The sequence below is a fragment of the Lytechinus pictus genome, chromosome 2 (assembly GCF_037042905.1).
Source record: "Lytechinus pictus isolate F3 Inbred chromosome 2, Lp3.0, whole genome shotgun sequence".
NCBI classification, from domain to species: Eukaryota; Metazoa; Echinodermata; class Echinoidea; order Temnopleuroida; family Toxopneustidae; genus Lytechinus; species Lytechinus pictus.
In genome coordinates, this window is record NC_087246.1 from 17953444 (window position 1) to 18014391 (window position 60948).

The window sequence follows — 60948 nt, forward strand, 5'->3', positions numbered from 1 at the left end:
TTTGTCTTGATTGAGGCTATCAAGACTTCCTTACCAGAATTCATTACAAGCAAAGTTTCGTCGAAACATCAATGGTCAGTGGTCCAAACGGGTTGATGAGCCTCTATGGTTTCGTGAGTTCTTTTTTCTTTTTCGATTTGTCACTGTCGAACACAATAGACGTAATGGAGGCAGTTGGATGAGGTTCACGTTGAGAAATCGGTGAGTTTTTATTCATTTTTTATATCATATTTATTAATTTAAAGTCATATCTGTCAAAATAACAGTTTACATCAACGGATCAGTTCAAGTATGAACTGATTCGCGATGCTTTGGGCAACAGATGGGGGGAAAATGACCAATGTATATTTTAACAATAGAGAGGTATACAGCCGAGAACGAGGTTATATTATAACCTCGTTCGTAGGATGAGTGGTAGGTATGTGACAAAAAAAATGAAAATCATCAAATATGAATAAATTTGGTATCACTTGAAAGCTCTTAAAAAGACCTTTAAAATGATACCAAGAACTTTAGTTTTCATAAAGAAATTATAAAGTTATTCCAGTTTAAGTCGCACATATTCATCCAAATTTGTGGTCATTGTCTTAATGTAAAGTCAATGGAGTACAGAATCGATTTTTGTGACCATTTTGTCATTTTTGTGACCATTTTGAACCCAAGTCTTCAACAGGCTCTAACTTCTTTGTTTTTGAGCCCTATGAAGTAATTTAGGTATCAATGGAAAGGTGAGAGAATGCTTAATTGATGTGTATCAATTCATCTAGTAATTTTTCTTATTATGTGTAAAATAATTTCTTCTAATTAATTCTAATTAATTATGCAAATAACAGAAAATCACAATTACTTGCCTCTTTTTTTTGCCAAATGAAGGTGATTATGATAGATAATTCATATAATTTAGTTGGCATCAAAACAGCATCATGTAGATAATTTCCTAATGAATTTGTCTAAAGTATTGTTTTTGTAATTTCTAATGTATTTCTTTGTTTTCTGATTACAAGCTCTTTTTCAACTTAGTATTGTAATTTTGTATATGTGTTTGTACGGGGGTCCTTTTTTACATATGAAAAAAAATTATTTTGTACTTTGTATGACCAAATAAAAATATGTGTGCTTTTTTCTGATGTATTTTATTGTTTCACCAATTCCTTATGTATTCTATTGTTTCAACAATTTGTTATAATATGTAGCTTTTGATTTGAGAGACAATGGACATGTGATTACATTTTTAGAAGGAATGAGCAGCTGAGTGTAAAATATGTATGTAGAATTGTATGCAATTTATTTCAAGTATCAAGAAGGACGAAAATGAAGTTTTAATATATTGTATCAGTTGTCAATTTCTTAGATTTGTATACATACATTGTATTACAAAAGCCCTGTTTGAGCTCTCTTTTTAAAGAAAAATAAATTCAAATTATTAGTCGAATCCAAAAGAAAAGGAAAAGAGTGGTCTATTTCTTTCAAAACAAAGCAAAAAACAACCAGGAAAAATATATAACAAAGCTTTAAACAACAACAACAAAACAGACATCAAAGCTCCAAACAAGCACTAAAAACAAGAGAAACAAAAACTTGTACCAATCCCATCCCCATTTTCCAATTCAAAATACAACCCCCACCTGCACCCCTAAAAAAAGAAAAGTGAACAAAAAAATAAATAGTACAATTAATAATAAACATAAATACAGGACTCAGACCCATCTGGAAATGAAATATTCTTTCCTCTGAGTTTTCATGTATTTTCTTACAAGAGTGAAAAAAGTTACAACATAAAATAAACAACATCTAGTTCGTGCATTTTAATAAAAAAAATCAACATTTAAGATATTCTCCTTTCAAAAGCAAATCCAGTCTCCAAATAATGAAATATGAAAAAAAAATGAAAAAAATAAACAATACAATAATTTAAAAAAGAAACTTAAAAAAATATATTAAAAAAAAAAGAAACTAAAAAATAAACATAATTTTTGCATTTTAATTAAAAAGTCAACATTTATGATATTCTCCTTTCAAAAGCAAATCCAGTCTCAAAATAATGAAACATGATTGAAAAGTTTCAAAATATTTTTTTTCTACAAAAGAAAAAAAAGAAACACTATAGATTAACATAAATATTCCACTTCCAAAAGAATCCAGTTTCCAAATGATAAAATATGATTCTATAACCTTAGGAGGAAAGAATGTTTTTGTGACAAAATGTATATATTTAAATCAATATCAGAATAACAATCTACGGTATAATGACAGACATTTTCAGAAAAAGGCACAATATTATCAAGTGAACAATTTAGATCCAGTTCAATCCAGCATGAACGACTCACTATCGACCACTCCCGTCACCAAGCCCTCCGCATCGGGTACCGGTAGCTCGACTGCCGAAAGACCGTCGGGAGCCCACCGCATCGGGCAGCTCGACTGCCGAGAGACCGGCTGTGACAAGGGTAGCTCGCGCCGCTTATATCTGGACTGCTCCACGAAAGAATCTTTTGATTTAAGTTTTTTTATCAATTTGAATATATTATCAAACAGTGAGGATACATAATTGGATCGTAGTTCTACTTACAATAAAAAAATTTCGATCATTTGCGCATCCAAAAATTTGATGAACTTTCAAGCTCCGATATCCACACTTCACAGGCAAGTATCCACATTGAAACTTATATGTACAGAAAGAGCAAGTTTTCAACTGTCTGTATCAAGGCACGAGATTGCATCAACTATGTGCGCATGCGCATGAAACCCCATTTTCGATGAGCCGCCCAGACAGAGGCGATGCCATTTTCAGCAAAACCCGCGCGAAAACCGTGCAGCCAAAACCAGCGCTCGCGATGCGCCCGTATTCACACATACCTAGATCTAGGCTAGCTCTAGGCCTAGGCCCTAGGCCTAATTCTAAATAAATCATGTATGTAGTACTAGTAGGCCCTACATGGGATAAAACTTCATTTCCGACATTTCTACGCTCTCGTTATTTTTAAAACAAGAATTCATCAAAAAAATGAAAAAATATTGTGAAAAGACGGAAGAGACTTGCCCGATGTTTACGCCGCCATCTTGTTTCTTATTGTACTTCCTCAAAGTTACGCGACGCTCGCCAGGTTTACAGTCTTATAACAAAAATGATGAATTAATTAGAATACCATCACACCATAGCTCCATGATCACACAACATTCACACAGTGCTTTACAACAAATATTTCACTTCTGTTCATACATGCAATAATTACTGTGGAAAACAAAAACAAGGCGTAACCACATTCGAATACCGTTTAAAAGGACAGATATATAAAACATGGCGAGATCTTTGATTTGAATCATGTGTAGAATTTAAAGTGAACGTGAAATGAGATTTTGGCATTCTGTCACAACTGAAATGCACTTTCGCACCAGGCGATTTTCGCCAATTAATTTTGGCACAATATAATAATTTTATTCCCAAATGTCTAACTCTAATCAATCCATTACCTGAATTTCAGCCGATCTCGACGCCTTCGTTTGAATTCTCAGTTGGACTTCGACTTCGCCGTAGTTGCGATATGGACTAAAGTTAGCAATCATAATAATGTGAACCTGCCTCGCGAAGGATGGGGCAGTTTGCGCCGCGCCGCCTGTGTGTCCGCGCGGCAGGTTCACATCGAATCACAATATGTTACATTCATGGAAACTACCAATGTTAATGGAGGAATTAAAATCCCTCTCAAAATTTGTTGAAGAAAATGAGAAAATTAAAATAAAATATACATGTCATGTACATGTATCAAACAAACAAAATACACAAGAAATTAGAGTGTGTGTGTGACATAATCGGTTCTGTAATTTGCACATTGACCAAGATGAGCATATAATTGTTTTGTAAAATTAGGCAAATTTCTCATTGTCAAAATAGTAATTTTGAATCATAGTCTTTATGAAATTTTCTGCAATTCTTTATTTTTCCTTAAATTCAAATTAATTTTTTGGTAGGGTGGACTTCTCCTTTACTCTTAATCAAATGACGACTTCAAATAAAAACCTAACTTTCACATTCCTTCAAACCACAACCACAACCTTCTAAAATGTTCTCTTAAAAATTCAAATGTTTATTTCTTTCCCTATCTTGAATAAACCTGTCAATCTACAACAAATTCTATTTAACTTAATCACACCCCCAAAACCCGTGGAATTTCCATGGGCTCTGCTAGTTTACGTGATTTAGGGCTAGATCTTTTTTAGTTTTAGAGGGAAAGTAGAAATCTCAGGGCGAAAGTTTCAGGTATTTCGGCCGTATGTGTAGCCGTATGGGAAGCAATTCCAGGCTCCATGGGGAGTAAGCCTACGTATAGTAGACTGATTTTTACTCTCCAGGAGCCTCCAGACTACTCTCTACGGAGCCTGGCCCTGGGGCGGGATTGCATTGGCCCACACAAACCGAGTATTTTGGAGACAGCATTAGGGATGAATAACATTTTGTTTCACATGACAATTGATGAGGAAATTTGAATTTTCATAGATATAGATCTAACTTAACCATTAATGTTAGATCTAAGCAATAAAATTTAAAAAATAGACTAGTGTCTTAGTGAGCACTAGAGTAGAGGCGCACGGCCAATATGGGAGACAATCTCCCATATTGGAGACTTGCTTTGCAAATGAACAAAAGAAACAGCACAAACAAAAGCATATTTTTTTCCACCCAAAATTTTGTCTCACTGAGGTCAGAAGCCCATTTGTTTTGTGTGTCGATAATAATAAAAATCATCAACAAAACAAGTAGACGGTGAATTTTTAAATAGAAGGTGAAAAGGGGCAATTTTTCATGGGGAATCTGCTTAGTGCTTATCACATTTTTATTTGCAGCCAAGTTAATCCTTTTGCAGCAATTATAAACAAAGTAAATTGGTCTTCCATTCTGGAGACAGTCTCTGAATTTGGATACCCAAATTCTTTACAAAAGTCTCTGATATTGGAGATAATCTCTGCCCCGGTGAACAGTCTCCCATGTTGGCCGTGCACCTGTACTGGTGAGTGGGTGACATCATCAGTCTGCTCATTTGCATATATTGATAAAGACCAGCATGACCAGGATGTGCATAAACAGTTTTGTAAAATTAGCGAAATTTTAAAATGTCATAACTTTCTAATTTTACATCTGATTTTGATGAAATTTTCAGTGTTATGCTTGTTGGATTTTTCTCCTTTCAAGTTTCATTGAAATCAACTTTTCGTTTGGATGGACTTGTCATTTAAGTCCTACTCGGGCGATAAGCATCTAACAAGTTCACTCCTTTTCCATAGTTCTATCAGTCTCAACATCAGTGTTTTAAAACCATTACCTATTTTGTCACGTGTGTGCAAGAAAAACATGACCTTGCTAAATAAAATATTGAAATATTAGGCATGTGATTACGATTCCATCTCTTTTATAAATCCTTTTTACAGGGTTAGCCAAATTTCTTGAGTGAAGAGGTAGATCATTGAGGAATGGCTGTCAAACCAGTAGAGAATCTTAAGGGTTTCACATCCTCGAGGCCGCCTTTGGTTGTCTTCACAATTTGCATACTCCTCTTTGCCATTGTTCTCCTCTCGCTTGAATCTTACATCAAGAGGAATGATGTGCCTGATTATGACATTGACTATGTGAGTATATTTAGTCTATAAAGCATGCTTTGTCTATAACCACTTTGTCTTAAGTTACAGACACTGAGATGGACTAAATTCATCTTATCTAAATTCTTCAGGTGGTATTCTGATAGCCATGGTTTTGTCAAACCTGGGTTAACTATGGTTTTATGGAGTGCCAGTTGTCAACTCATTCACCAAATAAAAATAATTCTTATCCTGCTGCCAAAAAGTGTCAAAAATTAATTTGAATCCTGAAATGGGAAGAATAAGAAAATACTAAAACATATTTTGGTGAATTATTATATTTGCCATGGATATGGAAGAAATGTGAAGCCCAGCATTCCATAGAAGTGTGATTTGAAATTTTAGTTTAGACTAAGGTTAAGCCTAGGTTCAATTATCATTATACCTCCCTTCTAGTCCATGTTTATATTGTCTAACAGGCACCTGGGACCCGTAACACAAAGCTTAGCAATGATTGTAGAACATTTTTCTGTGATTGATTGCCTCTACATGTATCTTAAGATATTCATACATTTTGCTATCTGAAACACATTGAACTAAGATTACCAAAGGTAAACCAGGGCCCATTTCATAAAGATTTACAACTGTTGTAACTTTGCAATTATGGCACCCACCGTGGTAACCTTGATTTTGATTGGCTGCTGAGCCCCGTTGCCATAATGGCAAAGTTACAACATTTGTAACTCTTTATGAAATGGGCCTCAGAACTGCTATTGATTTTTTCCAGGTTTAAGTGATTTATCATAATCATCTCCTGCACATACATATATTTTGTAATGTTAATTTCTAATCACGAACTGCTTCTTTCAACCTGTCACTTAATCGACAGTGAATATGATAGGAACGTCAAAGCAGATATGAAGAAAGTGTTATCCAGAGGACAATGAGAGTCCCATAAGGTTTACGATTTTTGAGATGTCAACATAATGTTGAGATTATGAGCCATTATTACATGTATATTAAACTTGGATATAAAGTTTAATAAGTATCATAAATTAGATAAGTACAATTTCAGGTAATTGGGTCAAGGTCAAAGGTCATTTCAGATCGATTAGCTTGGATAAGAATTTGTATCTTATTCAATTTATTTTAAAATGTTTAATCAAATTAAAATGAAACTTGTATGAGATGGTTATTGGATATCACAGATGATATGAAATAAATAAGATTTAAGGTCAACGATCTTGGGATTTTGTTTCAAATTATTGGGTGTTTTCTTCTTTCTCTCTCTGAAAATTATTCATTAGAAATGGTTTTCAAAGTGAAAATGATGCTATCTATATTGGATTTTGTAATGCATGTAAGACTGCTAGAGGCATTTGGGCATCCTAGGCAATTTCCTTGTTGCCTTGGGCTGAAGCGAGTGCTAGTATAAAATTACTTGTAGATTTTTTATGATGCACAATGTTGAGGTTATTCCGATGTTTTATTCTGATGGAAGTATATATCACTAGATTGGCAATCAAAATAGATTTTAGGTCATCATGAAATTCATCATTTTGCTGTTTTGGGAGGGAAATCTTTAATGAAGGAATTCCTATAGCCAACAATCTTGATGATGTTAGAGTGTTCTTTAATGAGTTGATAGTTACAAGTTGTTAAAGAGTAAAATAACAGTAGATTAACCTGAAATAACATGAGGTTACATGATTGAAATTCACCATTTATCGTTTTAGGACTGGAACACATTAATGCAGGGATTTAGCAAGCTGGAATTCTGCCTCCTTTCCAATGAGACACAGCCCGAGTTAGTTACCATGACAACCACAAGTTCCTCTCTCAATACAACATCAACCCCTGCTGCTACCACCTCACTCTATGATGAAATTGATGGTTTCTCAACTCAGAATACTTCACTGTCTATAAGTGTGTCATTTAGAGCGCACACAAGCAGCCGCAGCAAACTTCACCATGGCTCAACACATCTCTACAGCAAATTTACGACAGAAAAACTTGGAATTAAAGGTATTCTTATCTAATGGTGCTACTTATTTTTATGCCTCCACCTTAAAGTAGGTGGTTGTTTGAGGCATTGTGTTTTGGGGTCAACCGTCTGTCACTCTTTCTGTTTTTGTTCTCACACTAACTATCGATAGATCAGCTTCAGACTTAGATCAAGGATATATATATGAGGGACAATGATCTAATTTGTGTAGAGTATCAAGATCAAAGTTCACAGAAGTCATATCCTGTTCTCACAAATGATAAACGACCATCTGAGGCATCAATTTCAAACTTGGTTCAGATACAAATGTTTGTGGGACAATGTTCCAATTACATTTGGGGTCACACTGTCAGAAGTCAGAGGTAATAATATTATAAATGAAAATATGTAATTCTGACAAATAAAGAACCTTTAAGTCAACCAACTACAAAAGTACCTCATGTATGCATATATGTAAATGACAGTGATCCGATTAGATTTTGGGGTCATAAGGTTGAGGGTCACAGAGGTCATTATTTACCTGAAAATATTTTTCTTCAAATTTGTTTCATGCGAGTGTGGGCAATGTGATTAGATTGTGGGGTCACAGATTCAAAGGTCAGAGAGATCTTTACTTTCATGAAAATATCTTGTTCTCTCGATAACCAATTAAACTTTTTAGGGATAAATTCAGAATTTTTCCCCTTTTTTAAGAAAGTTTAAACAGAATGCCACCCTATTGGCAAGTTCTTGCTAAATTTAAATTTTATTTCTATAGGGATTTTCCATTGACTGTTGTAAGAATTTGGAATCATTTGGATGGTGAGATAAGGAAAAATACCCTCTTTCCTCCTCACAGAATGTCATTCTTTTTTCAAGATTTTCTTTGAATAAAAGTCTTATATTTTGAGGACATATGTTCAATATATAGGTTGATTATTGCCCAAGTTAATAAGTGGTTGTGGAAAAAGGCACCTTCCTGATGATTAAGTATACACAATGAATAGGAGTTTTTCTTACCACTTACCAGATTTACCAACCAAATTATTAATTTGGGATGTTCATAATCTTAGCATTCTCATTGTTTCAAACTCCCAGAACTTCATATTCCTTGACTGTTTTCTTTTATTCAGACTTTTATTTTGCTTTTCGTATTTTTCTCATTTTGCTTTCAAAGCTTTTACTCTCAATCTTTTGTAAAATGTTTCATTATTACACCAATTAAAGTGTACCAGTAAATCCTGAAACAACCCCACTCACAATCTGCATAAACTGTGCTGTAAATCTTAACCTCAGGATCACTGTAAATTCTAACCATGATCCTTTATATATATTCAGATGGTAAGGAGCAAGTTTATGTTACTCTTGAGTTGAATGAACCCCTCAAGCCACTTGTCTGCCAAGATGCTGGATGTACCAGTGAGATTTTGACGGCTTGTCTTAACATTCGAGGACCTCCATATGTATTCCCTAAAACAAGGTTAGTGATGGCAACTTAAATTCATTCATGTAGTTAGTGACTAGCAACAATAAAATTACATGAATGAGGTGGTTGATTTTCAGAACAATTTTTTTTGTTTATTTATTATAACAAGATGTACTTTTCATTAGTATCATTATTCATTCATTTAATTTGTAAAATTTTTTAAATTTATTTTATTGGTAAATCTACATTATATGTTGATTCTTATTTTATTTATTCATTTGGTTATACATGTACATTCATCCTTTTATTTGCCTGCACTAATTTATTAATTTGTTAAATTATTATGCTAAAATGTAAACTAATTAAAAACTACAATGTGCTGAAAATTTGTTCTTGCATGTTATAGAAGTCAAGTCCATAAGGACACAAACGAAAGAATTCTGAAAAATTGATGCGAATTAAACAAATCCAGAGAAGTAAAGAAAGGAAAAATGATTTAGTTTAGGAAGTAAGAAGAAAGAGAAATTATAGATCTAAACAATGATGAAATGAAGAGGTTAACATTTTGTTTTAAGTATTAGAATGGTTTGTAATCGTGTATTGGTCATGAATATGTAAAATGTGGATATTTTATAGCATATATGGCTTTATATATTCAAATTATTGACATTTTCATACCTGCCACAGTTTCAGTTTATTTGAATGCACCACCTCTTGATTTGATGAGTCTGATAAGGTTTTGTACTCAAATGTTTAAATGCTGAGTACTGAGTATGTATCGGTGACAAAAATAGGTTGAAGAAAAGAACTTGCAAAGTTATGGCAATCATTACTTATGTTTGTTTGATTATATATTTGCATGTTGCAGACATCCAGGAATTTGCAACGCATCAGAAACAGCAAAGCCAGAGAAAGTGACCAAGATGCAAGTGAAACCTAGTAAAGTTGATCCAGTGCAATGGTGCAGTGATGGGACCGTTGCCAAACCTGATCATCAATTTGACCCTAAACTTACAGTCATGCTGAGCTCGGTAGGTACAGGAGATTTTGAAGACCAATAAGTTGTGGTCTTTTATTAATTTCCAAGTGACTTGAAACTCTGTCATGCTGAGGTGAAAAAGTATGGGAGAATCGCCAAAATCTATCACTTGTCTTTGACAAGTTTAGAGGAAATCAGCAGTCAGATCCTAAGTTGTCCCCAATTTGACCCTGAACTTACAATCATTCTGAACTTGATACAAGGGTCAGGGGAACTGATCAATCAGTTATAGTTTTCTATTAATTTAAAGATATTCATCAGTAGTCTTTCAGTTATATTGAGCTTGGTAGGCACATGAGAGTTGGGGGCCAATGAGCTTTGGTATTTTACTAATTTGAAGCTAGTCCTCGCTTGGCCCTAAGCTTAGTCACTCTAAATCTTAGTTTAGTGTGTGCAGGAGAGCATGCCTTGCATCCAATTGGTTAGACCCTAAACCTTGCCTTTCTTGCTCTGTTGGTACAGGACAGTTGGGTAACGATTCAGGTGTGTTCTTTGACTAATATAGAGCTGATCATTGGTTTTACCATAAACTTAGTTATTCTGAGCTTGGTAGATAACAACACAGCTGGATGAATCAACCAATATTGATCTTTTACTCGAGATCTGGGGAGCATTTTATGAAATAAATAGTGAATTCCACCCACTGGCGTAAATCTTTCACATCATACTATTCAAGTGGGGGGATGGAATAATAGATCATCCCCCTGAGCAACAAGTTCACCGCTCGGATTTACGCCAACAAATGTTGTAAGCTATTAAAACCCATACGTCCAATCGGCTTAGAACATGTTAGTATTGTTTAAAAAAAAAAAAAAAACTAATCATCAGTTTGAGCATGATCTTGGGTTGGATAAGCTTACTAGGTCCTTTTGGGGGATGCAGCCAGTTTTTATGGTTGTATTGCAAAAGATCTGGTTATCAGTTTCCTTTAAGTTACATTCACATGCATCCATTATGCGTAGGGGGAATATATGAGAACTTTGAGAAGCAACAATATGTTTTGCTTTACTGTATTCCGTTAATCTGATCAACAGATTTACTATCAGTAAGTACTCAGTAGGCAGGTCCTCAAAAAGTAGTTTCTTTCTGCCAGGTTAAATACATACTTCATGAACTGGATGTAAATCAAAATATCACCTATTTTAATTTGTTTTTTGCTGCCTTAAATCTTTATTAAATGTTTTATTTTTGTATCTTTGTAAAGGGGAAGAATAATTCTTTAATGACATTAGTTTATATGAAAAAATGTAGTCGGAGTAATTTTTGTCTCACCTGCATAGCAGAGTGAGACTATAGGCGCCGCTTTTCCAACGGCGGCAGCGGCGTCAACACCAGATCTTTTTTAAATGATAGCATAACTTAGAAAGTATATGGACCTAGTTCATGAAACTTGGCCATAAGGTTAATCAAGTATTACTGAACATCCTGCTTGAGTTTCACGTCACATGACCAAGGTCAATGGTCATTTAGGGTCAATGAACTTTGGCCAAATTGGGGGTATTTGTTGAATTACCATCATAACTAAGTATATTGGTCTAGTTCATAAAACTTGGACATAAGAGTCATCAAGTATCACTGAACATCTCATTCGAGTTCAGGTCACATGACCAAAGTCAAAGGTCATTTAAGGCCATTGAACTTTGGCCATTTTAGAGGTAATTATTAGATCGCTGTCATAACTTTCAAAGTTTATAGATTTAGTGAATAAAATGTGGATATAGGGGTAATCGAGTATCACTGACAAGTTTTGGGTCACATGATAAAGGTCAAATGTCAATGAACGTAGTATTGTATCATTATATGAATGGTGTTTTTTGTGAATAATTATTTATAGTAGTTTTCAAAGTCAGCACTCCTGCTATATTGAATCGTGTGATGCAGGCGAGACAGCCAGAGGCATTCCACTTGTTGTAATAGGAGTGTTGTAGTTTTTGTCTCACCCACCAGAGGTGAAGGCGAGACTTAGGGATCCAAATGTCGTCCGTCCGTCACAAACCTTATGACACATAACTCCACAACTGTAAGTCGCTTTTCAACCAAACTTGGATGGTAGATGGACTTGGGGGACCTGCATCTTATGTTGCAGTCGGAGGTCACATGGTATGGTCAAAGGTCATTTTCAGGTCAACGTTAAAGTTTACATGCAAGACTCTCTTATGACACCTAACTCTGCAACCGTAAGTCACTTTTCAACCAAACTTGGATGGTAGATGGACTTGGAGGACCTGCATGTTATGCTGCAGTTGGAGGTCACATGGTAAGGTCAAAGGTCATTTTCAGGTCGACGTTAAAGTTTACATGCAAGACTCTCTTATGACACCTAACTCCACAACTGCAAGTCACTTTTCAACCAAACTTAGATGGTAGATGGACTGGGGGGACGTGCATGCTATGCTGCAGTCGGAGGTCACATGGTAAGGTCAAAGGTCATTTTCAGGTCAATGTTAAATTTTACATGCAAGACTCTTATGACACCTAACTCCGCAACCGTAAGTCACTTTTCAACCAAACTTGGATGGTAAATGGACTGGGGGGACCTGCATGTTATGCTGCAGTCGGAGGTCACATGGTAAGGTCAAAGGTCATTTTCAGGTCAACGTTAAAATTTACATGCAAGACTCTCTTACGACACCTAACTCCGCAACCGTAAGTCACTTTTCAACTAAACTTGGATGGTAGATGGACCTTGGGGACCTGCATGTTATGCTGCAGTTGGAGGTCACATGGTAAGGTCAAAGGTCATTTTCAGGTCAACTTTAAAGTTTACATGCAAGATTCTATTATGACACCCAACTCCGCAACCGCAAGTCACTTTTCAACCAAACTTGGATGGTAGATGTACTTACATGTAGGTGACCTGCATGTTATGCTGCAGTCGGAGGTCACATGGTAAAGTGAAAAGTCATTTTCAAGTCAACATTAAAGTTTACGTGCAAGACTCTTATGACAAGTGTTATTCCATCCCAGTCATTTCACAATGAAGTTTCGATACAATTCTGTTGCTTGCCCTCGCAAATCACGATATTTCTGGTTATTTTCATAAATGGGCGAGACACAAAATCGCTTTTGCCTTGTTTTAATAGTAGTACAATTGGTGGTAGAAGTGCCTGTAGTAATATATTTCCATCTTTAATTTTTAGAGTCACCTCATGTTTTGCATAGAATAGGGTATGATTACGAAAGTCCTTGGTTTTCACCCATCATTGGGTGTATAATCAATTGTCAAGTGAACGATTTCTGATTTGATCTTTTTCTGTGCAAATCTCATTTCCTTTGCTTGTGAAGTTCACATGTAGATTTTTCTTCATTTTTGTGCAAATTTTGCAACTGTTTATTTTTTTTTACTGTCTTAAATTCTTAATCATTTCATTCATTATTGCAGGATTCAAAAGCAAAGGTATCTCGCAACCAAGTTTAGAAATTCTTGCTTGAATTTTTCCTGGGAGAGGAGAGAGCACATACAAAATGTGCGGGCAACCCTGAATCTGATCTGTTAACCACCAAGATATGCATCCTAATGTATTAAAAATTATATGTAATTCTCGCTACCCCAAATAGCGATTTCGCCGAGATCCTCGAAAATCCCTGTAACGCGCATTGCATTATGGGATAGCTTTTCGGTATTACAACTTCCTGTTCGGAAGTCCAATGCACTGTTTTGCCATTCAGCCGTCATGCACAACAACACAACGTCGCTTTCGCTCGGAAAGTTCGTGATCACAACCCTCTCTTTCACGATACAGTTTAACAGCCTTTTCTGCTAAAGTCATTAATTCTGCCCGACACTTTCCATTGCACGGTATTCTTCTGTCAGTTAAGATTTTTTAAGTTCTGAAACTGATTTTTTATCCATTTTGTGGTCGACGAAAAATTGAACGGAATGAATGCTGTATATATTTAGCGTCTAGTTGAATACGATCGTGATGTCAGGCCGGTCGCTAGATGCAAAATTTTAAGATATTCATTTTTTGTATAATTTTTTAATAACCAAATAAAAACATGAATAAAAATTATTTTCACGTGAAATATATTTTTTATTTGTATTTATAATTCAAATGGAATCAAAACTGACCAAATTAAATAAAAAGTATTATAATCTGTACCATATCGCTGATTGGCATCGATTTCAGCGTGGTGGAAAACTCAGTATCGCGAACCTCGCGCGAGCATGACTCTGAACCGGAAGTGGTGATGACGACCCGACGGAGTGAAAATTATCTCGTCTCGCGCATTATGAGATTTTTGTTCCTATTTGGGGTAGCGAGAATTTAAGCAGACTACTATTGGAATCTGGGTATGTTCTTTTGAAATTTTCATGTTATATAAGAATTTCATTTTGACATTTTAAACAGGCTCAGCGCTCTCTCATCAACATGCACCTGATGTATACAAGCTACTTCCTATTTGTGATGCTCATTACATGCGTGTGTTATGCATTGGTCAAAGGGCCCCCATACAAGTCAAGAACAATCACCCACCCAAGCATTGCACATCCTAGTGATAAAAAGGTAAATCAGTTGTTGAAACCATTCCGAGATGCAATGGAGCTGCTGTGTGTGGCTTCAATTCAATTAATTTATTTCATTCCAATGAAACGTACACACAATTTAGCAATGAAAGATTAAAATATGATATTGAAATAGCTGCAAATTTATTTATCTACTAAATAGAAGACTCAAGTTTGAACGAATATAATTATGTGTTTAAAGAAAAGGGTTTTGGGGTGTAAACTTCAAACTGCAAGGTAGTAGTAACTTGTTGTGATGTACCCTCCAATCTGTCTCATTTACTGCAAGATTTATCACAAATTGTGTCTTGTCATTTTCCATTGAGAGGGGTTGGAGGAGCATAAATGGATTAAACTTTTGAGGCTGTCTACTCAAATGGCATTTGTTTTTTCTTTGTTTCTGAATTTAATTTCTTATGGTTAATAAAACTGATAATTCACAGAAAACTTCTGTGATAACCAGCAGACTGAAGGTTCTTTTACTTTCATAGACGTATGCATCCTTATTCAACACTTACAATTATCGCGTATAGGCAGTGCTTTATTGTTCCTTGGTATGTATGGGAATAAAGGCAATTTGAGCATTAAATGCCCTTTGCAAAACTTTTTGGGTGTGATTTAATACAGCTCCGTGGGGTCTTCTAACATCCAAACGCATTAATATTCAGAAGATAAAGAAGATCCGTTGAGATTTAGGTTTTTCGCCTATCACAGGCAGGGCGACCAGGCGTCCCGTATTTCACAAATTTGTCCGGCGTCCCGTACAACCCCACACTGGACGCCGTTTTGTCCCGTATTTCGCAATTTTGAATACGTCTGTGACAATGTTCAAGCATTGCATTTTTCTCATTTGTGCAGTAAGGAAAAAAAAACGTGAAATATGGTAACGTTTTCTGAATATTATGTAGAAGTCTATCACAAAATTCAATTTTTACTCACTCGGTTTGCCTGCTCACAGCTTCTCAGAAATGTCTCGTACGCCATGTTTAGCCATCTTAAAATCTTTGACTCATGACACTGATACGAGTCATCTAACCTAAGTGTCCTGTATTTTGACTGTCCAAATCTGGTCACAGGCCCCATCTCCATTAAAAAAAAAATCCTGGGGACATTGCTGATCAAGATTTGTCCAAACATGACCATGTACAGCTTTGTGAATATTTTGGAGCAAATTGTTGCCAAAAAGTTCTTGCAGAGTAAAAATAGGTGACAGTAATACAGTTCATGTAGACAGTTTGTCTTATTTGTTTGTTCATTGTATCGACTGTAATTATGGTTATCCCTCTCTATTTTTCTTTCCCAACAGCAATCTGCACCAATTTGATGGTCCATTACTTCTACCAAAATATTGTGTACATATTCATCTAGAGCTATTGTAAATATTTCTTAATAAAGAGTTATTTGTTATAAATGTATGACTATGTTATTTTCAAATGGAATATATTCCATTTTATTTGTGCTCTTTATCATTTTGTGTCAATGGATTTGAAGTGAATGATTACCAGGATTGAGCCAAGGCAATATCTTGACTGCAATGGCCTGTGTCACATGTGAAATGTCTATGGGAGAAGTGTTTCCTGTGTGGCATTGGAAGGCCTGGACTCATCCCTGATGATTGCATGACCTTATCCAACCAACAGACTGACATTTACTGGCTGGTATGAAGACTACTGGATGAACATAAGGTACTCCAGTAAAGATGTGCATTATCTTTTTGAAATTACACGTTAGTCCGTGTTTTTGTCGTAACCAATTAGATTACATTCATTATCTGCCTCAACAGACTTAAAATTAGGCATCCAAATATTGGCTCTTTACATATTTCTGGATTTGAATGTACGCTGATCTCTCCATTAGTTCTGATGTAGAATTCTCACATTGGACATAATTACGTATCATTTCTAATCATGCTGATAAAAGGAAGTGGTTATTATTTTTTAATGAAATTTTGAGGGTTTTTTCAGTAAGAAAAGCTCGGGAGAATTACATATAGAAGTGGCTGTTTATAGCGATGAAATATAAGTCAATCTATCCCTGAAGTAAAAGCAAATTTGAATACCAGATTATGTGAAACTTTATACATCTTGTACCTTTAGTTCTGTAAAGGTGGCTCAGAAGAGTGATATACAGTAACATGTAAATTTTAATACATGTATTATATGATCAGTTTCTTTTGTGTAGTGCAGGGATTCTCATTAGTATTGAAGTTCCCTATTTCTTATTATTAGCAAGTGAAGTATCAGCTTCAGGTGCAAGGGTTTGCTAAGGGTTGAACCCCACCCCTGAAATGTGAAAATATGAGACCAAAATTGCTACTTTACACTTTACACAAGTTGCATGTTCCACTAATTGAGAATCCCTGGGTAGTGTAGTGTGTGATTACTCAGAGATTTCCATAATCTTCTCCATCAAAATAGCCCAGTCTTTTTGGGGTTCATAGGCACCATAACAAAATGTCAGAGCTGGGTGTTTCTATTTCCATCAGAATCCATTGTGTCTATTCATCACTTATTCTCTGAATTCATCTTGGACAAAACCATAGGGGATTTGGAAAGCTGCTGCTTTAAACACTTGGCATCTTTAGAGTGGGATTCCTAAGCCTTAAGGTGTCGTAATAACCCAAATTCAATGTTTTATTTCTGTGTTGTGTATGATAAGATTTGTATTTCATAAAGTTGATGTCAGTGTAAATTAGGGTATATATTTGACTAGTATATGACAAAAACACTTATATTATTCGGTTTCTGTTACTATTGTGGCAATAGCATCTCCAGAAACCAAGAGCTCATGTGTTTGACTTTGAAATGCATTAACTGAAACTTGTGATATGGAATTTGCCAGAACTTTTTTTTTTTGTTCTTCTGGAGAGTAGTAGGAAAGGTTGTTTGCTACTCAAGATGTTCATGTGCATTAACCGCATAAGTCGTAATTACTTCTCATTTAAACCTCTGGATTAGAATAAAGAAATAATTAATAGAATAGACATAAAAAATAGAAACCTGATTAACCTCATAGTGGGTGGTTGAGGAAGGGTTTAGATATCTTTAGTAAAATTTATAGTATTAGATTGTCAATTTTGCTTTCCTACACAATATGCCTCTCCAACATTTCATAATTATGTTGTGATAACATGTACCTCCAAATTAAATTACATGAATGTGATGTCTTTAACTGTTTTGGTGTGGACGATTTAATGAAATGAAAATGTGCTTCACCGATGTATTTAGTACAATGAACTTTATTTTGGTTAAGATGAATTGAATGCATAATTGTTTCTTATCGATATTTATGTACCTTTCCCACATCATGGGCTGGGCTGAAAAATTTCAGGATACCAACTTTTTTGTTTAGCTTTGAGAAAAGATTCAGTGTTAACTACACTAGTGTTGTTCGATTGTCAGAGATGATGACAACTCCATCATAATTCATATTAATGAACCTTTACCACATTTTTAGACTTGAAGTTGAGGGAATATTGTTTACCATTGTACATTTAATTTAAGTTGTAGCAAAGCTTTAACTATCATTTTTTGCTCTTTAGAAATTTCATCTCATATCTGTTGCAATAAGATTTGTTCAAGAAATGTGCCTGATATTTTTCTTAGTGTTGTATGAATATTAAAATCTCTTTTATTGTTTTTTTTATTTAAGCGTGAATGAGTGTTGATCCTTGCAAATACCAGGACCATTTAGACTCGATTGTCTTTGGCACGACAAAATTATTTATTATACCTAGTTTTTTTTCTCCCTACCAATCCTTGTTTTTACAATGGTCTTTATTTTATAGTGATAAATAATGTAATTAAGAGAAGCCATCATTGGGATTGGCTGAAATTAAACATTCCACTTCAGGCTGTTAGAAGTTAGATGCCCGATACATTTTTCGTCGTCAGTACATGTCCATTTCCTGAAAGTTTGTGCATTTTATTATATGAAAGATTAATCAAGACGATTGTACAGAATTTATTGCACATTTAGTATGTTGCACATATGGTTATTTTTTTTCATGTTCTTTCAATAAATTATGTGGTGATTGATGAGCGTATGAATGTAAATGAAATTCTGTATGAATGTAATAAAAATCTTGTGGGAAATATTTGCTTTCATGACCTTGTTGGTGGTGACTGGTTCATTGGTAATGCATTCAAATTTTCTTTTAAAGGTACCGCCACCATTGCATTAACCTGTATAATTCTGTCACAAAAAGAAAGTTGACCCTATTCAAAGAGAATGAAAAGTTAGTGCCATTTTTTTTCGTATGGGGGGGGGGGCAATTTTTTAAGCAAAAAAAATGATTGTAGAAAAGAAAATGTGCTTAGGAATTGTACCTGTTAATGCAGTTAAGGCATCAAAATTACATGGATCAATTAAATAATGAAATACTAACACCAATGGGATGCATATAATTGAGCTGATCAGAAAATGGGGAAAGTATATTCATGCAGATGCATATCTTTACAAATTTTTTGTCATTTGTCATGAATGTTGCATTTTAATGATTTTATATTAAATCACAATGGAATTTGAACAAGGAAATTATCTTTGGTCCAACATCTGTTAACAATGTTTTACTGGAAACCAAAGAGCCGAAACATTCTTAACAAGTATAGTATATCAGGACCTTCAGTCTAGATACTTCTAGGACACGTTCCTACAGGGAAAATTTCTGGATTACAGCACAAATGAAAAACAAGAAAATAATATCCATAGCAAAGTGAATGAGCCGGGCAATAAGGCAAATCAAATGAGCTTCCTTCTATGATGGCTTGAATATTTGAAGCCCTGTGTATTCCTCAACTGTGTGCGGGTGATGTAGCCCCGACAAAGGATATGGATATATATATATATATATATATATATATATATATATATATATATATATATATATATATATATATATATATATATATATATATATATATATATATATAATGACTATACGAAACTGCAGTTACTGAAAAGTGCTCAACTACATGTACATATAGGAGCTTCATGTAGTATAGTAATAGGGTGGAGTGAGTTGCTTAGATTTTAGTTGTACAGACTGTTTCCCCCTGAGGGTTCATCAGCAACTAAATCAAATTTAATGTTGAACTAAAGTACAGTTAAAGAGAACAATAACTCCAGTGCAGTCAAGCAAACAAACAAAAGACACAATGTAAGGGGGATAAATGACTACTGTTCACTGTAGTCATTTATCCCCCTTACATTGTGTCTTTTGTTTGTTTGCTTGACTGCACTGGAGTTATTGTTCTCTTTAACTGTACTTTAGTTCAACATTAAATTTGATTTAGTTGCTGATGAACCCTCAGGGGGAAAAAGTCTGTACAACTAAAATCTAAGCAACTCGCTCCACCCTATTACTATACTATATATATATATATATATATATATATATATATATATATATATATATACATGGGTTTTCAATTTGTATTTGGTGATATACCATCAAACCTAATGTGACCTTTGAGTTTAGGAAAACAATTACTTGGTCATATCTTAAAGTGCATGTTATTCCACTTGGCTCCTGCAATCTAGATTCCTTTGGTGCAGAATCCATGGATACAAACTGCACAGCATCAACAAGAAGAAATACTTCTTCCTGAATATTTTGCAGGGGCAGTTGAAGGACTTTAAAAGTGTGTGTGTGGGGGGGGGGGGTAAATACACGTAAAACCACAATTTGATGGGAATTTTCACATTATTGTACGTTTACCCAAAAAAAGTGCAGGGGGGGGGGAGGGCACCGTTCTGTGAGAATAAAGTTAAACTGTTTATGGCAACTGTGCTACATGACAAGCCCTATCTCTGCTCTACAGACAAGTTTTTAATTTAGGTATGAAGTTAAATTGATTGCATTGGCCAATAAATGCCAAAGGGAATACATGCACTTGAACCATTCTTCTGTATATGATTCCCATATGAAAATTTCGCAGGAGTACATCATTCGCAGAGAGCCCCACTAAATACAAATCCATGGGAGAAACCTTACCAAAATAAAAACAATAGGGGGGGGGGGGCAGATGTCCTTTAACTCTACCTTCCCACACTTGTACTTAAACATGTTCAAAACTGGCACATTAAATATACAAACGAGGCCTACCTGCAACTCCAAGAACACACAGAAATCTTGAAAAAATTGTTGCTATTAAGCCTAGTTGCTATGAATGTCGTAGAATTTGTCATAAGTCAATATCACACCTATAAGCCTACTTCAAATATATGATCAAATGATACAATTGAATAACACAAAGAACAATGTAATACATATAACAGAGCAATATGAAATAATTATTTGCAACAGAAAGTTATCTTGTTTATCTGCTCACAACAGAACACAGTATGTAGATTTATTGTACTGTGTATAGGCTAAACATGCATGATGAATCACCAATAACAAAAACAGTCAAAAGAACTTATATCTAAGAAAAGCATGCAATTCTAGCTCCATACATGTACTAAACTCCAAGGAGTATTACCAAAATATTCTTGGGGATGAGTTATTTTATTCAAATTCATTTTTTAAAGTTAAGCCAAATACATGTACTGCCTTTGTACTAGCAGCAATATCCCTTGAACTTTTTGACAAATATGAGACGATAGAATCAAACTTTTCATGTTGAAAACCAGTTTATTGTGATTACAGTATGCTAAATGAAATTCTTAGAAAATTATGACCTGTATATAGAGAGAAAAGTGTTGCACAAGTTTAACATTGCAGGCTCAATTTACCTGCTCACTTTAAACTCAAATCATACCAGCTTGGAATAATTCTTTTCTTCACCATAAAATCACGGAAACAAATAGTAAAAGTAAGAACCTGCCATGTAAACAAAAATTACATCTTTTAGCTTCCCATACATTTGCCTACAGAGCTAGCATACAAGTGTATGAAATTCTTGGTAGATTCTTTTTAAAAGTTAAAGGCATAGCTTAACATAATGACCAAATTACGGCCCCGACTTACAAAGAGTTACTATTGATCTGATCAATCTGAAGTATATGGAAATCCATCAACTTTTGCCATTATTTCTTCTTCAGGAAATTTGCACAATGTCCTTGTAAACAAAGAGATGCACACTAATTTTTTTTGAAGAAAACTATAAAAATATACACATCTAGAAAATATTTTGAACAAACATGTCATTTATTTGTTGACGTTGCTGGCTTTCCATAGTTGTGGTTGATTGGATCAATTGTAACTCTTTGTAAGACAGGGCCCTGAACTTTACGGTCCCATTTCTCAATTGAGTCTGTGAGGAGTATCAAAATAAAGTCCTGAAAATTTACACCCGAAAATTATTATTTAGTGCTTCACATAAAGTGAAATATATATTAATGGAAACATCTGTGTTCTAAAACTTCTAGTAAGGAGATGTACTAAATGCATGATTTTTCGGCACACATATCTCGATTGGGTTTTTTTTCTTCCTGTGTATCCATATGAACACTATTATACTATATACAACATAAATCAAAGATTAGTGTTTTTTTAATAAAACCTTTGTAATGTTAGCTTTTAAACAAATATATGTCACAGCCTCCATTAATGAACTTGTGAGTCATCATGCCAACACAAAAGAAAAATAATCTCAACTGTTTTATCATCCTGAAGACCAACTCTTACTCAATTTACTTTAAAACTGATGAAAAACTACAAAGATATATTTTCTATATACTCAAACAAAAAACTAAAGAAATTCATAATATATATTACAGGTGTGCAAAAAATAATCGAATTTTTTGCCACTATTGCAAGTGAAAATAAATTAGGTCAAATCATTGAGAAACTGAAGGCATACCTCACCTGAATTTCATACTTTAATAATTCTTTTTCAGAGAGAGTGTAAAAATTACCGTCCTTTGTTTCCCCCAAATGACTGTCACTACTATACTATGTACTACATATGGACAGATGAAAATTATGTTAACGTATTTTGACATTTTATTAATCATTCACATTCAAATAAGTTAATGTTACAATATTGGAACATATTGCTAAGGATCTGCACTACTTGCATAATCTACTAAGGTGCAGTGTTTGCTACTTTGCAAGAAACTAAAACTCAATTTTTACATCTAAAAATATACTTTTCTTTGTACATTTATGGGAAACTACATGTTATGGCACTGAAATAAGTCAAAGGATGCTCTTTGTGGAACCTGAAGTCCCTCGAGACAGGCACAATTTGTTTACATCATATGGCCAATACTCTACAGGTAGTACAGGAACCACCTTAAATTCTGAAGGTATATGTCTATGTTTATCACAATTTCATATTCTACTGCACGTTTTTGCAATAAAAATACACTTACCAATTTTTATGACAAGCAAGAGCTGTGAATGATTTTAAAAGTGTTCTTGGAATTTCGGAAAGCCTCAAGTAACTTTGTAACTTACATTATAAGCACATCACTCTGATTTAAATAATGAAAACTGTAATAATATCAACTCGGCCAGAGTAAATCCATGGAACTATGTTCAGAAAGAAATTTTGCAAAACAGAATATGTGAAGCAGGGAACAATGGAAATTCAATTCAGTTCTTGTAATGTTTGTGTTTAAATTGTGGAAGAAATTGCGCCACGTGATTTGGAATGAAATTATGTAATTAATGCACCCAGGAAGAGTGCACACAAAAACATATGTACGTATAAGTTACATGTACAGTATGCTAATGGTCTGAACTGCTGAACTTATGTTCAAATAGCTTCTATATTCCTTTTATAGACCTGAACCATGTTTATACATGTATCAACTCGGGCACAGTTGTATTAGTTAATGTGGCGAGTTTGGAGACTGATGAGATGCTATTCATAGGCCATGTTTTCCCAGGGAAGTCTTTTAAGTTTGGCACATTCCTGTAATAGAAAAAAAAACAAGACACAGGAATTATGGAAATATACAACAGGACGTTGAAAGTAAAGGGAAAAAAATTGCAGTAGCTAGTAGGCCAATGAATGCCATGGCATGGCAGTCAACTCTGCATAGGTCAACCTTCATTACAAAAGTCAAGACAATTTTGGAGACTACATTAAGCAAAAGAAGTGTTATTAATATGACAAATTTCTCCTTAGGTCAAACATGTTTTGGTGGTCCCAAGATAATTGATTTAGGCAGTTATCTGTATGTAGGTCCATGTACAGTATTTTTGAGTAGCCATCAGGACAAATTCATGTAGAATAACATTAACAATGAAATGACAGATCATGAGAGTATTCATATTTTTGGGGTAATTTTTCAATGGTTCAATTTTGATACTAATAGTACTATTTTAATAGAGACTCATCTGTCTAAAATCTGAGCACCCCAGCCTTTAATTATGATATAAGTTAGTCAGCCTCAATCGCAATCTGCATTATTCCAGATCATAATAACTGCAAATCATGTTCATTTTCCACGTCGAATAGTTCTGTGTAGCAGACACACCACGAGCTCAGGTGCACTGCAATGCTAGTTGGCTATTTAGCGAGGGCCGAGTGTGCATTGGCAGCGACAACGTTTGGTAATTTTGCACGCTCACAATGTCGAAACAGTAAACAGATTGTAATGGTCAAGACGTCAATTCTGCAAGTAATGTTGAATAAATTGCTATCAGACATGTCGGACATTATTACTTAGATCGAATCGCGACAATTATTTGTGTTATTTAATCCAAAGATTTTGTGAATTACGATAGAACTTGAGGTCGTGTAAACCCGGACACCACCCCAATCGCATGAGAAATCACAGACGTTGTATGTGTACCGTGCAACTGTATGCATGCACTGCGAGTGATCGTGAACGGAAGAACTTTGCCTTGGCTACACCGTGTAGTAATGTCGGTTTACATTCACGAGATTTTCTCGGGGCAGCAATGACCAAATGTAAAGATTCCCTTGCAAAATTAATGACAGAATCATTTTTTATCCTATTAAAACACTGTATACGTTTAAATGAGCGTTTTACGTACCAAAACAGTCGGATCACTTCAGCTCGCATTTGTCGCACTTGCTTGAGTATCACCTCACCTTTGTCCGATGACCGGTTAACAGCGAAAGCTATACAGGCAAAACATTGCGCAAACAATTAATACTTGGAAAATAAGACATAATCAACGTGACTTTGTGACATAATTATTCATCATTTTTCGAAAACCAATGACAGGGTGGTTTATAATGGTCTGTGGCTGTTTTCAACATTGTTTATATATAAAACACTTGGTTTTTAATTATTGTCTCGCGGAAGAACATTAATACATTTGGATGGGCGTGCTGGCGTACGTGATTGGACAAAATTGAGTTCCTTTAAAAATGTCGGTGAATGTATGGGGATGCGTGACTAGCTGACACTCATCTTGACCTTATTTCATCTGACGCCATGTTGAAAGTTGGAGCTGAGTTGCATGCAGTACAAGCGTGGCATATATCTAGTTCTGATTTCCGTTTCACCCTGCATGTCAGTTAGACATTTCACAGTTTACCAGCAATGCAGTCGACTTGATGAGAAGGAAAATCTTCACCGGGTTGCATGTCAACTTCGACGTAACTGCACTTCGCCACGTGTGGACTTTGCACTGTCTTTGGCATACGGTAATTCTCAACGCATGTGAAGTTAGATGATCGTGTGAGATCTACACGCTTTTCACTGTAGACCGACTTACATCAACGGCACGTCCCATGCTTTATTTCGTTGTGGAATTTTGAGAACGTCACCGGCCGGGAAGTCACTCGTTGATCATAGTTATAGGCCTATTTATATCATCTCCATATATTAGGAGAATGGCTTGAGAATCATAAGTTAGAGAAATCTCAGTAGACTGAACTGAAAACACACGACATATCTTTATGTACAGCTCTGAGATGGGTTCAGAAGTATCCAAAACTTGTTTTTAAAGGTGATTCCACTCGAGACCAACAGGACCCTACTTGTATACCCGCTGTTCAACACACCTGATGACCCTGTTTGAATTCTGGCGTACTCCCAATCGGACCGGGCAATCGGATGATCTTTTAGAGAGCAATTACACTGCAGTGAGAGGGAATATTGAAAACACATTGTATTCTGCTTCAGAATAAACGCAACTCTGATCTGCCGATTTTTTTCCTTCACAGATTCTCCGTATATCTTGGCATCAGGCCATGTATTGTTCAGCATAAAAAGAAATAAGACCAAGACGTGTCATACTCAGAAAGGATTTGTCACGCGGTGGCAATCACGTGTAAGCAGACAAAGCCTAAATTGCATCAGAAAAGGAACTGGCGTACGATATGGCAACCACAGCATACAACTCTCTGAGTCGTGCTGGCTTAACCTTCGAGTATCTGCATACAAACTCGTGAGTTCATTTTGTAGGATACATGACTTATAGGCATGTTTGACCTAAATTTCTTGGGCAAAGGTAATTGCAGTTGGCGAACTTCTCCTTTCGGTGAAGTTGGTTTAGACCCAGAACAGAATTTTGAGGACCCCATCAGGTCCATTTTTACATTCCTGAGCAATTTATATTGACCTGCACTATGACACTTTTATAACAATGTTAGCTAGGAGAATAGATCGAATCAAATAATTTAGAGTTGATACTGACTGTATTATTATCCGTATATTGCCTATAGGCCTACACTGAGCTTAGCTATATTTGGTACCTTATTTTAATGATGCGGTCATAGGCCTGCAGCTATAGGTCAGGACCTCTGACACTGGGTCTTCATTTGGATTTTAACATAAGTTGGATGAAAGGTTTCTCTTTTTTGATAATTCCTATTGCTGGGTACCTACAATGAGTGGCACTTACTTGTCTCGCCACTATGTCCTACTTAGCTGTCTGAAATGTGTCACAGGGCATGGCTGTATGCAGAAATTTCTTACTTGAGGGGGCTGGATGTACAGACTTTTGAATCAAGGGAGGCAGGATCGAGCGAAGCGACCGAGTTTCATTGGGGCGCTTTTTGCATTTGTAAAGTGAAAATGAAGTACTTCGTGCATACTTATGGTGAATTTGGTGAAAATTTTCAATTAAAAATGTAGGCCTAAGTATTTTAGTAAGTTTTCAATACTTCTGCCCCCCCCCCCCGCTAACTAGCTATGACCGTGAGTGCAAGGGGGATGCGCTTGGCGAATGATCAAGAAGAAAAAAGAAGAATATGTTCAGGACAAAAGAAAGAAAAGGAAAGAAAACGGGTGTGAAATGATGTTATATTAATTTACTTGAGGAAAATAAAAAGGAAAGTAAGAGGGTGCGATATGATGTTATTTTCCAAATATTGTTTAAATTCTATCAAAAATTCAAAATATTGGATTTTCATTTTGAATCGAGACTTATTTTCTGGCACCATGTGCCTCTCAAAATTTGTGGCTCATTACGCCACAGCTTGATTGCTACTTTTTGTACAATTACCAAAGAAGTACAGTATATGAATATATATATTGAAGAAACAAATCGGTTAAGGTTGATTAATTTGGGGTAAGTAGACGTATTGGCCAGTCCCACAAGTTCTCAGTAATAACTGAGTTTGGGAGTTTGGATTTGGTCAAAGATCAATCTATCCCTTTTTTTTTAAATAGATTTTAATTCGTGCGTTGAATTTTCACTAGTACTATTATGCCTCGGGTCGAGTTCTAAAATTATGAAGCCTATACCACAAAGGTTTTAAACCAGTGTACCCATGTGATTATCGTTGGATCGATTGTTAAGAAGAAGCAACACAATATTTTCTCAGGGCCGCGGAACGGTTTTGAAGGGGGGAGGGCTGGCCATGCAAAAAACACAATCAGATGGTCATTTTTGCGTTTTTGTAACACAGTTTAGGGAAAAAAGTGGGGGCTGAAGGCCTGAAGCCCACCCAGCCCCCACCCGGTTCCACGGCCCCTGGTTCATATTTATATACATGTACATTTATTGAAGATGATAACTTGATGACTACACTCTAGATGTAGATAACTCTGCGAACTGATGTAGTTCAGAACCCTTTTTGTAAGTCCGGTCAAGACTACAGCTGTTGGTCAGCCTTGAGCCAATGACCAAAATGAATATGTACGTCATAAAACTTAGTGAATTGGGGAATGGGCCAGGTAGTGAGAAGGGGTAATGTAGTGAATAAGAAACCCATAAAAATGATAGTGCGTCAGAGGTTTAGCTGGAAGAAGAATGAGTAATACTTTCAAAAAAAGTTATAAATGGTTAACATACAGTTTCCTGTATATACTTCCTGTACAAGTCTTGATTAGGTATTGATATAGTATTGAATATGTGACATAGCCTATATAGGTATTATCATTTTCTTATCTTATGATTGAGCTCTGAAACCCGAACAATCCTGCTGTTCATTTGATGTTCGGTCACTTCGGTGCCGCCCTTCTCTATGGGGGAAAACAAAGAACATGATATTGAACACATAGTAATTGAACGCATGATTATGCCTAGATATATATGAAGACCAAGGCCAAACCAAATTTTCTATACATTTTGAATTTGTATCCACGTGTGACAGTGAGATAATACTAAAATAAGAGATGACAATCCTGATTAATGTTGATAACAGATATTTGTAAGCCTATTCGCAGATAATGAAGCTCATATATTTTTCTCGAATGAGGAATTACCTTTCCCGTTTTTCATTGGGATGAGCACAACACTTAAATGTAAATGTTGCATAAGTTTTCCCGACATATAGCGTCCTGTGGTATTCAAATTCGAAGAAAGTAAGACATGGCATATATATTAGAATCGGAAAGTTTGTTGTTTTTCTTGTATCCACTTTTGGCACATTGACTAATATTTGGGCTACTGTCAATTAATGATTATGAATACTTCATTACTCTTTTAAGTGGATTTGATAAAATTGATAATGTAAAGGATAATATGCTTACATGTATGTCAGTGAATTTGAAAATCACCTTGGTGGTTTACTGCTCGTTTGCAGCATGTTATAATTGCGAATTGATATATGCCTTCGTCTCATAAACTCGTTCACACGTTAAGACTCTAGAAGAGCAGGATTATCCACTCATTCTACTGCATTTGTTGTTGTTGAGAAAATCGGGTTCAGTGTGGGGAACAGGAACCATTTAGAAGATATTTAAATTTGTCAAGGTCAAGTTATTAAAAGGGGGGGGGGGGTTAAAGATATGTTCAACTGCGCAGTGAGTAGAAAAGTAATCCATTTTTTTCAACAATTTCATTTTCCTGAATTGACTTTAAATATTAACAACTTGATAAATCACTGTTAAAGTTAACAAATTTATTCCCCCAAAATGTTGGCAACTTTTACTGTTGTCCCAGTTGAATGATTCCTTAATCTAAAATAAAAATGGTTGCTTTGAAGAGACCATACGTGATATATGTAAATGATTATGCACAAGCCTGAATGTGCTGCTTTTCGTGACTGTAACTTAAGTGTGAAGCATATTTATTTACCCATTTCACCCATTTTCAGTTGTATGTCGTAAATGATATCAATGGATAGATGAAGAGTTAACATTTTACGTTAGGTTTAATTTGATTATTAGATTTGTCAGCCCTCTAAGTCTATCGAGCTCTGAATTTGGAATGGATTATCTTTATTTTGACACCAATATGTATAAAGGAATCCTTTTCTTCACCCAAATCATGAACTAATTTTCATATTAGTATCGGTATTTTGACCCACCATGCCTGCACAGAAATGAATTGCAATCTTCAGAAATTGTAAACATCGACATGAACAATCATTGTTGGATATCAAAACACGTGTTTAGGGTCAGTTTATGGGACCTACTAATTATGTTTGTTATTGTAATTGATCGATAACGGAAATATGACTGTATGAAGAATAATTTCCCGAAAGTATTAATGAAGCACTACTGTGTTGAATGCAATCTGTATTAAATCTGAGTGTAGGTCGGTTAGGTCCTCCATCTTTGATGCATGTCGGGATAGGCTTATGTAGAATTATACAGAGACATCCGATTCTCACGAATATACATACATGTATGTATGTTGTAAATCTTGAAGGATGGGCAAACCACTTTTTACGACCATCGCAATCTGACTCTATCAAATAGGGCTAGAAGTCGGAAGGGAATTTGAATCGGAAAACTATATAGCCGTTAAGAGAAAATTAAGGGTTACATGAGATTTTGTAATACATCTGCATATATTTTAGGGGTAAGAATAAGAACTACTTGTATATTCAGGTGGAAGTGATCTGTCATGAAACATGTTTGTCAACTATTAATTCTTTGGATGAAGTGATTTTCAAGTACTTTCTTTATCTTTTCAGAACAACTCACGAGTTTTTATTTGGAGCTCTTGCAGAACTTCTTGACAATGCCAGGTAAAAGTTGTTAATGGTTATTTAACTGAATTATAATAATGAATCAGACATTGATTTGACCCAAAGGAAAGAAGACCGGGAAATACATGTAATATAGTACAATGTTTTATTTTCAGGTTCGTTCTGGCAAAACATCGTTCCTGGCACACCCTCTTGAAGTAGCCTATATAGCAATTAAGCTCATTTACATAGAAGCAATAAAATTGGTTCTGAATACAGCAATATGAAGTTCATGGCTTCTAGATACAGCAACTATAAGTTCATGTATAGAAGCAATAAAATTTCTTTTGTGTATTTAGTGTATGTAAGTGCAATTGATTTTAGATGTAAAATGTAACCAGTCGTGATATATTCCTTTCGGATTCGCAAAAAAAAAAGTATTGCAAACGCATCGCGAATGTTTGCTGCATCAAAAAAAATTGTTTTTGTGTGCTGTTTTAAAACGGACAATGATAATTCTGTTCGCAAACGTTCAACGCACAGTTTTCGCAGTAGGTCGATTTTATGTGGGACCCATGTAGATACTTCTATTACTAGCATTTGCCTTTTTTTAAGCGAGACAATTGCTTATACGACTTTTTCACAAACGCCAGTATCTGTGCCTGGGAAAAGTATATTCGCAAGGAAAATTTGAATGAATTATGTATTATGTTCATAATTTCTCTGTGACAGAAATTGCTAAAAGAATTAACTGACACCTATAAGGAACAGTTTGATACATTTTTCTATCTGTCAAAATCCCAAATTCGCTTCATTCGCCACTCGGTGAGATACCCTCTTTAAACTTGGTACTAGAAAATTTCTTACGATACCGTCACATGCAATGACTTTTCTTTCTTTTCAGGGACGCAGAAGCAAGTCGTATGGATGTGTACACAGGTAAATAATCTAAAAAGGAGAACGTATATAGGCTGATTGGCCAGCACCATCCAAATGTCCGTAAAAACACCCATCCCTCCCCCACGTTGAACATAAAATGGTTTCATAACTTTGAAAGTATAGTCCTCATTGACACAAGGAAAAATTTATTTACAACAATGACTTTCTCCAGTGAAGAATTAGGCTTGAGGAAATGGTTTTGCAATTGGTTACTGAAAATAGTATATTAACACAAAGTAACACATTACAAGTACCTGAAAAATAGAATATAAGACAGTGGTCATTTAGATATCATAAGGAATTTGTTCAAAGAGGTCTGGTATTAACCGAGGCGTATTTTGAAGATTTGGAGGGAAGGGATGTCTGAATATAAAGCGGTAGGGAGTTGAAAAGTTTGGTTCCAATATAAGAGAAAGAACGTTTTATTTGTTTTCAAGTTTTTGATTTAGGCAGGTAAAATAGGTTGATAACAACATGTCGAGTAGGGTAAATGGTATGACGGTAAGTTATATGAAGATGAAAATCAATTTATAAACTAAAACGCAATATTTGTAATTAAATCCTGTGTGTATAGATTGACATTAACGGTTGGGGTATAATAATCGGCGTTTAATATGAACGAGGGGGCATATTTATTTTGACATTGTAATGGCGTATTCAGCCAACATGGGCCAACATGAAAGCTATGGATTTAGCTCATTTGTCAATGAAGTAATAAACAGGCATGGCATTTGTTATTCTAAATACCTTGATATTCTAATTAAGATGCAGCTGCATTTTGAAGCTCCTTGGTTCGAATCTCCATGGTTGCGTCCCTTGGTCAAAGAAATGCCCTCACTTTCAGTGCGTCTTTGGTACGAAGTTCATGCATCGAACTTACAGCTTCGTTTCTACAAAAAAAGGAGAGATAAAGTCCACCGGATGACAGAAAAAAATCAATGGGAATCATATGTGCGTTACTGTGTCTTTGCATAATTTTTTTTTTAAAGTGTATAGCACAAAATTTCATAAAGTAGCCATATAAATCAGTACCAAATAAGAATGAGAAGGCCTGCATGCGAGCGCGTTTGCACTGGTAAACATCAGTCATGTAATTACGCCTGTAGTTCATGCACATAATAAGCTGGATAAGTGTGATGTTTAGAATAATATTGCAGTTCAAATTGTGTTATGTGACGAGATGCAGAGATGCATTATGAGACAGGGGCATTGCTGGGACCGACCGCCGCCCCTAATGATTCTCCAGTGGTGAAAAATAAGACAAAATGACGGAATTCTAGCCATGAAAAGAGGAAGAAAAATGAAACAGGTATCAAATGATATCTTTAATTCTTTATATTGATTTTATCATGTTACTCATGTTACTTTTCTTGGTAGGATGGTAGTGGGTTTGGATTCCTGCCATGCGTATTTTCCGTTAGCAAGAACTTTGATCTATGTTGTGATGCACTCGACCCCGGTGAGGTGGATGGGTAACCGGTAGAATTTATACCTTAACTTTAGCGCCTATTTGGCGGCCCAGCTGCAGTCGTGATATTGAAGTGCAATGGAGTATATGCATAGTAACTGCGCTTTATAATTGGACATATATTATTATTATTGCAATTATGAGTGATTACGTCAACTCTAGGTCTTCTTTCTACCCTCCCCCATATACCCATGGTGCAACCACTGGCTTGTAAGCCTTTAAAGTGGGAAAAGAATGCTGTCTGAGTGTGTTTGTGTGTGTGAGAGATGGGCTTGGTCTTTTATACTCAAAACAGAATTAGCACCCCTGCAGGTTGACCACGCAGATCAACATACTGGTTATGCTACTTTTATATCTATTGCACTTTGTGTTATCTCTTTTGTTAAAGTTATATCAGTGCGTAGAGGTATTACTCCATTGGCCATGGAATGATATGATAGAAGGTAAAACAATTACTTTCATGTTTCACCGAACACTGACAATCTTTGTCCGGAGTGACATACTGGATTGCGCCCCAATGAAGGAAATGACACATTAAAAGCAATTGTCCGAATTGTGTATTCACAATCTAATATGTCAAATGAATGGCTTTTTGCATTCTTGAATTCCTTGAACATATCTTGTAATTTGGTTTTGGTTTATTGAAGACCAGTTCAATGAATTACCCTCTAGATTACCATAATATGTATCACTATCATATAGTTTTTCCCTAATATGAATACCCTCTAAATCTGTTTAGAGTTCAGAAATTCATTTTTTTATGAGGATGAATTCAACTTGTGTATACCTGTGTGTAAAAAAAATTATGATTGTCTCGACTCCTGAATGTGATTATCCTAACTCTCTATATGTTGCACATTTTATATATATTTATTTGTGTTAAATCTGTTGGTTTAGCCATTTTCATTTATGTATATGGACCAGCATATACCCCCTCTGAATGAGTTATATAGTGTTCATCGCTTCGTTTTGTTGCAATTAATATTTTTTTCACTGATCATATATATAATAACTTAATGTTGTACATCACGAATATCAATTCTATTGATTCATTGCTTATCTTTAATTCGTAAATTGTCAAAATGAAAAGCAGTTATGTACGTAGTTAAGTTCTCTGTTTAAATTTCAGTACAGACATTTACATATAGTGTAGTTTATCACTCAAAATGTATCCATGGCGTAAACATAAATGATGAGTTATTTAGGCGTGTTTGTAGAATTTAAGAATCGAAATGAACTTGATATGCGAGGAGTACATCTCTCCAAGAGAATGAAGGCCTACGGATTTAAGAAGGCTCCACATGCACGAAACTGTCCACCAGGTAAAGAATGGAAATCATGAGCATATCAACACCCAGGACAAGTTAGCGTCAACCGAAGCCCCGTGGAGAAGCATTCTTGGAGAACCTGTTTTGCAGAATGATTTGAAAGGAGTATCAGCAGTATAGCTTGCATCAAATGAAATGGATGCAAGCTTAAATTTTAGTGATACGTTGAGCATCGGCGGGTTAACGTACGGTACAACGTCTGATTATTATATTAAATGCAGTCCACCTTTAGGTGCCTTGCTTTATAGTCTGGTGTAGTATTTGTACAGTGTCTTCTAAATAAAAATCTGCAAACTTGCTATGTGCAGCTAAACGTCCATGCTCCTCCTGTCAGCGAAGTATGATATTCTAGCTGTTCATCTTTCTTGAATAGAGTTAGATCTATAAAGGTGATGTTGGCTAGTCCATCCGGCTTGGAGTTCCATAACCAGATTGAATAAGGCGATATCGACACCAGACGGTCAACCAAGAAACGAAACCTAAAGTAGAAGCAGATTTGGGGCAAGCTCTAGCGGACCTTGAGAGCTGTGGAAGTCAACGCATGCTAGGAATAGGATGAGCAAGTCGTATAAACAGAGGTGTAGTGGATGGTTGTTTCTTCTATAAATGTGTCTATTTGATGTTTATTAGATGGGGTAATATAGAATGCTCCAGCAAGGATGTGCTTGCCCATATTGCACGTCTATTTCAATACGGCATTAGCCAATTGGTGAGCATGTCATTTTACCCCGTTTCTTTCAAATGGGCATATCTTGACATGCATTTTGTCAAACGCACGTAATTTATCCTGTGGGTTATCCTCTCTATGTGAGTGAAAAAGGTGCTTCATACTAAATTTCGTATAGAAGCTCCGTTATTGTGAGGGGAAGGAGATGCGTTTATCCAGCACAAGGAGTGAGGTATACTCTATGGTGCTATGGCTTTTGTCCTTGTAAACTGTTGCTCTGCTCTTAGGTCTTATTCAGAGCGCCAAGACTTTAATTGGCCGGTCATTGTCGCAGTTGACTGGATGTGACTTGTAATTATAACATAACTTCTAATATTAGCATTTGACTCTAAACGGCACATTCATGATGGTGATTCATCTCGGGTCACTACACAAGTCCTGACCAGTGGAGGGTAAAATATCTGGCATCGGGTTTAAAAGACTCCAGATCTTTGACAGTGCATGGCTCTGAGGAGGGGGCAGACTAAAAAGGTGTTGCAGCGTCTGATTCCCCCACAGTCGCAGGCAGACGTGTCTCCATCCGTGCTGTAGCCTCATTTCTGCATAAGGACTTTGCACCGTCCTGTTCCGGACCGTAGGCGACCAAGACATAGCCAGGTTGGCCGTTCCGCACTTGAACCTGGAGGGAGTGATTCGCTAGGTCCGTAGGGGAGCTTGTGCGTCACAGACTGGAGGTGGTCGACCATAGGGTAACCCTTTGTTTGTGAGCAGAGCCATCGAGGGATTCAGTCGATTTAAGGAAGCTACGTCTAGATGTGATTCTCTTTTGGCAGGTTCAGAGTTAGAGAGAGGATGAAGAGGGTTACCTTCCCGCTTGATTTTTTCCACCTGTGCTGACACCTCTCTTCTGATGTGTGGAGGGGCAATGCCACACAGTATATAGGTAAAGATCATCTACTCTGCAGGCAGCGTTCAAGACTGGATCAATCTTTGCAGCATGGGATGATTTACACCAGACGGGGGCTGCATACTTAGCAGTTGAGTAGCATACTGCAAGAGCTGTCGTCCGGATAGCTTTTGCATGTGCTCCCCATTTCGTGTTGGCAAGCTTAGATCTTCAAGATGCTGTTCCTTGCTTTGACTTCAGACTTTGTCTTGGCAACATGTTCTTTTAATGGAACGGTCGAGGGTGACGCCGAGGTAGATTGGCTTGCTGGTGTGTTCCAACCATTTTCCACACCATCTCAACCTCCAATTCCGGTCTGTATCTCTGTTCTGAAAGTGGGTTTTCTCTGGATTCGCCCGGAGATGATTTACAGCCTAGTAAGGAGTCAGGCCTGCCATAGCATCGGTGAGTGCTTGATGATGATGATGATGATAGGCATCGATCATTGTGTGTGTGGGTGGGTGTGTGTAATTATATTTTTCTAGACATGTATCAGATATGATTATTTAGGTCTGGGACCTTTGACATCTCTATATCCGAAAGACGTTACCCAGTTATCGGAGAGCCTTGATCTCTGCCTACATTTCGTAACTCGATCCCTTCCCCTCATGTGGGTTGGATTGCAGGCGCACGCCGTGCAACGCTCAGTACAAAGAGCATTTGCATGCCGCCACATTGCAAGGCGCCATACCCTTTTAAAAAGTTCGCATTCAAATATGATCTTGCTTGCGGGAAAGTTCGAGTCTTGAGTAAAGCTTTAAATTGTCTCATGATTTCGCGAAGAGATTGTGGGATGGAGTTCCATTTGCGACGAGCAAGGGGGAAATGCTCATAATATCCATATACGTTCGTCAATTCCGTTCTACAGATTCTGTATATTATTTTTGTGTTAATGAATCTGGGTTATTTAATGTCGGGCCACCAAATAACGGGACACAACCACTAAATGTTGGTGTGGAGCATGGCAGTAGTCTATTGGCATCTGGAAAGTATTATGCCAGATGATCGAATGTAAGGTTTTAGAACCTATCGATTGGTGATTATACATATCTTGGATCCGATCATGAATGCCTATTTGAAACTCAGTATAGCAGAAACTTTGAATTGAATAAATCGTGCTCTTTTAGAAGGTCTTTCAATGCAGGGTGGATTTTCAGTTGATCATGAACAGAGGGGGAAATACGTGTAGAAGCATGAGGCTCAGATCAATAAGAAATCCGCTTGCCAAAGTGTCGCTGTTGGCCTAAGGAGTTAACGTGCACTATGAACGAGTAGCGGGTAACTAAAAGGAAAATTTAGTTACTGAGATGAAAGCTTCGAATATGTGCATAATGGAATAGGTTTTTCTTTTTTACTTTAATTTATACACAGGCAAATCCAGGTAGGTGCCCCCCCCCCCCCCCTATTGGCGGAGCAAAAACAAATTAAAAAGGGGGAAAGCGCAAAGGAAAAAGGAAAGTGAGGAGGGGGAAAAAAGAGAGTAGGAAAAATAAGAGGAAGACAGTGGAAGACTTGGTAAAAATAAATAAAAAAAATCTTTCCTGTCACTGTATACAATTCTCGTTCGATGATATACATATCTTGCTCAATATGCTGATATGGAGCTTCAAATATCAAGTTTTGAAGTCAATGTACAAGACATATTTCAGCTCGGACATTGAGCTTTCATTTTGTCAGATTTGCGAATTGCTTTTAAAAAAAGTGCTCTGTACAATGTCCGTTTTATGGTCTGAATATCGAACGAATTTCGAGCTCTCAATGCCTTCATTGGGCATAAATAAGATAATTTTCATGAAATCCTAATAATAAAAATTTCCCTTTTTCGGAATGAAATATTGACAAGTTTCATCTCGTGCTTAGGAAGAGGAATAGGAAGATAATCATCATTTTCATAATTATGGAAAAGTGTCCTTAGAATGTCCTGGTCCTAGGTCAAAATAATGGAAAAAATTTATCTCGCGTTTTGCGCTCGCATCATTTATTAAGTGGGGTCCATATGCACTTCACAATTTTTCTACACATTCTTGTAATAGTGCTTAAATAAAAATATTGACCCTTTTCATATCGGAATATCAAATATTTTCAGCTCGCGCTTCGCACTTGCATTATTAAATTCCATGATTACAAAAACCCTGGAATTTAGAATGCCCACATTCTAGGTCTAAGTCCGAAACACGCGCACGCATGTTTATTGAGATACCAGCTGGTCCTGGTCCAGCACTGTGGCGTTGGGTTAGTAGTGTGTATGGCATGTTAAGAGTTAAACATGTTTAAAATATTCAGTTTCAGATTTAAAAAAAAAATTCTGCTCGCGCTTCGCGCTCGCATTATGGATGTAAGAAGATGCTCAATTATATATTTACACATCTTGTTCAGAAGCACAAACATTGCCCAGAATGTTCAATTTTCAGGACAAAATACATGATATTTCCAATCGGGAAAATATAGATTTAAAAAATTACCCCCCCCCCCCCATATGGCGAAAGCTGAATTCACGCCTGGTTAAAACTTATTTTCTGTTCTGTCTTATTGTAAACCGCCTCGATATAATATAACCAGCTTCAAGGAACGTAGCTTGCATGATTCTTTTCTTGACTATAGTACTAATACATATTAGTCCAGGATAGAAGAGGCATAACCTTGTTTTTTTCATAAATACAATATTTTTTTATGGTTTCTTGTCAATTCGAGGGTGCTGATTACGAATCTGAATGATGCCACTCGTTGGCAAAATATGCATATTACCCATGAAAATCATAAAATTGCCAGCAAATTGGTTATAGAATGTATGTAATTGTGTTGCAGGAGTGCCTTACTCTCTGAAAAAAAAAAAAATTTTAACAAAAAAACATTTTCTTGGTATTCAAAATGGCCGCCACAGACCTCTGTATACCCTATTATGTACAATATGAATAGGGAAAATTATTTTTTCACAAATATGATCACTAAACTGCAAGTAATTGTGATCTATGGACGAAGTAATATATGAAAATCATCAATGCTAACATGATATATATATTATTTTTATGGCAAAGGGGCCAACAAAAATCGCAAGAGTGAGCACTATAGTGCATATATTATTGAGAGAAACGAGTGGAATACTGACTAAAACACATTGCTAACGAAATATATTATTTAATATGCCATGTATGTGATAAATGCTGTATTTTGATATTCAAAATGGCCGCCAAAGGCCCTAACAGTATTATGTACAATGAGAAAGAGCACCAAAGAAATCACAAGAGTGAACACTGAAGTGCATTTATTTGTGATGAATAAATGGGATACTGTCTAAAAACATAATTTTTAACGAAATATATCATTCAGGTTTACAGTTTGTGTTTAATATTGTATTTTTACTTTCAAAATGGCCGCCATAGACATTGATTGGATTATGTACAATGCGAACTAGGAAATAAATTTTCACACGAGTGAGCACCATAAATGCACGTAATTGCGATCTATGAGTAAAATGTTGTCTGAAATCATAATTTCCAACAAGATATATCATTTCTTCTGCCAAGTAGGTGATAAATACTGTATTTTGAAAGTCAAAATGGCCGCAACAGGCCCCAACAGTATTATGTACAATGTGAAAGGGGGCAAATGATTTTAACAGATTTTGGCTTTGCTTGACTAAATGGTGTTGTATGAGTGAAATATTGTCTGAAAACATGATTACTGACGAAAAATATCATATCATCTAAAGTTTAGGTAATAAATGTTATATTTGAAATTCTAAATGGCCGCCATATGCCCTTTTGTGAAAATGATCTGTCCTCATTCAAATTGTACAATACAATAAGGGCCCATGGTGGCCATTTTCCATTTCAGAATGCAGCATTTATCACCTTAAATGCACCAGATATGATATACCTCGTCAGGAACCATGGTTTTAGACAATATTTCACTCTTACATCACAATTATATGCAATACTTCTAGTCAAGCAAAGCCAAATTCTGTCAAAATTATATGTCCCAAATTACAATGTACATGATACTTTCAGGACCTATGGCAGCCATTTTGAATTTCAAAGTGCAGCATTTATTACCTCCATGACCAATATGTGATGTATTTATTATAAATCATGTTTAAGACAATATTATTACTCATACATCACAGTTACATGTATTTTATGATTCTCACTCTTGTAAAAAGTAGATTCCTATACGTATGTAACATAATTCAGTTAGGGCTTGTATCAGCTATTTTGAATGTGAAAATACAGTATTTATCACTTACATGGCAGAAGAAATGCTTTATTTCATAAAAAATCATGTTATCAAATAATGTTTTATCATACAACAGGATTTTATGGATTTCATAGTCAAGTGTATCAAATTTCTTACAAAATTACATGTCCCCATTTACATTTTGTAGATAATACTGTGAGGGCCTATAGGGGCCATTTTGAATTTCACAATACAGCATTTATCTCATGCATGACAAAATAAATTATATGTTTCGTTAGAAAGTATGTTTTCATACATCATTTTACTCGGTGATCACAATTACATATATTTTATAGTTCCTACTTTTGTGAAAATTAATATCTTCAATCGCATAGTGCATAATGTATAATGGGCCTATGGCGGCCATTTTGAATGTCAAAAAGCAATATTTATCACATATATTGCTTTCATATTTCGTTAAAAACTATGTTTCTAGCCAGTATTCCACTCGCATATCTTAATACTATAGTACTATGCATTTTAGTACTCACTCTTGTGAATTTATTTTGTCCCCATTAACAGTGTACATCATACTGTCAGGGCATTTGGTGGCTTTTTGAATATTAAAATGCATCTTTTATTACATACATGACATAACAAATGATACATTTCGTTAGCAATCATGTTTTCGTCCACTATTTCACTAAAACTCACAATTACTTGCATTTAGTGCTCACTTTTGTGAAATTTAGTTTTCTCCATTGATATTGTACATAATATGGAATACAGGGGTCTATGGCGGCCATTTTGAATATCTAGAAAATATTTTTTTGGCAAAAATCGTTTTTTTCAGAGAGTATTTCACTCCTGCAACACAAATACATACATTTTATAACCAATGTGCAGGCAATTTTATGATTTTTATGGGTAATTTGCATATTTTGGCGGCCATATTGGATTTTGCCAATTTGCGGAAAATGCTCAAGGTTACACGAGTGGCATCATTCAGATTCGTAATAATTGACCAGAAACCATCAAAAAATATTGTATATATGAAAAAACAAGGTTTGGTCAATTTTCTATGGGGCCTATCCTGGACTAGTAAGAGAAAGAAAAGGAAAGGGAATGAAATGAGGTGCAAGAAAAGTGAATGGAATAAAGCGCAAGGAAGAATTAGGAAATACAAAAATGTCAGGTCACATTTTGAAAATAATGTCTTGGTTCGCTTCGAGCTTTCATTGAGATACGCATCCTGTTCATGAGTACAAAAAGTGCTTATATAGGTTTAAATATCCATAAAAAATAAGCAGTTCGTGCTCCCATTGTTTATTTAGTGAGATACGTATCCTCTTCAATTTCCCTTCATGTCAAATAGTGCATTTAAACTTTCCCTTTTCGGGTCTGTATACACGTATAACAAAATTTCAGCTCGCTTTTCGCGCTCGCATTATTTCTGCTGTGAAATACACGCATCCTGCCTACATATATTCCAGATCTGAATATCAAAACTTATAGCTCGCGCTGCTCCTTCGCATTATTTTGAGATACGTATCCACTTCATTAATTCTTACACACATTCCTCAAAATGTTAATTTTTCCAGGTATATATCACAATTTCAGTTCGCCGCGTTTCGTGTTCGCATTATTTCTGTAGTGAGATACGCATCCTGTACGTGAATTCCTATTCATTCGTATTCGCTGCGCTTTCGTATTGTTTTTAAAGTGGTCTTCACGTAATCCTTCCAACATTCCTTGAAATATCACCTTATTTCAGGTCAGTATAGAAATTCCTGTTCGAATCCGCGCTGATAGTGAATGAGGTATCTTACGATTTTTTCTACATTGTCAAACTGTACATTTTCGGGTCAGTATTTAACAAATCCGCCGCTACTTCGCGCTCGCGTTATTTTACCTTTTTTCTTCATTTTTTTTTACTGAGATACGCATCCCATGTTTTGAATTCCTACAAACATTCTTGAAAACGTCTCCCTTTTTAGGTCAGTATATCAAACTCGTCTTCATAAATAAGATTTTGCGTTTTTTTTACAAAACGTATATAATCCAGGATTGATAGCGCCTGGTGCCACTGAGACTTGGTTTACCTTTGAAACTGATAGGAACTCGTTTCTCATATACACAACAAAAAAAGTAAGTCCCCCTTAAACAAACATCCATAATTTCCGAACCACTGAGAATTTTAAATATATTTTTACATGAGCGTGTATGTAATTTTTTGAGCTACCCTCTTAGCAGGGGCGGAAATCTCTCCCAAAAGGTAGGGGGGACACAGGGGCGGATCCAGCCTTCGCCAATAGGAGGGGGGGGGGCGGAAATTTGTTTCAGCCATATTTTCCCCGATCGGCAGCTCGAAGATGATTTGTTTGTTTCTTTGAAGGGGTAGTCCTCATTAGTCACTTCTTAGCTTTATTCTCATAAATTCATATACATGTATAATATCATAATCCTTATTTATATGATGCGAGCGCGAGCTAATTTTTTGGAAATTTTATGTATTTTTTCCTAAAATTGGAACATTGTGGGCAATGTTTGTTATCCTAAAAAAAAATACTACGAACGCAAAGCGCGAGCAGAAATGAACTGATGGAAAAGATACCTATTAAAGACTGCGTGCAGTTAACATTAAACAATCAAATAATGCGAGCGCGGAGCGCGACCTGATTTTTTTTTACATTTTCACCTAAAGAATATAAATTCTAAGCGCTTTTTGTAACTCGAGCAGAATAGGTATATAAGTAGACAATTGATGCGAGCGCGAAGCGCGAGCGGAAAATTTCGAGATTTAGTCCTATAATATATACTGAACTAGACACTCTATTCATGTTTTGTAAATCATGAAAAGGATGAGTATTAATAATGCGAGCGCAAAGCGCGAGCAGAAAATTTTTATATACGATTTGAACTGGTACGTGTTGAAAAGGTAGGCCTACCTGTTAAGGACTGCTTGCACTTAGCCATGAAGGCGTTACATATTTCAACAATAAAAAAATGCAAGCGCGAGCTGAAAATTTTTGAAAATTTCTAAAGAAAGAATGGAAAATTTTAATCAATTTTTGTAATCGTGAACAGGGTAGCTATATAATTCAACAATTGATGCGAGCGCGAAGCGCGAGCAGAAAAAAAATCGAGATTTAGACCTAAAAATGGGCCACTCTGTTCATGTTTTGTAAACAGCCATATGCTGATCGAGGGCTTTTTACCGTGTTTAAATAAAATAAATCAATCAAAATCAATGTTTTGTAAATCATGAAAAGGATGAGTTATAGGGGGTCTTCCTACATTGATAATGCGACCACAAAGCGCTAGCAGAAAATTTTTGATATTGTGATCTGAAACTGGATAATGATTTAAATAGAGAACAAGTTGAGTATTTGAATAAACATGCGCGCGCGTGTTTCATATTTAGACCTAGAATCTAGGCATTCTAAATACATCTTTAATCATGAAAATCATGAAACTTTGATATTCCGATCTGAAAAAAAGAGTCAATTACAGCTTTATATTTCAAGCAGTTTGTAGGAAAATTGTAAGATGGATATGGTTTGCACTTAAACAAAAGAGCTAAAATTTACATTATTATTACTTTGAGTTTTGACATAGGACCGGGACATCTTTATGACATGTAATGAAAATGATGACTATCTTCCTTTTCCTCTTGCTAAGCGCGAGATGAAACAAAAGGGACAATTTAACTATTAAATCAATAGCATATTTATTAATGCCTAATGAGGGCGCGAAATCTGATGATATTATGGCATAAAAAAACTGGACATTTCACTTTTGTAATTATGAATAGGATGCATCAGTTAATACATTTTTAACCATTAATGCGAGCGCAAATCGCGAGCTAAACTTTTTGATAAACTGTCATGTAAAGGGGATTTTAAGTAGTTTGTTGCATAATCAATATTGAAACATACATAACTCGCCAATCAAAATGCCAGCGTGCAGCGCTATCTGATACGTCTTGACAATCAGACCTGAAAAGGGATATTTTGAAAACTTTATGGAATACACGAAAATAATAGGTACCTGATAAATCAAAATTTGCGAGTGCGCAGCGCAAGCAGCAAATGTTGATAAAATTATTCAAACCATTAAACTGGCATTTTTACAGAGCACTTTTTAAAAATCAATTTGTAAATCACACAAAATAATGAAAGTTCGATTTTCGAGGTGAAATATGTTTTGTATATTGACTTACAAACTTGATATTTGAGCTCCATATTGAACAAGATATGTAAATCACCTAACAGGCAATGCGAGCGCGAAGCGCGAGCGAAAATTTTATATAGTGGTGCCATGAGCCTAATTACATCAGGAGGGCTAAAGATATTCGTTCGACCCAACCCATTCGAATTTTTTAAATTTGATATTGCTGATTGACAAAAGTGTATGAATATGATTCAAAATCTAACACTGATTCTAGAAATGGTAACTACTGAACTTCCTTTGCCCAAATTGGGAAGATATATCAATGATTTGGAACTATTTTTTGACTGGCGGAAGAATTGGGGCTATTTTACTGTTTCAGTTGATGAATTTGATCCCATCATAGTTATCTTCATAAATGGCGATTTATTTTTAAAATGAGCTGGCTACAATACCCTTCTCTGGTCAGATATGGAATGTCAGATATATATCCTATCCAAAGGTAGTAAACATTCGACCCTCTAATTTCACATTTATTTGTTATGAATTTTTCTTAAAGGAGAATGAAACTCTTGGAGCAAGTTAGCTTTTGTGAAAGCAGAAAAATCAAAGAATAAGATCAACAAAACTTTGAGTAAAATAGGACTAGCAATAAAAGAGTTATGAGCATTTGAATGTCGAGATCACTAATGTTATGGAGATCCTCCATTGGCAATGCGACCAAGATCTGTGATGTCACACACGTACAACTCTCCCATTCGGACACTGAAAATATACCCCAAAACATCTCTTTTTGCTCATTCTAATCATATGACAAACGATTCATCAATGATATAATGTTGTGAAACCTCTGTACTTGTCATCTCATAAAGAAAACACCTAACCTTGTGATAGACTCTATAAAAGTGAGAATATAAGTGAAATAAGTACTAAAGTAATGAGGGAGTTGTACGTGTGTGATATCACAGATCTTGGTCGCATTGCCGATGGGAGGATCTACATGGCACTAGTGATCTCAATATTCAAATGCTCATAACTTTCTTATTATTCATTCAATCTTCCTCAAACTTTCAACAATATGTTTCTTTGATTTTTCTCTTTGATATGGATTCAGCTAGTTTCAAGGGTTTCATTCTCCTTTAAGTGCCATTTTAACACACAAGTCTATGGGGAATGTTTTACGCGCGTGAGACCTATAGGCACGAAAGATTCTTTTTATTTTCCAAGTCTTCCCCTCATCTAATTTATGCACTCGTCGTCCTTCTCTTCTTTTCCTCCTCTTTTTTATCTCCTTTTTCCTTCCTTCTTTCTTTCCCTTTTTTCTTTTTTGCTCCGCCAATAGGGGGGGGGGGGCCCTCGGCCCCCTAGATCCGCCTATTGGGACAAGGGCGGGAAAATTTGACAAGCAAAAAAAAGGTTATCATCCCAAAAGTACGGTTATCTCGTCCCAATTCGTCCCAAAATACATGTTTTATTTCGATTTAGAATGATGCATTTCTTACCATCATAAAAGACAAAAAATAGTAGGGGGACATTTGATATTGTGTCCCCCCTACTATTTTGAGTAGGGGGGACACGTCCCCCCTGGGATTTCCGCCCATGCCTCTTAGTGAATGTTACGGACGTATTTTATGTCATGCTTCAGTGAGCACCGCCAGAAGGCAAAATTGTCACTTTTTGAAAGTCACAAGCAAAATATCATGACTTTGATTCCATTTTATTGGAACGAATTCCACATTCTCACCATGAAATATAGTCAGAACGCTTGTAAAAGGTACTTTCTTAATGACGATACAACTTTTCTGGCTAAATTTCACGGTTGAATTAACACAGTCAAAATTTGCTATTATTTGAATTTTTACGCATTTCTATCGATGAAAATGATCAAATATGATGACAATTATTTTGGGAAGAGTATCTTCAACAATATTCATCATTTCACGGCTCAATGAACATTCAATGAAAACAAAAAATACGATTTGAATATCATTGGCAAGTAATGTTTTAATTTGGTAACTGAAATCACCTTTTCTCAACCTTCTTCATGATTTAATTTCATGACCAATTATGTTTCAATGATTCAAAGGCGTTTAATTAAACATTCACGCTTGAATGAACATGTGGAATGTGATTAGCTCTTTTTTACGTTATTGGAAAAAAATGCAATTGCTAATTATGGATATCTGTCACAAACCTCCTTGCATAGTTCATTTGATTTGATTTTTTTTAATGAAAATCCCGATGTTTAATGCTTCAGTGAGCACACAATATTCGAAAATTATGCAAATGAGATGAAAGGTCAAGGCCTTGGCCCCACTCTATGCAGTGGCGTAGCTACGGGGGGGGCCTGGGGGGGCACGTGCCCCCCCTGAGATTTGGTGTGCCCCCCCAGGTGCCCCCCCAGAAAAAATTGGCAGAGCAAAAAAAAAAAAAGAAAGGGAGAAAGAAGAAAAGAAAAAGGAAAAGAAGAAGAAAGACAGAAGAAAAAAAAGAAGAGGAAAATAAGAGGAGGAAGACGAGTGAATGAAATAATGTTAGGGGAAGACTTGCAATTAAAAAACAAATCTTTTCATGTTACTATATAACATTTTTGCTGGCGCTTCGCGCCAGAATTGCCTGTTCGATGAGATTCATATCTTGCTCAATAGGCTGATATGGAGCAAGTTTTGAAGTCAATATGCAAAACATATTTTAGCTCGGACATCGAGCTTTCATTATTTTTTTTTCATTTACAAATTTAAGTGCTCTGTGAAATCGGTCCGTTTTATGGTCTACATATCAGCATTTTAAGCTCACGCTGCGCGGTCACATTGTTTGATTTGCCAAGTTCATATTGTATTCCATAATGTTCCATTAAACAAATGTATTCAGAATGCCCAGATTCTAGGTCTAAATCTAAAACATGCGCGATAGCCTGCATGTTCTTTATTTAAAATGTACTTAAATTATCCAGTTTCACATCAGAATATCAATAATCGTCTACTCACGCTTCACAATCGCATTATTAATTATACCCAATTGACTATATTCTATTTATGATTTACAAAATATGAATAGAGTGTCCCGCTTTTAGGTCTAAAATCTCAATTTTAAAATGTCTTCCTCTCGCGCTTCGCGCTCGCATCAATTATTTAGTTACATATCTACTCCATTTATTAATACAAAAAGTGCTTAGAAAGACAATTATTTAGGTCGGAATGTCAAAAAATTTGCTCGCGCTTCGCGCTCGCATTATTGAAATATATACCGTCTTCGTGGGTAACTGTAAGCAGTCCTTAAGCAGTCCTTTTCGATAATGCTAGAACAGTTGATAAAAATTTCTGTTCACGCTTGGCGTTCGCAGTAACCATCTAGTTACATACGAATCTTGTTCAGGATCACACATAACATTGCCCAGAAAATTAAATATTCAGGAAAAAAACATGAAAGTAAAAAATAAAAAAAATCGCTCGCGCTTCGCGCTCGCACTTTTTATAAGGCTTATGAGATTATTTCATGTTTATGTTGTTTTATAAGAATAAAACTAAGAAGTGACTGATATAGGTGAAGATAATTTCGGGCCCCATCCCCTAATGGCGAAAGTCGGATCCGCCCTTGTGACACATACACACACACACACCGGAAAAATGGCCGGTGCCCCCCCCTGAAAAAGCAAGGACCCCCCAGTGCCCCCCCGTGAAAAAAATCCTAGCTACGCCACTGACTCTATGCCGTATCGAATGGTTATTTTGATGTGCGCACCTTTTGGATAGTGCCACTCTGAAGCCATGTGCGAAGTGTCATGAGAAAACTATTGGTAGAAGTAACAAAAACCGTCTATGAAACAAACCCTTATTTAAATTTTGTTTAAATTTTGAATTCCTCTCTCATAGACATTGTGTACACTGTGGTTGCATATGTTTGAGAATAAGTAACCCCTCATTCAATATGGTGGAACTTTTATTCAAAGCTGTCTTGAGCAGTATCATTTAGCAATAATGTTTATCAACCTATGGGCATAATTATATATGCAAAAATGAAATCGATTTGTTTATTTATGGATGAGTGAGCACGACCCAAAGGGGGAAAGGGGGCATATTCAATGTCACAGACTAATTTTGAGGGATTATAAAATGAATGATGGGGGCAAATTCGGTTTTAAATGTAACTTATTTGGTGTTGTTTTTATCATCCATCGTTTTTATCACCACACACTTCCCGAAGTTTTACACTTTCATGGTTGAACGAGCACACTCGAAAACTTAGAAATTAATAGTCGTTTTACTGCATAAGACTATTTTTTTTCCTTACGATTTCTCAGGATCAGTTGAATATACAGACAAATCAGTGGTGGATCCAGAATTCGAAAGTGGGGAGGTGCCGAGAAAATGGGGGAGGGGAGCCACTAACATTTTCAAATGTTAACATGTTTTAACAAGTTGTAGAGGATACTAAGCTCCTATGATGATACGTCACAAAAAGAATGTGCCCACTCAACCATGAACATACGTTATCAAAATTTTGTGTGGAGTGTCTAAATGATGAATAGTAAAATAGCGTTAACACAATAAAATTCACCAAAAACAACCTTTGCCCAACTTTGTCATTTTTGTATTTACACAATCTGAAAAACGACTCTTGTGACTTTAAAAAATTGTCATTTTTGTCTCACCTGCATAGCAGAGTGAGACTATAGGCGCCGCTTTTCCGACGGCGACGGCGACGGCGGCGGCGGCGGCGACGGCGGCGTCAACACCAAATCTTAACCTGAGGTTAAGTTTTTGAAATGACAGCATAACTTAGAAAGTATATGGACCTAGTTCATGAAACTTGGCCATAAGGTTAATCAAGTATTACCGAACATCCTGCCTGAGTTTCATGTCACATGACCAAGGTCAAAGGTCATTTAGGGTCAATGAACTTAGACCATGTTGGGGGAATCAACATCAAAATCTTAACCTAAGGTTAAGTTTTTGAAATGTCATCATAAATTAGAAAATATATGGACCTAGTTCATGAAACTTATACATAAGGTTAATCAAGTATCACTGAACATCCTGCATGAGTTTCACGACACATGACCAAGGTCAAAGGTCATTTAGGGTCAATGAACTTTGGCCGAATTGGGGGTATCTGTTGAATTACCATCATAACTTTGAAAGGTTATGGATCTGATTCATGAAACTTGGACATAATAGTAATCAAGTATTACTGAACATCCTGTGCAAGTTTCAGGTCACATGATCAAGGTCAAAGGTCATTTAGGGTCAATGAACTTTGGCCAAATTGGGGTATTTGTTGAATTACAGCCATAAATTTGAAAGTGTGTTGGTCTAGTTCATAAAACTTGGACATAAGAGTAATCAAGTATCACTGAACATCCTGTGCGAGTTTCAGGTCACATGAACAAGGTCAAAGGTCATGTAAGGTCAAAGAACTTTGGCCACGTTGGGGGTATTTGTTGAATTGCCATCATATCTCTATAAGTGTATTGGTCTAATTCATAAAACGTGGAAATACGAGTAACCAAGTATCACTGAACATCTTGTGCGAGTTATAGTAGTTTTCAAAATCAGCACTGCTGCTATATTGAATCGCGTGATGCAGGTGAGACGGCCAGAGGCATTCCACTTGTTAATTTTATTACTCATGCATGACCCAACCGATCAATCTCATTCCCCCCCCCCCCCCCCAAGAGTTGCTTGATGAGTGTTAAAAACCACCTACGAAATATATTTCAAAATTATTCCGTTCAAAAGTTACAGCATTTTGATTTAGGGGGGACTTACTTTTTTTGTTGTGTATAGTTTATGTGAACATTAACAACACTCTAAAAACGTAGAGAGGAAATTGTGAAAATAAGAGTCGAGGAGTGATAGCAAAAAGAATACTCATTGCTTTCGAGATTAGTTGCTATTTCTTCTATATTTGGAGTGCAATTTTGCAGACGTGAAGAAGCGAGGAGATGTCGCTCTTTACACCTCTTCTCAAATAGATTTGTCACAATCTAGTAATGTCAGATCATTAAGAAAATATAAATAGAGAGTGAGAGAAAGAAAAAGAGTGATTCATTTGTGCATTTAACTTGTGGAATTGTCATGTCCCGCATTACATCTCTTCCCAAATAAATTTATCACAATCTCGTTATATCGATCACATCATTAAGAAAATATATAGAGAGGACTGAGAAAGAGAGATTCATTTGTACGTTTAACTTGTGAAATTGTGGTGATTAATATATAACTATTTATTCACAATATAGAGGACTATGCAGTTGCCAAACTATTATTGGTGGCCATCAGATATGATTATATGTTTACATTATAAAACAACCTATATAAAGAAACAGTTGGCTGTTGATTGGTTTTAGGTCAACAAGCAAGTAATGGGCATTATCTTATCGATCAATTTTATGAGACAATTTTAAATAACTGAAGGAAAATCTCGACATGCAGTCATTTTATGTTAATGTCTGGTATTTTGTAAGAGATTTTATATGATATTTCTGTTAGCTTTCAAATCAATTTTCATATCACAATTCGTATGTCTCGCCTGCCTATACTACATAGAGTAGAATAGGCGCCTCTTTTACGACGGCAGCATCGTCAACATTGAAATCTTCTTTTTTGGAATGTCATGTATGTAGACCTATTTCGTGGAACTTGGACATAAGAGTAACTAGGTATCAGTGATGACTTTGCATGAGCCTCATGTCACATAGTTAAGGTCAAACGTCATTAGGGGTCAATGAACTTTCACCATGTATTGTTAAGTTTTTGAAATGTCATGTTTTTTTCTCGCCTTCGTAGCAGAGCCAGACTATAAGCGCTGATTTCCGACGGCGGTGGCGGCGGCGTCGTTAACACTGAAATCTTAACTAATTTTTTGAAATGCCATAACTGAAAAAGTATATGGACCTAGTTCATGAAGCTTGGACATTTAAGGATAATCAAGTGCCACTGATCATCTTGCATGATTTTCAGGTCACGTGACCAAGGTCAAAAGTCTTTGAGGGTCAATGAACTTTTATAATGTTGAGGATATTAATATTGAAATATTAACCATGGTAAAGTTTTTTTAATCATCATAACGTTGAAACAATATGGATATTCATGAAATGTGGACATAGGAGTGATCAATGACCGTCTTGCATGAGTTTCAGGTCACATGGTCGAGGTTATTAAAGGTCAGTTAATTAGGGTCAATGAACTTTAACCCAGTAGTGGTACCATTCACCGAAATGCAAGGTCAAGTTTTTTTTTAATGTCTTGTTTGTCTCGCCTTGCAGAGCGAGACTGAAGGTGCCGTTTTTCCGACAGTGGTGGCGGCGTCAACATTGAAATGTTAACCTAAGGTTAAGTTTTTGAAATGTCATAAATCATATGGTCCTAGTTCAAGAATCTAGGACATTTAAGGTTTATCAAGTATTACTGAACATCCTGCCTGAGTTTCATGTCACATGACCAAGGTCAAATGTCATTTAGGGCCAATGAACTTGGACAAGTTTTTTTGTTTTACTGACGACGTTTTTCCGACAGTGGTGGCGGCGGCGGCGTCAACATTGAAATCTTAACCTAAGGTTAAGTTTTTGAAATGTCATCATAACTTAGAAAGTATATAGACCTAGTTAATGAATCTTGGACATAAGGTTAATCAAGTATTACTGAACATTATGCCTGGGTTTCCTGTCACATGACCAAGGTCAAATGTCATTTAGGGCCAATGAACTTGGACAAGTTTTTTTGTTTTACTGACGACGTTTTTCCGACAGTGGTGGCGGCGGCGGCGTCAACATTGAAATCTTAACCTAAGGTTAAGTTTTTGAAATGTCATCATAACTTAGAAAGTATATAGACCTAGTTAATGAATCTTGGACATAAGGTTAATCAAGTATTACTGAACATTATGCCTGGGTTTCCTGTCACATGACCAAGGTCAAATGTCATTTAGGGCCAATGAACTTAGACCATGTTGGGATCAACTTCGAAATCTTAACCTAAGGTTAAGTTTTTGAAATGTCATCATAACTCAGAAATAATATGGACCTAGTTCATGCGCAACTTGAACATAAAGGTAATCAAGTACTACTGAACATCCTGCCTGAGTTTCTGGTCACATTACCTAGGTCAAAGGTCATTTAGGGTCAATGAACTTTGGCCATGTTAGGTTTATTTGTTGAATTACCATAACTTTCAAAGTTTATGGATCTAGTTCATGAAACTTGGACCTAAGAGTAATCAAGTATCAGTGAACATCATGCATTAGTTTCAAGTCACATGATCAAGGTCAAAATATTTAAGGTCAATGAACTTGATCGGCCATATTAGGGGTATTTGTTGAATTGCCATCATAACTTTGAAAGTTCATGGATCTAGTTCATGAAATGTGGACATAAGGGTAGGGCCTAATCAAGTATCACTGATTGCCTTGCACAAGTCTTAGGTCTCTGATCAAGGTCAAATGTCATTTAGGGTCAATGAACATAGTATTTTGCTATCATATGAATTGTGTTTTTTAGGATTTATTATTCTATAGTCGTTTTCAAAGTCAGCAATGCTGCTGTGTTGAATTGCGTAATGCAGGCGAGGCTACCAGAGGCGCTACACTTGTTTTATCTATATATGGATCTTTTTCATTAAATTTTGACATGAGGGTAATCAATTATTAATTATGATATCATCTTGCATGAGGGTCAGGTCACACAGTCCAAATTTCATAGGTCATTAAGGGTCAATGAACTTGCATGTAGTCATTGTAGTGGTATCAACACTGAAATCTTAACCAATGTTAATTTTTGTCTCACCTGCATAGCAGAGTGAGACTATAGGCGCCGCTTTTCCGACGGCGGCGGCGACGGCGGCGGCGGCGTCAACACCAAATCTTAACCTGAGGTTAAGTTTTTGAAATGACAGCATAACTTAGAAAGTATATGGACCTAGTTCATGAAACTTGGCCATAAGGTTAATCAAGTATTACTGAACATCCTGCCTGAGTTTCATGTCACACGACCAAGGTCAAAGGTAATTTAGGGTCAATGAACTTAGACCATGTTGGGGGAATCAACATCAAAATCTTAACCTAAGGTTAAGTTTTTGAAATGTCATCATAACTTAGAAAATATATGGACCTAGTTCATGAAACTTATACATAAGGTTAATCAAGTATCACTGAACATCCTGCATGAGTTTCACATCACATGACCAAGGTCAAAGGTCATTTAGGGTCAATGAACTTTGGCCAAATTGGGGTATTTGTTGAATTACAGCCATAAATTTGAAAGTGTGTTGGTCTAGTTCATAAAACTTGGACATAATAGTAATCAAGTATCACTGAACATCCTGTGCGAGTTTCAGGTCACATGATCAAGGTCAAAGGTCATGTAAGGTCAAAGAACTTTGGCCACGTTGGGGGTATTTGTTGAATTGCCATCATATCTCTATAAGTGTATTGGTCTAGTTCATAAAACGTGGAAATAAGAGTAACCAAGTATCACTGAACATCTTGTGCGAGTTATAGTAGTTTTCAAAATCAGCACTGCTGCTATATTGAATCGCGTGATGCAGGTGAGACGGCCAGAGGCATTCCACTTGTTATCCCTCCTGAACACAGTTCGGCAGAGACCTAATCACTTTTCCTGTTGGTCTGTTAGTAAATGTTAAAGTTTTTGTTCAGCTTGCTCTCAATTCTTTATTTGTGCATCAATTATTTTCATACTTGGTACATATCATCCTTTGGTAATGTGACCTTATGAGAATGATGAAGTCAAAGGTCATCTTGGGGTCAAAAAGTCAAATGATATATTGCCATGTTCATCCTTTTTTGAAGTTTTGTTCAACCTGCTCTCATTTCTTTATTTCTGCATCAATTTTGATCACACGTGATTAAAATGATCCGTGTGTAGTTTTGTTGAAGAAGGTTGGGTCAAAGGTCATCTAGAAGTCAAAAGATCTAGTTAATTCTATGATCCTTGGGTAATACCACATGTGTATTCATGGGGATAAAGGGGACAAGGGTCATCTAGGGGTCAAAATGTCAAATGATATGAGGTCATGTCCATCCTTCATTGAAGTTTTTGTCTAACTTGTTCTCATTTCTTTATTTCAGCCTCAATTTTAATCACACTTGGTTCAAATGATCATTTGGTTATGCCACTTGTGTGTTGTTGAGGATGATGGGGTCAAAGGTCATCTAAGGGTCAAAATGTCAAGTTTTTGTTCAAATTGCTCTCTTGTCACATACATGATCAAGGTCAAAGGCCATTCAATGGCCAATGAACTTTGACCATGTAGTGGTAACAACATTTAAAATCTCAACCAAGGTTAATAGGTTTGAATTTTCAAGATTATATTGAAAGTATAAATGCCTGTTATATTAAGGAAACTGTTGTGATGGTATAGATGACTATAACTTCAGGTTACTTGGTCAAGGTCAATGATCATTTTTGGTCAAACTTGGATGAGAATTAATATTTGTGTTCTTTAAATTAAAAAAATATTTAAATCATATGAAGCGAAACTTATACGAGTGTGTAATTTGATATTACAAATAATATGAAATGATTTACAAATTTATTAGTGACGGTCAGAATTCATTTGAGGTCATAAACTTAGTATTATATTTAATCAAATTAATGATATTGTGTGAAAAACTATTCATCTTGGTTGTTTGCAATGTCTTACAGCACTGCTGCTATATTGAATGCAATGGCACATAGCTGGCGAGACTGCCAGAGGTAGGTGTTCCATTTGTTGATCAAAATGAACAATTACTTAAAAATCACAATAAATCATTCAAACTATTTACATGATTTCACAAAGCAGCATGGAGATGTTTTTCTATAACCACATTGTAACTCTTTTCTTCCTCTGCAGAATTTGATGGGACAATGCGAGGAGGATACATATTATGTTTCCTTGACAATGGAACAGGAATGGATCCACGTAAGTATCAATGGAAAACATAGGGATGGATATGTGGTAAAAATTTGTCTACTTTCCATTCTCTTCCCACATGGTCTAATCGTAGTTTGTCTATATGACTGGTTTGTCTACCAACCATTTGGTCTTACCATTTTGTCTAGTTTTTAGTTTAATAGGCCATACCCATTTTGTCCACTTGGTCTAACACCATGTAGTCTGTTTGATTGCATGAACTGTTTTTGAACCAAATTTTCATTTGAAAAAGTGAAGAAAAAAAATTAAGTGGATCTATCCAGGCATTGGACTAAAGGAATGTTTGACCAAGTATGTTTAGCCCCTAATGGTGTTTGACAATCTTGTAGTAGACTGAATACAACCTGATGGGAGGATCTTATTAAATCAACAGAACAAATGTGGCTATACACGGGTAGTATGCTACAATCACAACAACGAAACCAACTCCTAAATTACCCTTGATGTAATAATTATAATAATAATAATTAATAGTAGTAATGGTGGCTAATTTTATAGCGCACAGGTCCACCTTTCGGTGCTCATGGCGCTTTAAAAAAGGCCCTGCTATTATTATAACCACGGCTAAGCTAGGCAACCGTTTAAGGCACACATGGCCTTTCAAGGAATTACTTCCTGCTAGTACCCATTTACATCACCTGGGTCAAGTGCAGCACACAGTGGATGAATTCCTTGCCAGAAGGAAATTATGCCATGGCTGTGATTTGAACCTACGACCCTCTGTTTCAAAGTCCAGAGACTAATCCACTGGGCCACAACGCTCCACTAAGGGTGCCATTCAAAATCGTGTAATATCTTTATAAGATCCGAGTTGGTTTTGTTGGTGTGACTGTATGCATTATTAAACAGCATCCAATCTAAGAACACACTGGCCTAGCTGTATTCTGAAGTCAGGTTTAATTTAAACTCTGGTTTTAAGTTGTAGTTTTAACTATGGATAGCCAACTGTGACATAAATACCTATAACGATAGAAGTTCTATGTATCAGGCTATCAGCTAATTTGACTCTCATATCATTTTTAACTGTCTGGGAAATAATGTAAGATAATTGTCTTCATTAAAGAATTTAGGGAAGATCACAGTAAACATGAGAAACATGCAATGTAAACATATTTTTGACATTTTGGCTTTCCATAATTTTAGCACAAAGTTAGAACATGGTCTAAGTTAAAGGGATCGTTTAACATTGTGAGAAGCTGATTTAAAAAATTCTCAAATTAAGATGAATTATGTTTATGAGTTTATGTACTTGTTCTAAGAAACCCTAGAAATCATCTTTATTTTGAATGAAAAGTTGTTAGTAGGTAGGAAAATGTGATTATATTAGAACTCGTCTACTAGACGATTTCCCAAATTACTGTGACATCCCGATTTGAAAATAAAATTGTATGCCTCCCTCTGCGTTGAGATCGTAACGGACACGCAAGCGAGAACTGTCAATCAACCAACAGTGAATGGGGGCAAGGCCGCTCCGGCCGGCATGCACTGAGAATTGTAAACATTACATGGAGCGCATGTTCTCTGCTGGCTCGTTTCTATAGGGCCTTGACGGTTCTAGTCGAAGCAGAGAAAGTAGTATGAAAGAAGAAAAACAGATTCTGATAGCGCAACGAAAGATATGTACAGACCATCTAAGATAAGAAAAATGCAGACTTACTGACTCCTCGCCGGGATGGTAGTAACGTGGCAAATTTGGGGCGATGTACTTTAATATTACATGAAGATAAAGCGAAAGTGTAGCACCAGAATAAAATGTGCGATCCAGAACATCATACATGTACTTGAGAATAGAATAAGAACATGTGGTCTCTCGAGCTCTGCGTGTGTCGTGAGCTGAGGCATGGACCATGGCTAGCTGAGGGAAGGATGGCTTTATCCCATGCGTGAACGTTTCGTTGTTTATGTGGGTATGCAAATTACTTGGTATTACGTAAGACTCTTCCCATATCGCTCGAAAAATGAACATAATACAGGACATTCATTTTTAATTGTGCAGTCACATGATTATAACATTTCATTTATTCAAGACTGTTTCTCTAATGGGCCGAGCACCTTTTTGAGAGCAGTAATCAAAACTTGTGTAGTAAATCTGCCATATTTTACTCACGTATGCACTCCCTTCCTTTGAACGCGAGGTCCTTTCTTCTTCTTCTTCTTTTGCTTGACAAATTTTTGGCGAAATACCTTTAGATTGTAAATTTTTAGATGAAAACCTTTTTTTTCTTTTTTTTTCTTTTCAAAATGTTCTCATGAATTGTGCCTCCTCCCTTTAGAAAAACCTGGATCCACCCCTGCACAACGTAAAGCTGTCCCCCCCCCCCCTCCAACACATAACTGCACAGCCCAACAACCAATGTATAACGAACATTTTTATAATAATTATACAAAAAGATTTGGTGCAGCATAAAATATATAAAATATAAAGGTATATGCTGGGGATAAAAAGGACATAAAAATAATTGCATTATTCTGTGGCCGGCGGCGAAAGCATAAAAATATTAGATTCTGGATTGGCGGTGTTCCGGCGGTGTTGAAGCATGATCTTCCGCCGCCAGTGCCAGAATGTATATTTTTACGTACTTCGGGGGGGGGGGGGGGGGGGGGGGGGTAAGAAATATTTCCATCCACATTTCTTCCACATCGGCTGATAAATGCTTAATTATTATCATTTAGGGGGGGGGGGTGTCCCATGCAACTAAAGTCTGAATTTTTAAGTACATCGTAGCTTTATTCTTACAATCATGGACCTACTATGGCCTAAATTAATGATGCGAGCGCGAAGCGCGCAAGGTAATGTTTATTTTTATATTTCGCCTTGAAAATAAATATAGGAGCGCGAACTTTTTTATGAACATGAACATCTTAAACGGGTCATTCTACTCACTTTTGGTAATCACGCAGGGTATGTTCATCTTAAACAATTCGATTTGATTTATTGTTCTCGTAAATGCGTATTAGCATTTTCATAACAAAAGAAACATAATATCGTTTAAAATTTTGGCATGAATAATAGAGTGTACTTATTAAAAATATGATTCAACCCACACACACCAAATGATCCACACCCAACATATTATGATATTAACAATTATCAGGATCGAGGATTGTCATTATAAGCACATTGCTTGGAAAAAAATAACTGAAAACCCGAGATTCAAACTTATTAAATTGCATTGATTATACAACAGAATGGTGCGAGCGCGGAGCACGACGAACGAGTTGAAAATTATTAATATTTTGACATGAAGAGCTGAATCGGGTCATTCTAATCAAATACGGTCCTATGGTAAGTATAAAGTTTATACGCCAAGCGAGCTGATATTTGTTGAAATTAAGATCTTAATACGAAACATTGTATAAACTGTTTTGGAATATTGCTGCATATTTTCCTGAATAATGATAAGAGCGCATGTAAAACGCAAGCTGATTTTTTAAAAAGTATATTCGCGATTGATTTTTTTTTGTATAATGATTTCTATTTTTTCTGTTTTCAAATCGTTCCTCTTTTCTTATTTCATTCACTTTTCTTCTTCTTATATCCTTTCTTATCGTTCCTCTCTATTTCCCCTTTCTCTAGGCATAGATAGCAAAGCCCCTAGAAAATCCAGAATCCTGAGACGTCCAGATGGTATTTTTTACAAAAAAATGAAGTCACCAATCTAAAAATGTCACTTTAATCCGATTTTAAAAAATGTGGAAAGACACATGCAGCCGATGCAGGGTTCGGCGACAGGGCATATAAAGTTTAGTAATAAAATAGAGAAATGCGAGTAAACGCAAAGAGTTGAATTTGAAAAGTTTTTCGATTTTATATTAAAATCCTACATTTTTATTTCAATAGCATGTTCGTGATATTACTTATAACCCCTTATAACATTGCATTATGAAGGGTTATATATAGATATTCCCGTGATGCACATCAGTGTTTCCACTCCTCCCGAAATTTCGGGAAATTTTACCTTTTCCAGGAAAGGTTCCGAATGAAACAAATCCATGCAGGAAATTTCGGGAAATCCAAAGATTACAAGTAAACAATAATTAAACATAGCAACTGTCAACATTTATGTTATATTTTTAAAATTGTTTGCTGAAAGTTTCGGCTGGCTACATTTTTGTACAATTTTTGTTAAAATCAAACTAAAAATTCTAGGAAATGTCTATAAATTCGAGAAGTTTGTTTTGGATCTGTGGAAACACCGATGCACATGGCCTTTGTAAGCGGGGGTGCTAAATCACCTCCAAGATTTATATGGGGGTGATGTACAGGTTTGATCCAAACACCTTCATTTTGGTGCGGAAAACAAACTTTTTATTTTTGATTGTATGATTATTTTGCTTTAAATTTTAAGTATTTTCCTTTGTCAAAACTGCTATTTTGGTATTATTGGTTTTAGTAAACATGTGATATTCATCTTTTTCTTATTTTTATTTTCACATTTTTCCTTTCTTTTCTTTTTTCTTTCTTTCTTTCTTTCCCTCTTCCTTTTAAGGGGGTAACTACCCCACTTATCTAAAATCTAGGAGGGCGTGCCCCTTCCCCTCGCTTCCATTTATCGCTACCTTTCCCATTCCCTTCGTTAGTCTGGTAACCTTATTTCGACGTCAAAGAGTCCACTCTATTGTTCTACAACACAACGAACATGACTAAAGAAAGAAAATTGGGAGAGAGAAGTAAAATGAAAGGATCTGAAAACGAAAATAAAACGACGTGTGACCAGGTTGAATTCTCTTATTCACAAAGTGCAACCCTGGACATGGAGGAATGGGGGGTCTGAACATGTGATTTTTGAAATCATGAAATGAAAATCATTACATCATTATGGAATATAAACAGGGGAAAAGACAAACAAGAACATAGCAGACATTTTCGTTTCTAATATTAAAATGTCCTTTATTTTTTCTCCTATTTCTTGTGTTGTCCAAGGTTGGAGGTTGGTTGCTAGCGACCCCCTCCCTTCACGCTAGCGCATTTACACACTGACGAGGCGGATCGGAGAGATGAAATCATATATCTCCAGAATGGACGATGAAAAAAAATTAAAATTATTGAAAGGGGGTGCGGGAACGCTATAGATTATGCCTATACCTGCGGCCCCCTCAAAAAATGGAGACGAGGGAAGTGGAAGGGGCGAGTAGCGTATAAGTTCTAAGTAATGATAATAATAGTAATAAAATAATATAATATTTATATAGCACACGTGTCCATCTTGTTAGGTGCTCAAGGTGCCCATGTATTATTATCACTGCTTGATTCGTGTGATCAAAACGAACATACCTATAATCCTTTATTTGAGCCCCTCCCCCGCGCAAACGAAAAACACTACGAACTTCCACAACCATGCAAGGGAGAGGGGGGGGGGGGGAGAAGTGGTGTTCATTTTCAAAAGTGATTATATTATTTTATTTTTTGCTCACGAGCTACACTCCATCGTAAATGTTCAAAATGTTTGTCGGTATAGCCCTTGATTCTACAAATGTATATCGGTAACGTGTACCGACGTCAGCTATACGACCATGAGTCTTGGAAGTGTTCAACACTCTCCTCAGTCACATTTTCTTCCACCATACCCAGGGCAGTACAGGCTTTCATCAGTTAAAGGTAGGGGTGGGAATTATCATTCACACTTTCCCGATAGGCCGCCAAAATCATTTTTTTTTTTTTTTTTTTTTTTTTTTTTTTTGGGGGGGGGCATTATTCACGTTATTATTTATTTATTTATTCATTTATATATTAGAGGGCTTGACCTAACTAAAGATCGAAGTTCTAATACAGTCTTATCTTACCTTATCTCATGAGGTCTAAATATATCACATGCAAGCTAAATTTATTGTATATTTTTATTTAGAACTGAGAATTGAATATTCTGGGCAGTTATTGTAATCATGAAGAAGATGCGTATCTAACGAAAAGATTCGTGCGAGCGCGAAACACAGAAGTAATTTTTAATATACTCGCCGACAAAAGTATTCGTTTTGCAGTGACTCATGAATGAACATGTAATACAAATCTCACCAATCAATAAAATGCGAGAGCGAGTTGTACATTTTCAATATCTGGGACTAAAAAATGTATATTCGAATCACATTTTCAACCATAAATTAGATGGATATATAAGCATAACTTTATGATGCGAGCGTGCATGAAGCGCGAACAGAAATTCTAATTTTCCGCCCGAAACTCGGACAATCTAAGCACTTTTTCTGTCATGTACAATATGAGTATTATTGAGAACTGAACATGTTAACCACGTTTTGAAATCATAACCAGGATGAGTATGTAATCAAACAATTAATGCGAGCGCGAAGCGCGAGCTGATTATTATTTTTTTAATTCAGATCTAAAAACTGGAAAGTTCAAGTCCGTTTTTTATTTAAAGAAGAAACGTCATATTAGAGAATTAGACGCGAGGTGATTTTTCCCCCTAGATTTAGACCTAAAACAAGACATAAAAAGCAATGGAACCATGAACAGAATGGCTATATATATATATATATATATATATATATATAAATGTGTGAAGTTATACATGTACATGTTATACATATATACATGTACATGTTAT

The 60948-nt window shown here is 35.9% G+C and overlaps 1 protein-coding gene and 2 long non-coding RNA genes across 5 annotated transcripts in view; 2 read left to right on the plus strand and 1 right to left on the minus strand.

Moving 5' to 3' along the window:
* LOC129254656 (transmembrane protein 248-like) overlaps positions 1–18636 on the plus strand; it is a 20997-nt gene extending 2361 nt beyond the window's left edge. For both annotated transcript variants that reach the window (XM_064111725.1, XM_054893160.2), the window contains exons 2-7: positions 5425–5622; positions 7308–7596; positions 8894–9035; positions 9850–10012; positions 14373–14528; positions 15834–18636. In XM_064111725.1, coding sequence (XP_063967795.1) covers positions 5467–5622; positions 7308–7596; positions 8894–9035; positions 9850–10012; positions 14373–14528; positions 15834–15851 — 924 coding nt within the window. In that variant the 5' untranslated portion in view covers positions 5425–5466 and the 3' untranslated portion in view covers positions 15852–18636. The remainder of the gene's footprint in view (positions 1–5424; positions 5623–7307; positions 7597–8893; positions 9036–9849; positions 10013–14372; positions 14529–15833) is intronic.
* Positions 18637–20800: 2164 nt separating this feature from the next.
* LOC129254658 (uncharacterized) lies at positions 20801–56204 on the minus strand. 2 transcript variants are annotated; one of them, XR_010296174.1, is made up of 4 exons: positions 56043–56204; positions 31450–31592; positions 24483–24570; positions 20801–23391 (listed from the first exon to the last, which is right to left on the minus strand). It is a non-coding gene; the product is annotated as an uncharacterized LOC129254658 (long non-coding RNA). The 2 variants fall into 2 exon arrangements; XR_010296173.1 differs by lacking the exons at positions 31450–31592; positions 56043–56204 and adding an exon at positions 24872–25661.
* On the plus strand, positions 24022–33814 carry LOC129274514 (uncharacterized). The gene is made up of 4 exons (XR_008585899.2): positions 24022–25847; positions 29770–29823; positions 30668–31195; positions 31608–33814. It is a non-coding gene; the product is annotated as an uncharacterized LOC129274514 (long non-coding RNA).
* Positions 56205–60948: the final 4744 nt, after the last annotated feature.